The sequence below is a fragment of the Sceloporus occidentalis genome, unplaced genomic scaffold (assembly GCF_023333645.1).
Source record: "Sceloporus occidentalis isolate IW3139 unplaced genomic scaffold, rSceOcc1.0.p SCAF_133, whole genome shotgun sequence".
NCBI lineage: Eukaryota > Metazoa > Chordata > Lepidosauria > Squamata > Phrynosomatidae > Sceloporus > Sceloporus occidentalis.
The window spans coordinates 4,329-76,417 of NW_028317113.1; the positions used below are offsets into that span (position 1 = coordinate 4,329).

The window sequence follows — 72,089 nt, forward strand, 5'->3', positions numbered from 1 at the left end:
CACAGGTTCCAGCATGTACTGGCTGCCTTGGCTTGATAGGAGTGTGATTGCTGTTAGCAGTTATATATATATATATATATATATATATATAACCTCCAGAAATGCATTTTAACCCCCTATATGCCACTCAGCCCCATGATATGCCTTTTAACCCCCTATATGCCAGAGTGGCATATAGGGGTATAAGGCATATCATGGGGCAGAGGGGCATATAGGGGGTTAAAAGGCATATCATGGGGCACAGTGGAATATAGGAGGGTATAAGACATTTCTGGAGGCAGAGTGGCATATAGAGGGTTAAAAGGCACATCATGGGGCAGAGTGGCAAATAGGGGGGTATAAGGCATTTCTGGGGGGAGAGTGGCAAGCCTGCGGGCAGATGTGCATAACTGGGGGGGCAGGTTGGCAAATAAAAGGAAAAAATATATATATTTTTCTCAATCATAGCTTTTATTAAATATGAAAATTACTTTACATGAATTAATATTTACTAGTAAAACTTTTCTTATAGGGTAGTCTTATATTCAGGTTTTGTTTTTTCCTAAATTAATTTTTTGATTTTGGGGGGTCGTCTTATAATCAGGGTCGTCAGGGTCGAACAAATACGGTAATATGAGCTCCAACCTTAAGTAGAGAAGTAAAACACTGAGCAGGCAGTTGGCAAGTGTTTTTTTTTACCTGCTCTACCTGGAGGAGGAGATCTATCTTATGTCAGATGTGCCACAAGGGAAAAGTGTTACATTTGGGATCAGAAAAATCTGAGTAATAGGTTTCCAGGAATTATTCTACAGATTGGATGTTGGTTTCCGGTTCATTCTCCCCATATCCTAAATAAACCTCCAAAGGGACAGAAGTCTCAAACTGTGTAAAAGGGAGGTTCAATACTATGAATCCTCTGGGGAGTAGACTGAAAAAATGTTATGGCGTGACCATAACAGATGATGCAAAGCACTGATACAGGGCGATTTCTTCCTAGAATGAGCTGAAGTGACGGAACCTCCCTCCCACAGGAATCCTGGTGTCAGGAGTAGACCCTGGTAGAATGTGAATATAGAGCTTCTCTGTGAGATTTAAAAGTTTTGGACTAGTCCTGTCCCTTGAAGGTACAAAAGTAACTCAATCTGAATTTTGGAAGTTGCTTCTGCTGGGGCAGTTATTATGGAGTTGCAATAATCCAGAGGGGATAAACATGCCGTTTCTTAATTTTAAAAACCATTAGGAGGCCCAGAAATGCCCGGCTCTGACAGTGCTCTAAGGAAGGTTTTTGTACATTCAGCCAACCTAGGCGTTGAATTTAATACATCATCATTGAAAGGTGGTCTTGCAGGAGCTGAAATGAAGAAGCTACCAGCAGCCAGTCGTCCATGTAAGGAACCACTTTAATCCCCAGTCTCAAACAGCCGCTACCACCACTTTGGTGAAAACACTGGGAGCGGATGCCAGGCAGAATGGCAGAGCCTTGAACTGAAAATTGATCATTCCCTTAACATCTTGGATAGCCGCCACTCTGAGAACCTTCTGATGATCCAGACAATTAGGGAGGAAAGCATCTGAGAGATCCATGGTAGCCATAGATGCACAAGGGAACATTCCCAGAGCAGACCTCACATTCACCATATTCAAACAGACCTGTTGAACATGATTGTAAAACAAACCCAAAAAGGCTTTGATCAGTCAACTTCCCGGAGTCTTTTGGGATAACAAACACTTGGGAACACACTTCCATGCCTTGCTTCTTGTGTGGCACTGGAAGAATCACTTTGTTCATGTGAAAGAGCCTCTCATCTGACAGTGAAGGCTGGAATGGATAACACCACCAGATGAGGAAGGGACATGCCTGGAAATCTTGCGATATCTATCTTCAATAGTATTCAGAACCCACCCATCCAAACAGTCCTAGAAATGTAAATCGCCTCTGGAGTCAAAACTTACAAAACATGGCTGTCACCACCTCTCCCGCTGCTGCGACCCAAGCTACTTCTTGAGGAATAAGGTTCATCCCTTGTGAACCTTGAACAGCTTGGCTCCTCTTGGGTCCTGAAATTATGGCAAACATCGTCTTCTGAGGTAACCAGAATCTCCAGTAGTACGCTCAAGTAATGATTCCAGTTCTTGCAAAAAAAGCTTCTTACCCACAAAAGGCATGGAACCGTTTGCTCTTAGAAGCCCCTTTGGCGACCAGCCTTTAAGCCATAAAAGTCCTATGAGCTAGAGTTAAGAGTGGAGGTTCTTCCTGGTGAAGTCCCTCTCTGATACACATGGTCTTGTAGATGCCGCAGCCATAACTTCACTGACCATATTACAGCCCCTGAGGCAATACAGAGTTTGAAACTTGCCAAAATTGCCTCAAAGGCCTTACATAAAGCGCTTTGTCTTCCTGTCCATCAGGTCAGAGAAACGGGCAGCATACTCAGACGGAAGGAAGGTACGAATCTTGCCTTTGCTACAGCAGTCTCCACCTTTGGAACATGAAGAGATAGTGTTTTCTTTCTGAAAAGGGAAAAAAAGTTCCAGTTCTCCTTGAGGAACTTAACTTTCTTTCAGAATACTTGCCAAAGTTTCATGGACAAGGAATGTTCTCGATTTCCTAGAGCAGCCATGGATTAGGGTCTTCTGATTTAGACTCATATTTAGACACTAGTAAAAGAATAAATAAAAATCACATTCTGAGGCTAAAGAAACGTGACATTTACCTTGTAAGAGGCAAGCTTCTAAGCAGACAGAAGGTTGGTTGAATTTCAAAACTCATCGAGTCTTTTGTCTTTAGTCATCTTCTTAGCCCTTATGCAAGAGGAACTCAGGGACTGCATAAATTATATTTCTTGAGCCTGTTTGGGTTGTTTTTTCCCCTTTTTTTGTTTGATACCCAGAAGGCAGCAATAACCATTTCAGTGGAGTTGCTATACTCCATGGTACACACACTTACTTATACTAACACACAGATCCATGCTTACGTACACACATTCACGTTAACATTTATTCATGCATTATCATTCGACGATATATACGCTCTTCCCTTACGCTTTCAATCACTCACCTCTGTCTCACCTCACTAGCAACTTTCTCTTTGGATGACTTGCATGCTGTGTGAGTAGCCAGGCTTTCACTGTGGGATAACGTAACCTTGCTTTATGTCACCTCACTGCGCTCCTGCCTCCCCATGCCGGTCCAAAATTGTTCAAAGGGCTAGTTCACCAGGTATTTGCCCTTTTTCCCCTGGGGCATCCCAGCCCTGCCAAAAAGTGTCTAGATAGTCCATGTGTATCACCTTTCCTTTTCAAATGTTAAACTTGAAAGGGAAATTTTCTTCTTAATGAACAAGATTCAGTTTAAATCTGATGATGGCAGGAATCCAGATACATTAGACACTATGTTATTAGCCTCTCAAGAACACTATAATCGCAACCACAAATTTAAAAATTTTGATTTTCTTCCACAGCGAGATTTTTGTATTTGGCTCATGGTAAATGATTACTTATTTTTCATATGAAGTAGTTTAGCAACCGCTACTCTCCCACAAAGCCTGCACATTGCCAGTCTTTTGACTGGCCTTTTGCTTACTGGGGTAGGGCATCCCTGGTTCTGCTGGGCATCAGTTGCATTAGCAGATGCTGTTCCATTCCATAATAGTGTTGGGCTGATAAACTGGTCTTCTTATGGTGTAGTCATTTTAGAGCTGCCTGGTCTTGCTTTTCAAGAAAATTTGATTTCAGGAATTCTCCATGTGTTGGAATGCCCCCTTAGAAAAATGACTTAACACCATTTGTTCCTGGAAACTTTTTTTTTTACCACACTTGTCCTCAAATTGCTTCACTACGCTGCTTTCACATTACAAAATGGTATTTCAACTGATGTCCTTAAAAAGGGCTTTAACAGTGGTAACAGCACAACTAAGAATAAAAAGACACCAAGAATATTAATCATTAAAAGAAAAAAACTATGCTATAAAACTATACCGTTTGAAAATATATAGTGTGATAACCGTTTTGAAAATGGGAATGGTGTGATTTCCATTCAAGCAGCAATTTTACACAGAAATAAAGGTCTTTTTAGTAAAATTAAATAAAAGCTAATTTGGTGGATTCACTAACGGTGGATTCTGGCTTTTGGATATAGTATATGTAGAATAGAGACATCACAGTTGAGAAATGGGCACAATTTAAATTAGGCTGTCAACCACACTAGCAACGATGCTTATAATACAAACTATGTTTAATTCAACAGTGTATGTGAAGTAGCCCTTTTAACTGTTTTTATAGGAATGCACTTAGTTCCTTAGTTAGGCATGTGATTATACATTACACTCACTGGACATAAACAAACATTTAATTCCGAACTATGCCAAGTGACAGGTCCTCATTTGCTATGCAAATATGCGATTTAAGTGTTTAAGTAACAGGCTAACAGCTATATTAATTTCATGACAAATTCCACAAGATAATGACTTTGGGTCATTGAGCTACTTGTCAAAGAGCCGAGTAGTTCCAAACCCATTTTTCATTGGTTCTGACTCCGTATAATCTTTTCGGAACACTTCCATGGCCCAGCCCCAGAATGAAAACACAACAAAAAGAATTTATTTGGCATAATGCCTGTATATTTTACATTATACACAAACAAAATCCCTGCAAATTTTCTTAAGAAAAAGGAAAAAAGTACAGCCAGCATCTCAATCTAACAGGGGCTACTGAACAGCCCTTAAATAGCTTTAAAAAAAAAAAAAAAAATACCTCGTATTGCTATAGACATACATCCATTCTGAATTTAATAACACAATTTAAAACATTACAAGTCTAGCAACAACGTAGAAACAAAATTTACATCAAAAAGTTGAACAAATGCAATTTTATACAAGAACCCCCCCCTTTCCTAGACATAGAAACACTATAGAACTCAGGAAACATGTTAACTATTCGCTTGCGGTGGAGGAAAAGGATAGATATTATGCAACTTGTCAAGGTCATACATTTAATTAAACTAAACCACATAAAGGAGGCTGTAGAATAAGTAAAATGTCCATAAAAGAAAGCAGATATTGTCCCTTTTCTGTCAAACCCACTCATCCCTATACACATCTTCTATCCAGCTTCAAGTGCTATGTGGGCATAGGGGCTCCACACTGTGCTAGCATCTGCAAGACCAATATCAAAATTAACCATTCACAATCACCTTACCATGGGCTAGAATCTGCCTTTACTGATCCTTGACCAAACATTTTAGTAGTCCATTTTTTCTGTTTAACATTTGACACTAGCCACTTTCTTCTGGGCAAAGCCACATACTTTTAAGATTGTCATTAAACATAAGCCTACCGGTGGGACTGCAACCCGCTTGATGATCAGCCAATACTGTAAAAGATAAAGGTGTGTGCTTATAGCCGACTCCTGAACACAGAAGTTGTAGGTTCATACCAGCTGAGGCATTGACCACTAGCAACCAATGATTTACACAGATTAAAAAAAAAAACAAAAAAAACACTTACCCGGTACACAGGCTGCAAATATTTATGCACACAAACCATCACTTGCCAGAATGCAACACTCCCGTACACACATGGTTATTAACTATGACAATTTAGAAAATATCAAAAACATATTCCCCAATTATTAAAGTGGCTGTGTTATGTATTCAGATTAATGGACAGCGTTATTTTGGCCGACAGAAAACAGCACAGCTCAACAACATAAGCTTTGACTACAAGTGTCCAAACGATATTCTCTCCGAGAAGATGCACCAATATTGCTACATCTGCCACTTGCTGAAGCTGAACGTCAGTTTGTGAACACATGTGAAAAGGGCATACTAAAAATCACAATCTAACAAGAAAATAAAATGCAGTTAGTGGCAGCTAGAAGATTTAAAAAGTCTGACAAAATTATAGTCAAGGGGTATGATAAAAGAAAATAAATACAATATAATCCCCCCCTGCTTTAAAAAGTACGATATAAATTTTATCAATTCACTGACAAACTCAACAGTTTCTTAAACATCTTTTCAAAACCGATCCATCCACGCAATGCTTCCCACCTTATCGTTTTGTAAGCAACGTTCACAATAGTATTGCTGCACCACAATCAGCAGATTTCATAAAAGACACACACACAAATATGCATACTTGTTACATAAAATTCCCCCTCCCCAATTCATTTCTGCAGAAAGATATCACCCACAAAGAAAGAAAAAAAAAAAAAAAAAAGTGTTATTGCATGCCCACAACTATTAAAACATGTATAATTTTTATCCCCACATTATAGATCTGTATCTCATCTTCAGTATGTACCTCAGCTCAGTATTAACTATATGTACAGAGCATGTACAGGAAGTGTGCAGGTGGGCACTGCAGAGACTGCTTCATCCTAAAAAAGCCCATGGCACAGTTTGGACTCCCCCCCCCCCCCCCCATTAGTGAGATGGATTAAACTTCCTGTCAAAATGAACACTGTGGGCCACCTCATCTACCCATGAGCTGTATAATAACCCTTCAATGTCAAAGGGTGACTGCAAAAGCATAAGCTAAATATGATATGAGTTCACAGCATGGCAGCCAAAGGGGTGAAGCAAAAGCATCAAGATACCAGGCTTCACAGATCACATCAAGAATGAAAATGACATCTGAAGGGGGAGGGGGAGACATTAAACGTATAATGTATGTTCTCCAATTCTCCCCGGTACAAAACTTCTTAAAGGGAAAGTCTCACTAGTAGTAGTTTGATGACATCACAGGAGTTGCCATCTTGGAAATAGTTTAAGGACGTATGGAAACTGAATATACAATAAGCTCTGGCGTGAGAAAGAGGCACAAAAAGCGTGATTCAGAGAGGGAGAATTCTTTAGTTAGCTGTGCCTGGGACAACTTAATTTCACAATGTTATATTTAAAGGACAAAAAAAAAAAGCTATGTGTAATACAATGTTAAATCAATATTTCATGGGATGGAGAAGATCATATGGGCATATATATATATATATATATATATATATATATATATATATATATATATACATATATACACACACAGAGCAACACTATGCAGACAAGCACACAAAGCTAGTTTACAGCTCTGTGGAATGATTACGCCGCAGCAGGCACCTATGGGGGCTTATGGTGAATGTGATGTCATCAATAAGTGCCCTGCCACCTCAAAACAGTTTGTGTTCACCAGTGAAGGTTCCCCTTCAAGTGTTTGTAGCCAAAGGTACAATTGAGCCATATGTGCCAAGTTAGGTTTTCTCTGTTTTTACCGAGTGAAGAGTAATCAGCAGGCTGCCCCCCCTTACAGCTGCAACTCTCAACACGCCACACGTTAAAGGGGAAACTCTAATATAAACATGGCCAATGGCTGGTTTGGCACCATCTTGCACTGCAGGGGTTAAGCAGCAGCCGAAAGCAGCATTTGTAATCGTCCCACAAAAGGTTAAGACATTTCTACAATCCCAGTGAGGTATATATTCTGTGTTATTACAACAATTATAAACAAACAACGGTCAAACCTTTAGTCGTGCTGCATGGGGCAGAGTTAAGCAGAGCAGGTTTAGCAGTGAATGCTTTCTTGAGGTATCGATAGAAAAACAAAATGGAGAGTTTTTTGAAAGGTTGATTTTACATCACAGTCTTTCAAGAGGCTCAACCAGACACCTTCCGGCATGGAGTACTGTACAGCAATTTTCACACAGGGAAGGGCTTGTTAACTACATTTTGGGAGGGTCATCTTGAAAATAAGCGCATGCATTTTTGTGTTACTTTTAGTAGTTTGAGAATATTTGGGGGGGGGGGGGAAATGCTGGTGAATAAATCATGTAATCTCTACCAAATGAAAAGCTGCATCAAGTCACTACCTACTTGAAAAAACGAGAGATGTCGGTTAGTTAAAAGCAGGGCCTGCCCCGCTGGCAGTGGAAGGTACAAAATGCCCTTTGAAATGAGGAGGAAATATATATATATTTATAGCCCCACAGCTGCACACATTTGTTTGTAGAATGATACACTACAAGTAAAGCATCTGGCTGAAGTGTTAACGATGCTACAAAAAAAACCAAAACATTTTATTGCCAAAAAAAGGCATCCCAACACTACCATCACTATAAGAGTTAAAAACGATCAAATCTCAGCAGCATTTTATGGGCTCTTCTATGTGCAGGCAAAAATACTTACGCAAGGTCGCAATGTGAGATAAATCAATGTCTCTGGGGGGGATGGCAAGGGTGAACTGCCCTTACAGTAAATCCTATTTTAAACATTCATTTAATACAGAAAAAAACACCTCAATTCATCTGCTATATAGTGCAATAGTTTTGTCGCTTGCACCCATTTTAAAAGTACAAACTTGCAACGTTTAAGAACCTGACAGACGGCGATACCTGTGAAAGGTCATTATAAGGAATTTGTACAGTAAAGACTCTCGTTATATCTATGGCCCCAAACAATTATACTTTACCATATATGTATACTCACAAAGCAGCGCGTTAAGAAAGCATGTCAAGGATTGCGATAACCAAGTATAGGGTAATGCTGGCTTATAAATTAAAAAGAATAAAAATAAAGCAAAATGTTCAGATATATTGTGAGCTTGAGGTAAAGAATCAGTCCAACGCATCAGAAGAAAGTCCATAGGTCAGAATAATTTAAATTAAAACCATAATAAAATTTTAATAAAATAATCCGACATTTCTCAATTACTCAATTCTGACTCAAGCTGTGAAGAGATTCAGTGCAAAGTCCATAATGTGCTGGTGGGAAGTCAAGAGTTGGCCCTGACAAAAGCGTAAAGACTGTATTCAATGTTTTTCCCAGAATCTGAGAAGACAGATGAGGAGAGTTGGTACAGTGTCTCATGGCTGTCAGGCGAAATACATTGTGTGTTGGGTGTCATGGTGAATCTGAACAGCTTTGGCCAGAGCTTGGGGGTCCCGACCATTGCTCTGACCAGAAACATGGCTTCCCTCGGCACTGCAAAGATAAAAAGGATTTGCAATCACATCAGCAGGGAATGCTTCATAACACGCAATTAAAGGAGGATCATCTCTGCTAGTGTCGTATAAATACCTAGAGCTTAGTCTACAGAAATGTCAACCACTTACTCAATGTTCTACTGTCACTAGCAAACAATCATAACCCATATGAGAAGATATGGATGTACTATTAACTTTAAGCACTTAAGAGACAAGTTTTAAATTCAAATAAAAAAAAAAAATGGGGGCAAATACTAAAATTAGGTACACAGACGGCAAATCGAAAGCACCGCTTGAGAGAATACACATTTTAATGGACTGACACAAAGTAGTATTAAATAATCAAACATTGCACCCAAAGAGATGCATGGGATTTAAAAAATAAATAAAAAAAAAAAAAAAATCGTTTTCGTTTTAGCCCCTTTGATTGCAGTTTACTAGCAAAGTTACTCAATTACATACATTAACATTCAAAAAAGGAGGCCCTACTTGCATTGACAGACTAAGTACTAACCTGTCATGATCCTTGTCCACTAGATGGTATCTGGCTCTGAAAGCGACCAGACGAGCGTAATAGGCAGGTGCCGGGATGGAGACTGAGCGTGTGCAGCGCACATACGTGTGGCACAGCTGGTAGGTCAGTAGCTGAAGCTCATCAGCAGTAAAGCAGTTGTCATCCCAAAGAACCTGGTAGTGAGAGGGCCGACTGGTTCCCTAACGGAGAGCAACAGGACAAGTTTTATTTTTGTTCCCCTGCTTTTTTATATCTCAAGGCTCAGCTATAAGTGGATACTGGGGAAAATATTGCTATAACAGGAAATGCCACCAAATTGTTTAGGGTTCTTGAACTGCTTGAATATTTCTTATTGTACTTTTAATCTTGAATAGGCTTGAAAAACAGTTTAGATTCAATAACTACACACACAAAACATGCTACATGTCAACTTAATGGATGAAAAAGTCTTGATCAATAGCTACTCAAGTCCACGACATATGCAAACTGTAGCTTCAAGCCACTTTTATGTCATATAGCATGGTGGTTCTGTAACTTCAATATTAGTCACCTTATAAAAAGGTACATTTTTATCACCAATCTCCAAATGTTGCGATAACTTTGGTTTTATTTCAGACAAACATTGCATGTTTGCTTTTAATTTCTAGCACAGAATATAAGACTGAAAAGAAAAAAACCCCCACCAAAAACAAAACGCTTTTGTGATCAGCAGTGTCAAAAAAAGTTAGTTTAACTGCTCCCCAATTCAAATTACCTTATCTTTTTTTCTAAAATGTAGTCAAAGTTGATTTCTTCTGTATGTATATATATTAGGGCTGCAACTAACGATTATTTTCATAATCGATTAGTTGGCCGATTATTTTTTCGATTAATCGATTAATCGGATAAAAAAAATTAATGTAAATTTTTCATTTATTTAAAATAATTTAATAAACAAATGATGGTAAATACAAACGCAGAATAAAAAAAAACTTTGATAAAATAAATTTCTTGTCTTTATTTCCCAACCAGCCCCCCCAATTTATGCACATTTGAGCCCAGGCTTGCCACGCTGCCCCCCACATATGCCACTCCACGCTGCCTCCCACATATGCCACTCCACGCTGCCCCCCACATATGCCACTCCACGCTGCCTCCCACATATGCCATTCCATGCTGCCTCCCACATATGCCACTCCACGCTGCCTCCCACATATGCCACTCCACGCTGCCTCCCACATATGCCACTCCACGCTGCCTCCCACATATACCACGCTGCCTCCCACATATACCACTCCACGCTGCCTCCCACATATACCACTCCACGCTGCCTCCCACATATGCCACTCCACGCTGCCTCCCACATATGCCACTCCACGCTGCCTCCCACATATGCCACTCCACGCTGCCTCCCACATATGCCACTCCACGCTGCCTCCCACATATGCCACTCCATGCTGCCTCCCACATATACCACTCCACCCCCACATATGCCACTGTGCCTGATACGCCTTATACCCCGATACACCACTCCATCCTCCCCAGACATGCCACACTACCTCCCCACATATGCCACTCCAGTCTACCCCCAGATATGCCACTGTGGCCCCAGATATGCCTTATACACCACTCCGTCCTCCCCAGACATGCCACACTGCCCTCCCCACATATGCCTTATACCCCCCAGATATCTCATAGTCCCCTCATAGAGTCACAGACCCGTTCACAGCACACTGACACCATACTTTTTTAAATAAGTACTGGGTTAATCTTCACTGCCCCCAAGATTTAGATTCCCCTTAGTTTGGCCCCCCTTTATCTCTAACTGCACCTTAAGTTAACTTTATTAAATTAATCAAATTAACCCTCAGTCCTCATCATTAAATTAACCCTAAACACCCCATTAACCATAACTACCCCTAAATTAACTCTAAATACCCCATCAAAACAACTACCCTAAATTAACCCTAAACACCCCATTAACCATAACTGCCCCTAAATTAACCCTAAACACCCCATTAACCACAGCATCCCCTAAATTAACCCTAAAGACCCTGTCAACCACAACAGCCCCTAAATTAACCCTAAACATACCATTAACCACAACTGCCTCAAATTAACCCCAAACACCCTATTAACCACAGCTGCCCCTAAACACCCCATTAACCATAACTGCCCCTAAATTAACCCCCACCTCCCCTAACTTTCAGTAGCCCAAATATTAATTTTATACTCACAGTTAGATGAGTGTCACAGCCATGTGGTTCTGGCCTTCTGGGTAGTGATGTCCGGATCATTCATTTGATCCGGTTCTTTTTAGTGATCCGGATGAGTCGGTTCACTAGACTGAACGATTCGTTTGTAGCGGTTCAGTCTGTGAATCATCATGCAGCTGTAACCTGATCCTAGAGCTGTGAGTCATCTGCAGAGCACTCTGGGGTCAGGTTACAGCTCATTAATTCTCACAGGAACGATGACTCATAGAGTCAGAGATTCGTTCGAAGAGTCGAACGAACCGAAGAGTCGAACGAACCGAAGAGTCGAACGAACCGAAGAGTCGAACGAACCGAAGAGTCGAACGAACCGAAGAGTCGAACGAACCGAAGAGTCGAACGAACCGAAGAGTCGAACGAACCGAAGAGTCGAACGAACCGAAGAGTCGAATGATTCGAATCTTACAGGGATCCGGATCTTACAAGGATCCGAATCTTACAGAGATTCGAATCATTCAGAGAAAATCACTGATACCATACTTTTATAAATAAATACATTAATAATGTTCACACTGCCCCCAGGATTTAGATTCCCCTGAGTTTGCCCCCCTTTACCTATAACTGCACCTACAGTTAACTTTATTAAATTAATTAAATTAACCCTCAATCATCAGCATAAAATTAACCCTTATACCCCATCAACCATAACTGCCCCTGAAATTAACCGTAAAGATCCCATTAACCATAACGGCCCCTGAAATTAACCCTAAAGACCCCATTAACCACAACGGCCCCTGAAATTAACCCTAAATACTCCATTAACCATAACTGCCCCTAAATTAATTGCATGTACTCCAGATAAATTACCTAATAAATTGGTATGGTTGATGGGGTCTTTAGTGTTAATTTGGGGGCAGTTATGCTTAATGGGGTGTTTAAGGATAATTTAGGGGCAGTTATGCTTAATGGGGTCTTTAGTGTTAATTTAGGGGCAGTTATGCTTAATGGGGTCTTTAGTGTTAATTTAGGGGCAGTTATGCTTAATGGGGTCTTTAGTGTTAATTTAGGGGCATTTATGCTTAATGAGGTGTTTAGGGTTAATTTGGGGGCAGTTATGCTTAATGGGGTGTTTAGGGTTAATTTGGGGGCAGTTATGCTTAATGGGGTGTTAAGGGTTAATTTTAGGGGCAGTCATGGTTGATGGGGTGTTAAGGGTTAATTTTAGGGCAGTCATGGTTGATGGGGTGTTTAGGGTTAATTTAATGGTGAGGGTTAATTTAATTAATTTAATAAAGTTAGCTTAAGGTGCAGTTGCAGGTAAAGGGGAATGTAAATCCTGGGGGCAGTGATTATGAATGTATTATTTATAACAGTATGGTGACATTCTCTGAATGATTACAATGCCAATGAAGGCAGAGAGTCGTTCAAAGATCCGGATCTTACAATGATCCGGATCACTGTAAGATTCGGATCCCTGTAAGATCCGAATCTTTGAACGACTCTCTGCCTTCATTGACATCACTGGAGGCAGGGGGGAGGATTCATAATGAAAGGGGCGGGGCCAATCGTTAGTGTGCCTGCACGGAGTTACTGGAAAACAGTAACTCCGTGCAGACACACTGAGTGATCCGAAGATCCGGATCATGAATCGGATCATTTCAGTGAACGAATCGAAATGATCCGATTCACTTTAATGATCCGAACTTCCCATCACTACTTCTGGGAGAAGGAAGGGGGCGGGGCCAGTTGTCACAGTGATTACAGGGAGGGGCTGGTAAGTAGGAGCTGCTGCTGTGAGTCACTGAAACGGATTATATAATGAGGGGTATTTTTCAGAGCGTTTGCTCTGAAAAAACCCTCATTTTATAATCGATAATAATCGATTCAACTAATCGATAATGAAATTCGTTGGCAACGAATTTCATTATCGATTATTATCGATTTTATCGATTAGTTGTTGCAGCCCTAATATATATATATATATATATATATATATATATATATATATATTATATATTTTTTTTTAATTTTTTTTCTGTATTATTGCTTCAGTGTTAATTTATTCTGTGTAACTGGGGAGAGATTTTTGAGCTTTCTTATAGGGCTAGATATGATGAACTCCTGTTCAGGCATTTCATTCCCTATAGGATGTTTAAGGCGCTCAGAGCGCTGTCACATTTGATCCAAGAGCTCAGGCCGCAAATTTTGGCCCCAGCTGCTGTCAAGGGGAGGGGTTGGGGACTATGCTTTGACAGAGGTAGGCAGTTAGGCATGTTAGATTAACAATGGTGCAGTTAATAGCCTGGCTTCCATTCCTTACCTGAATCCCAGCATGGCTGCATAAATAGAAATCAAATTCAGATGGATGTGTTATTGTGCTGTCCACGGTTGTTCCTGCTGGCACATTTCCACTTTTTCCAACCTACAATGAAGGTTTGTCAGTAAGTAGGGTAATTACATCAGAGGGTTTTACATATATTTCATTAGTTCATTTATGAACTATAAGGAGGGGGTACTTCAACATTATGACAAAAAGCAAACTTCTGTCGCTATTGGAAACAGAGATTTAAGTTTACAGAGAAACGACCGTAGGTATCTGAAAAGAGGGGGGATGCATACTCTTTCGGTTTTGTCAGCACAGAAAAGCCTCGTGTGATGCCGCTTCTGAACAACGATGTAGGTAATCCCAGGCCTGTAGTCTTCTTCTAGACTAATGCAGGCCTTCCGAATAGCCATGAGCTCAGGCCAGGCAACCTATGTACAGAAACGCAGAATTATTAAAAAGTGTTTTCAGATTGAGAAATGTCAACAGCAGAAAGATTTTCAGCTGGATAGACCCTCTGGGAGCCTCTTTACATTTAATGTTGTTTCCGTAACATGTTAAGGCATTCTGATCTAATCGGAGATCTCATGGAGTGTCATGACATCGGATGATCTCCTGCTAATAAATGAGACCTCAGAGTGTGCACTGTAGTCTGAAGAGTCCCCTGCATGCATTTGCCTGGCTACAGGAGAGTATATAATATGCAGGATGCAAATGCATTTGTGGAAATTCTGCAGAATCCCACCATGAATTTGCAACAATGACCATATGAAATTGAAGAAGGACCACACACACACACACTACAGTGCATACGATGGCCGGAGCGTCGCAAGCATTTTTTTCTTTAGACATAAAAAGCCATACCGCATTACTGAGAATCTCAACTAAATACGCCAAATAGGAAGGGATCAGCTGCTCCACTTAACAGAAGAGTCAATGCTAGCTTCAATTTATGCAGGACAAAAAGCTAAAACAAAAAAACATACTACCCTACACCTCATGTGATCTCAGTTGCTGCACAGGAAGCAAGGCTGTGTAATTACAGCTTGAAATCTTTCCAACCAGCAACAACCAGTAATGCCGGCAAGGGGCTTCAGTAGATTCAAATGAATAAAATAAAAAAAATTGTCAGGGGTACCATCTGGTTATAGCATAAAAGTTTTAAACATTTCTGTGGGGGGGGGGGGGAACATTAAAAGTAAACATTTAAACCCTACTAAGTGAAAAGTTAATAAAATCTCTTAGCTGCACAAATAGAAAACACTGAGGCAAGGAAAGAAAAAGAAAAAACACCTATGTGTATAACTGCACTTAATGGATTCTGCAAAGATAGCCCTTTCAGTCCTTGAAAGAATATATAATTTGTATGGGTACCATGTAAATTTTGGATTGGTTGCAAGCAGCTTGTACACATGGATTCATAAACCGCACCTGTTTCATTTGGCCTTCAGAGACTCCTCCCCTGTAGTATATGATACGGGTGGGCTTGAAGCGGGTCGATTTGTAGAACTGGATGAGGAGTTCACGCACCATGTTGCTCAGGTCTTGAATGACTTCCTGACTGTAGAGAAGCTCTTGGGTAGTCTCCTGGCGAGAGGTCTGAACACGAACTGTGGCACAATAACGGCTGGGATGCCCATCCATGCTGCCCACAACAGCTGCAATCGAAGGCTTCTTGCCATCTCCGGCTGGTGGGTGGGTAACATCTGCGCCCAGGAATATGACAGGCTGCTGAAACACAGAGGGCCTGAAGAAAAAAAAAACCACAACATACAATTTTACATAGGTTTAGGAAGATTATACATATAATGTAGAACATTGCAGAAGATACTGTAAAAGGTAAAAGCAACATATATGGACAACTACAGAAGTCCACATCCCTAATACAGAAGGGTGATTGTGTGGATTCAAGGAGTATATATTTCCTTTGTCAATTATTTCATTTAGACAACTATAACTCAAACTATAGACTATGAAAGACATAATACAATATTTTAAGGTTGTACCTTGTCAGACACCTGTGGTTAAAATCTCACCTTTGATGTGGGACTAAGACATTGTTTATGCCCCCTAGCTTGGCATTGATCTTCAAACAAAGATTGGAAAGTGTTTGGGGTGAGGTCTTCACTACATTTTTCACTTGAACGCACTGGGTGGCCATGCCTAGAAGGGTATCTCCTACTCTTTTCACCTCCGCTAGAAAGCAAGAAACAAAAAACTTAGAACCCAATGCCAAGGTCTTCCTAGCTGCAAAATAAAATAAAATTAAAAAGTGCCCAAGCGCAGCCTCAAATTACCTGGATGATATGAACACATGCACTAGAAGCATCTGCATTTATGTGCTTATCGACTACATGCCTGGAAAAGTGACATTTCATAATACTGCTTACCATAGACTGGGGTTTTTCCAGGTAGGATCACGACAATGAGTTGCAGACCCACATATGTCAGCTTAAGGTGTTTAAACATTGGTTCGACGCTGTCTGCACCCTGTGCATATTTACAAAAGCATGGCTGACCCTGAATGGGCATTCCTGCATCCTTCGAGATCTTGCGCAGCTGATCAGTGAAACTCCTTGTTTAACATACGGAGAGTAAAAAAAAACACCATGAAAAATACGTCAAGCCAAAGCAAGGTTTTCATTTTCTAAATTTTCTAGGATTTTTTAAACATTTTAAAAGCTCTTTTTTAATGAACTACAACTAGATACAAACATGTATTCTAACTGCACATTAGAGAGAATGGGCTCTCAAGCATGGTTAACACGTGTATGGAATGCTTAATGTGGGTCTGCACCAGAAGGGAGTGGGAGATAGGGAACGAAAACAGTAAGAGAGTAAAGTCACTGAGTATTAGCAGCTGCCAAAAAAGGGTGTTCATAATGCTAGGAAAAGAATAAAAGACAACCGTACTAAAAAAAAACAAACGTTTGTACACTTAAACCAGTAAGAAAGAAAACAGATTAATTTTATATTTTTTGTTTACAATACCCTTAGTGCATAAATATCACCACATGTCTATCACAGTTGGACAATAAGTGCCTTATTAACTAGCAAAATTATTTGTATAGTATTTAATAATTTTACAATTTTCTTAAAAACTCATTACTAATGTTTAAGATTTGTATTAGTAAACAGTTACGACATTCAACTCACTTCAGTAGGTCTTCTCTGCATTGCTTCTGTGGAGCAAAGCAAGCAACAGCCCAAACTTTGATCTCAATGCCTGCATAGAACTGCTTCCCTCGCATGTCCCAGACACCTTGGTTTGGAGTGGCCACAGTTTTATTCTGGGGTGAGATGATCATTAAATCATTAAGACATTCTACCACATATGGTTGACCTATACATTTGAGAAGTGATTAAACCGTCAAAAATAACTCCTTATGACAGAAAAACAAAGCTGTAAGAAAGGCTTTCCGAAAACCATGCCTACAATGGACCTTTTTTACAATGTAAAAATTAAGCAGGAAAACAAGTAGCTGGCTGAAGGAGATGAATTCGGTGGTTATTTACCCTGCCTCCATACTGAAGCATTGGCGCAGGTAACACTCTGCCAGTAAGCTCTGTCATTTCATTATGTACAACAATGCCAAACTCCTTTAGGTATGGGTCCGGCCCTCCAACCATGCTATTGCTCTTCACCTGGAAAAAATGGAGACAACTTAGTTACAATCCAAAAACCAAAAAAGAAATTTTTGATGCAGACCACACATCAAAGGTTTTCAATTAGTATTCATGTACACATTTCAAACATGCTGTAATATTCATGTTTAAGGCAGTTGTTAACCCTTGTGAAAGGCGGTGCAAGGTGGTCCATTTTTATTATATATATATATATATATAGATCAGCCATAACATTATGACCACTTGCCTAAATATTGTGTAAGTCCCCCTTTCGCTGCCAATACAGCCCTGACAAGTCAAGGCATGGACTCCACCAGACCTCTGAAGGTGTGCTGCGGTATGTTGGCACCAACCTGTAAATTGCGAGGTGGGGCGTTCATGGATTGGACTTGTTTGTCCAGCACTTAACACAAAGGCTCTATTGGATTAAGATCTGGGGAATTTGGAGGCCAAGTCAACACACTGAACTTGTTTTGTTCCTGAAAACTATTCCTGAACCATTTTTGCTTTGTGGCAGGGCGCATTATCCTGCTGTTAAGGGTGTATATGGTCTGTAACAACGGTTAGGTAGGCGTATGTGTCAAAGTAACATCCACGTGAACGGCAGGACCCAACGTTTCCCAGCAGACCATTGCCCAAAGCATCACAACACGGCCTCCGCCGGCTTGCCTTCTTCCCATAGTGCATCCTGGTGCCATGTGTTCTCCAGGTAAGCGACGCACACGCACCCGGCCATCCACTTGATGTAAAAGAAAACGCGATTCATCAGACCAGGCCATCTTCTTCCATTGCTCTGTAGTCCAGTTCTTATGCTCACGTGCCCATTGTAGGCGCTTTCATCAGTGTACAGAGGTCAGCATGGGCACCCTGGCTGGTCTGCAGCTACGTAGCCCCATAAGCAACAAACTGCGATGCACTGTGTTCTGACATCTGTCTACCAGAACCACCATGAACTTTTTCAGCAATTTAAGCTACAGTAGCTCATCTGTTGGATTTGAACACACAGGACAGCCATCGCCCCTCACGTGCATCAATGAGCCCTGTCGTCAGTTCACTGCTTTTCCTTCCTTGGACCACTTTTAAATAGGTAATGGTCACTGTAAACTTGGAACACTCCACTAGAGCTGCAGATGCTCTGACCCAGTCATCTAGCCATCACAATTTGGCCCTGGCCAAAGTTGTTCAGATCCTTACGCTTGCCCATGTTTCCGGTTTCTAACACATCAGCATTGAGAACAAAATGTTCACTTGCTGCCTAAAATATCTCACCCACTGAAAGGTGCCATGACAACAATATTATCGATGTAATTCACTTCGCCTATCAGTGGTCATAATGTGATTTCTAACGTGTGTGTGTGTATTATATATAATATATATATATATATATATATATATATATATATATATATATATATATATATATATATATACACATATATATATACATACATACACACACACATACATACACACCTACACCGGCAACAAGAAGTTAACCCTTTGAAATTACCTGATTTTCTGCATCGATTGTTCAGAAAATGCAATCTGACTTACATCTAAGATACAATTCTAAACAAAAACAATGTTCTTATGTTAACAAAGATAATCTTTCATGTCTTTATTGAACACACCCATTAAACAGTCACAGAGCTGGTGGAAAAAGGGAATATGCAAGAAGATGCAAATTAAAACCTTTAGGAGGAATTTTAGACCATTCTTCATTACCAAATCACTCAAAACCCATTTTGTAGTAGATCAACTTCAATGTTTAGGGTCATTGTCCTGCTGTATCACCCAACTTCAGCTGCCAGAAAGCAAGGAGTCATCTTGGCTGGGTGCCCGCTTCTAGGGCCGCAGCTCTTAACCCCTTAATGACAAAGCCCGTACATGTACGGGCACAAAATGCATAGTTTTCAATGGGTTTAGGGACCGCCCATTGTCCTTAAGGGGTTAATGTCTCCATTCATAAACAATTTGTCTAGCTGTGGACTTAATATGGAAACTCTTTGTACTTCGTAACCCTTCCCAGCTTTATGCAAATCAACAATTCTTGATTGTAGGTTACCTGAGATTTATTTTTTCTAAAGCATGGGTCACATCAGTAGGTGCTTCTTGAGCACAGCAACCTCAAAACACCCCCCCAATCCTATTTCATTGATTGGACTCCAGGTTTGGTAACTCCTGACTCCAATTAGCTTTCGTTGAAGTAATTAGCCTAGGGGCTCACATACTTTTTCCAACCCACACTGTGAATGTTTGAATGATATATTCAATATGGACATGACCAATAAAATAGTGTGTTTGTTAAAACCGATTGAGTTCATTATTATAACAGATGAAAACCATATCATATTTTGCAATTATGTATTATGCAATACAGATAGAGCATGCGGTAACAGGAAAACTCAGCATTCCTGCTTAAATCTGCATTTTTTATATTTTGCATATAGATTTTCATATTAAAGAAGGCCTTTACGTTAGTTCCATTTTGTTTTTTTCTATTAAAAAAAAAAAAAAATATTACCGTATTTGCTCGATTATAAGACAAGTTTTTTCCCCAGAGCAAATGCTCTGAAAAATACCCCTCGTCTTATAATCGGGGCCGTCTTATAATCAGACCTTAAATAGGTCTGACTATGAGACTAAGATCCGGATCTGGATCCTCCTGTGTTATGCCGCCCCCCCCCAACTTACCGCGATTTGCGTAGAGCTCTACACGCTGCCCGGACTAAGCACCGGGGACTCAGATGCAGGGGACCTGGATCCTACTGTGCTATGCCCCCACCCTCAACTTACCGGTGCTTCCGAGTCCCCGGTGCTTAGTCCGGGCAGCGTGTATAGCTCTACGCGATTCGGGTAGAGCGGAAGTTGTGTATGCGAATCGCGTAGAGTTCTACAAGCTGCCCGGACTAAGCACCAAGGACTCAGAAGCTCCGGTAAGTTTGGAGGAGGGAGTGTTAAATGGGGGGCAAAAGGCATTTCTGGAGGCAGAGTGCTCTGTGAAATGCCTTTTAACCCCCATTTAATGCCACTCTGCCACCAGAAATGCCTTTTAACCCTCTATATGCCACATACCTCCCTATATGCCACTCTACCCCATAATATGCCTTTTAACCCCCTAAATGCCAGAGTGGCATTTAGGGGTATAAGGCATTTCTGGAGGGAGAGTGGCACATAGGGGTCAAAAGGCATTTCATGGGGCACAGTGGCATATAGAGGGTTAAAAAAGGCATATCATGGGGCACAGTGGCATTTCTAGGGCAGAGTGGCAAGCCTGGGGGCAGATGTGCATAACTGGGGGGGCAGGTTGAAAAAAAAGGAAATAAAAACAATATTTTTCCTCAATCGTAGCTTTTATTAACAAACAATTGTTCACATAGTTTACATGAATTAACATTTACTGGTAAAACTTTTCCTATAGGGTCGTCTTACATTCAGGCTTTTTCTTTTTCATAAATTAATATTCAGATTTTGGGGGGGTCGTCTTATAATCGAGCAAATACGGTAATTACAATATTCTGTATACTTACCAGTCGGCTGATCTCTTCCTGCCTGTCAGGTGCAGACCTGGCGGTGGCTTTGATCATTGTGGAGGTCTGATTGTCAGTCAGTTTCTTGATACACCGCTGGCCCGCCACTATGTTACACACCTGAGAAGGCAGGCATTAAAGATCCATTGCTGTGCATTGCACTTTAGTCAACCAACATGGAATACTAGTAAGAACTGCTGAGAACATTTTAGAATTAATAGATTAACAGCCTCATCCAATTTAACATTATGTTTTTCTTTTTTAACACATAGTGAGCTCACTTCATGAACTATAAGCTTACGGCTTTAATGCCAATTAGAGAAACTTTACCATTTATAAAGCAACACTAGATGCATGAGACAGGACTGTAAACACTAGATGGTTGAAATTAGAATGGCAATGGAGAGTGAATGCTCCATGAGTAGCTTTGCAAGAGAAATAAAAGCATTTTGTATTGTGTAAAACGCATGAGCTTTCCAATCAATTACTTAACCGCTTCATGATCACAGGACATACTATATTACATAATATAAAACATGGCCTAGATCACCCAGAACGTAGTAGTAATTCCTATAGTTTATTGTACACAGAATCAGGCTGTAATTAGACACAGAGATCTCTCCAGCAGTAGCCTTATATTGCTGGCTCCAAGCTGACAAAGTGTAATAGCGCTCAGTATGAGCTCAGGTTACACTTAACAAAACAGAAGACAAGGCATTTTTGGACAGTGATGGCAAAAAAACCCCCCAAAAACCCAGATCTATAAAATATAATGACTTAATATTTGACTGACTGCCCAATGTTACCTATCTGTTAACAAACCTACTTTATAATTTTGGATGTGCTTAACCCGCAAGAAGGCTGCTTTATTGCCAAGCTCTGGATTGTTTAGGTTGTCACCATTTTATGGATTACATTGTTTGATTTCTGGTAAATTGTAAACAATTTTGGAAACTTCCAAGTGGGCAACCAAATGGACTGTCTCAACAGTGCGTAACAGGAAATAAGTAGCGCCGGGGCTGCAAGACGCTCCCCCCACTAACAGCTGAAGCATCCCTCCAATGTCCACTACAGCAGCTGAAGTATGCCGGTAATGGAATGATAGCACTTTTCAGCTGATAGGCTACAGTAGTGTAGTCTGTAACATAATACCTTGCATCCACCTGCTTCACAGCCATACAGTAACAGCTGAAAGTGCAGCAATTTAAAAATAGGATATATGAGGCAGCTTAAAGTCAGAACATGCACCACATGGACTACATCCAGAGAAATGCTTTGCAAACAAGCGTTTCTCAGGATCTGCTCTGACATAAGCAGCAATGAAACTGTACGTAGAAACATGCAAGTTAACGCTAACCAAATTCTCTACACAACAAAATAGAAGATTGTGTGCAATCTCTAAGAGGAACCTTACAGACATTTTGAGGTTCCCAAACCATAACACTCGCCATATAACAGGCTGGCTGCATATATAGACCAGGGGTTGACAGATTTGATTTGGATCTTGGAGCCAGCCAAAAATGCTATTTTCATATATTACCTAACCTGGCACCCTGGGTTTGCCAAGCCTTGCCACACACTTACATTTAAACACTAACACCATACAGTGATAGACACACTAACATCTTATTCTCACCAACACCCTACAGTAACACATGCCAACGTTCTATGCTAATATACACATATGCTGACACCATACACTAATATAATCACTCATGTAAGTGCTATACTGCAACATTACCGCCATACACACTAGCACCATGCCTTTATATACGTGCACACTAATTGGCATTTGACATTTACACACACACACACACACACACACACACACTGGCTAGAACTACACAGACGCCAGCACTATACACACACACACTGGCTGACACTATAGTATACACACACACACTCACTACTCACCCTCTCACAATGCTTTTCTGCGGGTGACGCGAGGCACCCAGGACCCAGGGCACCAAGTTTGTCAACAGGTTTGTCTAGTTATCCCAGATTATCAAGTTTGATTACGTGTGATTTCACTACCCAACACCTAACAATGTCTTAGGAAAGTGTCAGTTTTGTGTCACCTCCAACCTTACTTGACAGTTTTAAAGGATCTTCTCAGATGAAGAAAGGCTAATCAGTACCGGTCTCTCAAAAATCCAACATGATGAGGGACTTGTGCTCAGACAAAGAAATAAAACACCTCCACAACTAGGCATGCTAATGAACCATGGTAGATGGTCTGGAATATGGAAACTGATATTTATAGCTTGTCTCGTTTTAACCAAACACTGCGTGATCAAAATATCCTATGACTCAAGCGCAATATAAGAAAGTTAAAACAGATAAACAGAAAAGAAAAAAAAAGCTGGACAAAGGATAAGAGTCGGGCACTAACCCAAAAATGCATCAGACATGGGACCAATTAGACAATGAAACATAACATATCTGCTTCCAGCTCCTACAAGGTTTCAAGACAACTTCCTATAAAAAGAGGCCCAAAAAACAGGATGACATCAAGCATTGTTATCTGGATGGCTCAAGGAGGCCCTTAGTCTTCACTCATTTACTTTATGGGACTGTCATTTCTCAAATGTGACAGGGTTTGACTGGCTATGTCAACTTATTGAAACAAAATTGGAGCCCTTCTGTTGGTAAGAATTTTTGGTAGAAAAGGCCAGGCTCGATTTACATTTTGTAATAAACTTGCCCAAAACCTCCCTTAAGGCTTGTTATAATGCAAACACATGGTAAGCAATTGCACACCAAAAAAAAGGGGGGGGGGGTTATGTTGTGGGACCCTACATTGAGCCCATTCCTATATATATACTTATGCAAAAATAGATTACAACAAAAGCTTTCATCTAGTAAATTCTGAACTGGTGAGACTGGAAAGGCCGCTTAGATACAGAAACTACACTTGCAGACATATTTGATGGTCAACTTCACTGCTAACATGCTCATGGCTATGCAGTTTCCGTAGAAGTAACCCTAAAACCTAGCAGGATGAGTTTTTTGTTTTACATTCCCCTATTCTTTACAGCCTTAGACTAGTAGATTATATCAAAGATTACCGTTTGCACATCCATTTTATGCAACCAGTCACAATTGTAACAATAAGTTTTTGGGCATAGCCTTTCCATACATGGTAGAAGGCCAATGAAACTAAGAGGTGTCACAGCAAAAAGAAATACAAAGACATTCCCACTTGTAGTGTATAGCACAGGCAACACCGAAAAACATGCTCAACCACTTATATACACTAAGGATATTACAATGCACATAAAGTTACAAGATAATTGGTCATTTTAAATACAGTCCATCTCACATGTTGAAAACCCTCCATAACAGGACCTAAATGTTTTATATCTCACCCTCACAGCAAAGATGTACTATAGCATGTCCTGAGCAGAAGGAGACATCATGAGATAAAACAACCTTGATAAAGTTATATTTTGTACAAACAGATACAGGTCTACTTACTTCAAGGGGCAGATAAGTGTGCTTTTGCTCCTGCCCCACTTGCAGACAGGGAAGGTGGGGGTATTTCAGCTGTAAGCTGTACTTCTGCTTGAAGTACTGAGCAACTGTGCACTCCATGGCCTGGCCATTCTCCAGCTGCAAGGGAAACCTATAGAAAGGGGATGAGTAAGCAAAGAACATTAAAAGTGAGTTTGCAGCTGCCCTACTACCACCAATAGAATAAGCCAATTTCTACAAGGTTAGGTGGCAGGTAGCAGCCAGGCTGTTTAACCCCCTTACCAAACATTCAAAGAAAACCAATGTAATTGTGGTCAAGACTGTATACTACCACACAAGCTTATGAATAAAGGTACAGTTTGCAAGGATTCGAGTATCTTTCATATGCATCATGTACCAGTGCACAAGCTGAATAGAGTATGAAGCAGAACACTGGAAGATACGGAGACCCAGTAACAGAACTTTCCAAATTAAAGGTGAAGTCAAACTGCTTTGTCATGTTGAATATAAAACAATAAAAAGGCCAAGAGCCTGTGCTATAGGATCTGAAGGCCAAAGTTATAACTGCAAGAGGTATGTTGTGTTTACATATTAAAGATCACAAGAACAGGTGTATGAACGTACCTGGGGGGGTGTGGTAAAAAAAAAACCCAAAAACATATATAACAATATATCAAAGCTTTCATCTAGGAATAATGGAGTAGGCAAAGCAAGCTAAAAAGCATCTTACGTCTGATGACTTGCTGGCCTCCTTGTAACATTACACACTCTATATTTCCTCTTCATCTGCCCGCAATGAGTGACCTCAACTTTCAGACCTAGAAGGGGAGATTTTCAACCATGTATCAGGCTGATCGAGGAGTGCACAGTTTTAACAAAAAATAAATAAAAAATCAAATACGTCACCTCTTATTTCTTTAGTGAACTTCACCCGCTGAGAATCGGTCAGAGGCTTTGTCTGCTCATTTATGTTCTGAACATCAAGAACCTCACACATGAATTCAATGACAGGCTGGGCTCGGTAAAATGCTGTTGCAGAAACTGGAAAAAAACAAAAAACAACCTCAACAAACTGACTTCCACGTCATCAAATATGGCACGTTTTTCTACAAAGATTTTGTGCACATGCTTTTTAACTTCCTTGACCTGCAACTGCCTTCTCTCTGATAACGACAGCTTTGTCTTACGACATTAGAGGTCGGGAGGTGATTCAAATACATATTTGCACAAAATTCACCTTCTTAAAGCATGCATCTTTTTCTTTTGTTGTTCCTACAATGCATGTCTACTTAAGTGTATATTTGATATTTATATGAGATTACCATCAATATTTAGCATCATGTTCCACATGGCTGGACGCACAGACTGATGAAACCCAAACCAGACCTCACGTCCACCACCCAATGGGTGATAGTAACCTTCGGGTGGGGAGAAGAATGAGCGGCCTACTGGTGTATACCTATAGAAATAAAGCAGAATGCAGAAGTTAACTGCCGACTACAGATAAAAACAGAACTAGCACTGAAGGAAGATGCTAGCTTTACTTTAAGATGCTCTGAGATGATTTTCCAGTGCTCTAAAATGTTTATGAAAAGGTGGTGGTAATAAATACCTCATTGATGGTAAGTGACGAGTGATGACATCAAGGGCCTGAACAGAATCCTCTGGAACTTCACTCAGGTGTCCAGATAAAGCCTCCAAGAGAAGTTGGAGACTGACCACAGACACCCACTGAATGGTCACTTTAAAAGTCTGGTCCTTGCCCTCTCCTGGAAGAGTCACTTCTAAGTCAACCTGTAAGGGGCATTTTAAATAAACACAACTATATAGAATCTGTATATGCATATTATAACATCAGAAACTTAATCAAACCATGTACTGTATAAATCCACTTATAATAACCAGGAGGACTACAATACATTTCTCATACAGTATAATTAAATGTTATGTTGCAAATCAAAATAGCCATTACAGTAGTGCAACTTTCCTTACCTAACTTCAAAGGAACAGGCGTGTATAAAATATAGCACTACTGAAATTTCCCATATGCATAACTGTTTGCCCTCAAGTACCTTACCTCAAAAAACAAAAACAAAACCAAACAAAACAAAACGTTAATTTCTCTGCCCGTGTCACTCAGAGCAGATGTAGTCAGGTGTAGGGCTGCAACTAACGATTATTTTCATAATCTATTAGTTGGCCGATTTTTTTTCCCAATTAATCGGATAAAAAAATTTCAAATTTTCATTTATTTAAAATAATTTACTAAAGTAACGTAAGATGTAAGAAACAAACAGCAGAATAAAAAAACTGTTAATGCATTTCTTGTTGTTTTTTTCCCACACTGCCCTCCCCACATATGCCTTATATAGCCTATATGCCTTATACCCCCAGATATGTCACTCCGTCCTCCCAAGGTACGCCGTATACCCCCCTATGCCATAGTGCACTCATAGATTTGCAGAATGGTTCACAGACAATACTTTTATAAATAAGTACTGGGTTAATCTTCACTGCCCCCAGGATTTAGATTCCCCTCAGTTTGCCCCCCTTTAGCTCTAACTGCACCTTAAGTTAACTTTATGTAATAACAACTGCCCCTAAATTAACCCTAAACACCCCATCAACCACAACTGCCCCTAAATTAACCCTAAACACCCCATCAACCACAATTAACCCTAAACACCCCACTAACTATAACTGCCCCAAAATTATCCCTAAACCCCCTCACTAACTATAACTGCCCCTAAATTAACCCTAAACACCCCACTAACTATAACTGCCCCTAACTTTTAACCCCCTAAATGCCAGAGTGGCATATAGGGGTATAAGGCATTTCTGGAGGCAGAGTGGCACATAGGGGGTCAAAAGGCATATCATGGGGCACAGTGGCATTTAGAGGGTTAGAAGGCATATCATGGGGCACAGTGGCATATAGGGGGTATAAGGCATTTCTGGGGCAGAGTGGCAAGCCTGGGGGCAGATGTGCATAACTGGGGAGCAGGTTGGAAAATAAAAACAAAAAAAATTTCTCAATCATAGCTTTTATTAAAAAACCCCCCAAAAAACAGTTTACATGAATTAACATTTACTAGTAAAAACTTTTTTCCTATAGGGTCGTCTTATATTCAGGCTTTTTCTTTTCCTAAATTAATATTCAGATTTTGGGGGATCGTCTTTTAATCAGGGTCATCTTATAATCGAGCAAATACGGTATATGACATTTTATCACCTATTTAAAAGGAATGAGAAAAAAAGAAACAGTTAAATTTGTACTCACTCGGTCCCTCCCAATTGGCAGTGGGTGGGCAGTATACATATTTCTTTTTCCATCATAACCAGGCTGGCGGTCTCCAAATATCTGCATCTTAAAATGACGGACCATTGTGTCAACCACCTCCCTAAATAATACAAAAAAAATAAAGCTTTCTGAAAACGACCTTACCACTGCTAGCACAAGTGTTAAGCAAGTTAAATATAAGTTAAAAAGTCAGAATGTCCTCTAGACTGTAAGCTCGTTTGAGCAGGGCCCTCCTGGGCCCAGGGTTGTCTCTGTTAGTCAGTTTGTTATGTTAAGTACTACTTGTTATGTCCAGTCTACCCATTGTACAGCGCTATGGAATTTGATGGCGCTATATAAAATAAATAAAAAGTTACATAAATTAAGAGGTTTAAGTAGAAAGCACATACAGAATAGCTTAGATGTAGATGTAAATAGGGGAGTTACAAAAATAGAAATGTTAAGAGTCAAGATAACTTGCCAAGGGTAGTTGGCCAAAAAAAAACCCCTGCCTCCAAGCGCTCATACCTGTTGACTCTCCTAGGCCGCTTTTCTGGCTTGATGTCCACATCATAATGATAAACATCAATCTTCGGTATCTGAACCTGGAAGTGGTTTGCCAAGAGCCGAATTGGCTTTCCAAGTGTTCCCAGTCCAGGACGTCGCGGAGGCTGGAAGAGATTGGTCGGTGGAGGGCCTAAATAACGAAAGACATAAAATTGATTTAGGTCAACAATAGTGAAGACCTAGTAAAGTACAGACAGCTATAACTTTAAGCGACCACTCCAGCCCTAGTTTCATGTTAAATGCATATTCAAGTCTTTTTTGCATGGACTCCATTGCATTTTTTTCTGCAAGACAAACAGGCAATGCATTCTTTAGTTACAAAGCAGTGTCTCATATAACACCTCCCCATTTGTTAGTACACTTTCGGCACGTACTCCCGCACATTGCACTCATTCTATTAAGTGGGCATCTTATTTAAGCGTAACTGCTGCTTGCACCAGGTGTTACACTTGGTCAGCATGGAGCCAACAAATGCCATCACATCCGATAGCGTCTCATGTTGAGGGGAAACTCCAGGCTCTTACGACATTTCTTTGCCATTGCGAATGTATTGAATGTAGCATTACGTCCTAAGGGTCTTTTAAGTCATTTGCTTTGCTTTTAATAGTATGTGTATAATGTGTCACACACACACGTATGGTGCAACATACATAACATCCATGATAAAAAATAAAAGTTAATAAAGAGAGAACCAATTATTTACAACTGAAAGCAGGCAGGGCCGTATTACGGTAAAATAAACAATGTACCATAAGGGACAGGGCAATACACACTATTATTATACTTTTGAAGAAGACAATAATCACATATTTTTACTGGGAATGGTAATTCTTATTTTTTGCTCTATTTAGAGAAATGCTCTTGATCTCCATCCGCCAGATGCAACTGATGTCCAAATATCCCTGTGACCAGTAACAAGAAGAGGTATGGAGCAGATGACATGGGCTGTGTGTGTGCGAGCAGAACAAATTTCATAATTTGCATGCTGATGTTTGTGATAAAACAGAAGTCACCTGCAACCAGAACACATATGCAGGTTCTGTAGATTTGTTTTTATCTCTAATAGATTTATGATAAGCGCACTTAATATCTTTTTTGCACTGTTTGTGATAAAATACCTTGAATGCCAATACAATACAAGGCACGCTTCAAATCAACACACAAGTTTTCTAACCTGCCCCAAACGATTTTACATACACATTCAAACTATCTATGAAGGTGAGAAACACTCTCACATCGCATCTCTCTATCTTACATCGGGGCTCAAATCCCAGATGTCAGGTTGCCATGGCGACTCAATCACTTTCCTGGCGCCCAGGAGGTACAGCCGGGTCAGGCCCTGCTTTTTGGCTACAGGGGGCAGCGAGGGGGTGCCACAAGTGACCCCAAAAGGTAGTGGTGGGCAGTTCACACACAGACAGATCTGAGGAATTAAGTTGTGGGGTAGTATATGTATGTGTACTGCACTGTAGTGTCAATGTGTGTGCGTATGTACATATTGTTATAGTTCTAGAGTCAGTGTGAATCTGTGCGCCTGTACAATGGAACGCAGTGTGTGTGTGTGTGTGTGTGTGTGTGTGTGTGTGTGTGTGTGTGTGTGTGTGTGTGTCTCTAGCGCTAGAGTAACTGTGCATGTTTTATATACTGCATGTATAGTGCCTTCATTTCTTATAAACAGCAGTATGTATTGCTTTGGGTCTACCACAAGACAAATACAGCTACCTAGCTGGACTACATGGACAAAAGTATTGGGACACCTGATCATTACACCATCAGGGAATTTTTGACATTGCATTCTAAAAACACAGACATTAATATGATGCCGGTATCCCCTCTGCAGCTACAACAGCTTCCACTCTACTGGGAAGGCTTTCCACAAGACGGTGGAGTGTTTCTCCCTTCATCTAGTAGAGCATTTGTGAGGTCAGTCACTGATGTTGTACAAGAAGGCCCAGCTTGCAATCACACAGTTGGCAGCATTACATTGTCCAAAATGTCTTGGTACGCTGAAGGGGGCATACTAAGCCATTTTGGACAATGCTATGCTTCCAGCTTTGTGGTAACAGTGTGGGGAAGCCCCTTTTCTTTTCCAGCATGACTGTGCCCTACCCCACAAAGCAAGGTCCATAAAAACATGGTTGGGTGAGTTTGGTGTGGAATAACTAAACTGGCCAGCACAGAGCCCTGACCTCAACCCCATCAAACTCCCTTGGGATTATTATTATCTTATTTATATAGCGCCAACAATCTACGCAGCGCTTAATACAATACATATATTCAAGGGGTATGACAAGATGAGAATTGACAGACTAAGACAAACCGATACATTAGGTGGAGAGAGCCCTGCTCGCTAGTTTACAATCTTGAGGGAATGGGGTGACAAACATTAGGCACAGAGAAAGGGTGAGAATTAGTGTGGTGGTTGGAAGATAAGCCTAGCAGCAGCATTTAGGACAGACTGTAGAGGAGAGAGTCGAGACAGTGGAATTTCAACCAGAAGAGTGTTGCAGTAGTCAAGATGGGAAATGATAAGTGAATGAACCAGAGTTTTTGTGGATTCTTGGGTGAGGAATGGGTGGATGCGAGAAATGCTTTTTTAGGTGCAAGCGGCAGGATCTGGTGAGGGACTGAATGTGAGGGATAAAGGAAAGGTTAAAGTCAAGGATGACCCCAAGACATCAGGCCCGGTTAGTAGGAGAGATAGTCGTGTTGTTAATGGTGATAGAGAATTCAGGTAGTGAAGTGGAGATGGAAGGAGGGAAGATAATTAGTTCAGTTTTAGAAAAAATAAGTTTCAGGTAGCGCTGTGACATCCATGAAGAAATAGCAGACAAGCAATCATCAAACAATCTTGGAGATTATTATTTACCCTTTAAATCTTCATAAGAGTTGTAGCGACAAACAGATAAAAACACCAGAAAAACTGGGTGATAATGAAAGGTAGAAAGAAAAAAAATAAAAATCCATTAACGTAGGTGGGCTAAACAAACACTACATTCACAGAATATGGAAATTTGTGTATGTCACAGCTTGCCAAAGAAAGGAAACAGGGAAAAATCCACAAAAGCCTTGTCTGGAAAACTCAAAGCCAAAAATAAAATCTACAATGTTACAGAAGAATGCATGCTGTGGCATACAACTTATGTTGACATCTTGACCTAAATCGGGGTAATGATCTTTCCAGAAATATATACTGGAGCCCCTTTCAACAATTACAAATTTCGAGTGTAATTTTGTACCAACCTGCTAAAAAGGGGTTAACCTGAAAATCACGTACAAGAAGTATTTATAGATTGAAAACCATATAAGGGTCACAAGGAAACAACAACATTAAGGTAATGGCTATAAATCTGCAATCCTTCCCAAGGTATATAGCATTCTCTTTCCTATCTGGAAATCTACACAACTGTAATGCAAATATAGAAGACTGCAGTGTAACGGCGACCAAGGACTAACATCACACAAACAGACAAAAAGTGGCATGGATTGGCATATATTTGCTCAAAAATGCAAACAAACCACAAGATAAAAACAAATAATATAAAAATCATTTAAGAAAACAGGTGGCAATGCACAACAATGCAGTATTTGAAGTCCTTATGGTTCCACGTTACCTTGGATGCCCCTGGTCAAATTCTACACTAAAATGTCAAACCACAACACAAACAAAATACCATCTCAATTCGCAATACCCATAAAAATAAAAACATGGAAACTTCCAGCACGAGGCCAAACTGAAGAGCAACATACTGTAACACTACTGACATTTAAGGAAGTGAACGCGTTTAAAATAGAGTAGCTTCGATGTATCGGGGATTAAACTGTTAACAGGGGCTACTGCGAGTTTGTTTAGAGGAATAAAAACAAAGAATAGCAAAAAATATTAAAAAAACCGTAGATAATAACGAATTCTGCTACGAGGAGCCCATCCTGCACCAGATACACGGGGGGCAAAATTAAAGGAACAGACCTCCCCAACAACACATCCGGTCCAGCTGGATTCCCAAGCACAACAGACACAATCCCTCAGCAGACAGCCCCAGCTACACAGAGCACCGCGACAACAATGTCCGCCTCTCCCAATTAAATACCACATAGCTCCCCATTACTCCGGTCATGCACAGCGCTCCCACCTACACCAGGTGAGGCCTCACCTATCTGGCCTGCGGGCAGTACGCCCCCCCTACCTATCTCCCTTCAGGTGAGGCCTATATTCCCCCAGGCCTCAGTCCCGTCCGACTGCTACTCACCGGGCCCCACCGCCTCCATCTCCGCTACGGTCCTCTCCGGGAGTCTCTTTTTCTCCGGAATATTTGCTCCTGGTTGGGGTCTCTCTACGGACGGAATCGGTGCACGGGGAAGGGAGGAAGCCTCACCGAGCTTCAGGGGGCCCTCTCCCAGCCACGAAATGACGGCGACGGCCCTACACGGAGCAGGGGAAGCCAGTGGGGAAGGGCGGAGGGAATCTAACCCCCACAAACACCAACGGATGGCACGGAGCTGGGGGGGGGGGGTCGTCTGCTATCTGCCCCGGGGAAGCTGCGGCGTCAACGAGAGGCAAGAGTGCGAGGAACGTGAAGGAGCGCGTGCAGGGCTGCTGGAGGAGTTGTGGGGGCGCGCCGCGTGCACTGGAAGAAGAGCGCGCGCATTCTGGTGGGAAGGGGGCGGGGTGCAGTGTGTGGGATTACAGATACCATGATAATAGACTACTATTACAGTACAGGACATGAACATATAGCTGTAACGTTTTAATGTAGACGAACCTTGCAACATATACCGACAGAATGCATAGCAATTTGTACTTTACTGGATAAAAAGGTATTTTTCTATGAGACTGCAGGGTTTGATAGATCATGGCTTTATATCACTCAAAACATTGTATGCATGGGTTTTGTACCCCAGATGGGTGCAATAATCATTTATCTTCAGTCATTTGAAAAAGATTCTAAATAGCGCTGAGAGAACCAGCAGAATCCTTGGCGCTACTACAATAAGAGGCAGTAAAAATACTTTAACCCCTTAATGACAAAGCCCGTACATGTACGGGCTCAAAATGCATTGTTTTCAATGGGTTTAGGGACCGCCCATGACATGGTTGACGGGGAAGTGAAACAGTAGGATACAACTGCTTGGATAGGGATGAGTGGATCACAAATCATCAGAGGTTGTTGAATGAATCAAGGTGATGTTTAGGTAGTATTGGAAACCAAAGGAGGATGCAAGTTGTCCAAGGGAAGAGTTTTAGATGGAGGAGAGTAGAGATTTAAGAACTGAGCCCTGAAGAACACCAACAGATAGAGAGGAATAAAGTTCCAGAAAAGGAGACACCAAAGAAACTATCAGAGGTATGATTCAAGGCAGGTATGACAAGGTTAACGTTTCACAGGCTGTGGTCAGGCAGAAAGAAGGGACTGTTTGAGAAAGATAGTGAACATGGTTGGAGAACACCTGGTCAATTTGGTGGCTATCATGTTGCATGGGTGCAGAGGAGAGTGATAGTTTGGAAGCAGCAACTAATAATGGGTTGCCAATAACTATACTGAAGTCCCCAAAGATTAGTGTGGTGGGGGAAAAGTGAGAGGGCCATGCAATAAAGTGATCAAAGAATTGGGAAGTAGATCACAGCAACCAGCACAGCAAGTGAAGAGGGGTTGGTGGCAAACATTGAAAGGTGCAGTCCACGTAGTCTCTCTCTAGGTCTAGGTGTGTGGCTGAAGTGTAGACCACCGTAAGAGAGCAGCAGGAGAGCGAGTGTTGGAGGACGTTATTCAGGTTTCATTGAGTGCAAGGAGGCTGAAGGTGGTTAGGGATTTTATGCGCATGAACGACAGCGAGTTTGTTGCACACAAAGGGGACAGGAGAAAAGATGTTGGGATTACAGCAGACTGGTTAGAAAGTTGAAGGATTGTGGTTGTTTGTATGAAAGGTGCAGGGCTGGAAGCAGGTTGGCATGGCCTGGGTTAGATTCAATGTCCCCTGAGTACAAGAGGAGGAGAATACAGACAGATAAATGGGATTGTGATTTATGGAGATGGGCTGCCTTCACCTGAGATTGATTAGTGGAAGGTTTGAAGAAAGGAGAGAAGTGCATGTGAGTTAAGGTGGCCCAATCCATGAAGCTCCCAACGTACGTCCCAAGAGTCATATTAGATTCTTTATGAGGTGGCTGTAAAATCTAAGAGCCTGGAAGTGCACCTAGAGTCTTACAGTTTAACGTCACTAGCAGGGGCCTTACGCTGAAGAGGATCCCACCACACACTGGCCTTTATTATTTATTGTTTTATATAGCGCCATCTAATTCCGTAGCGCTGTACAATAGGCCTTGTACAGAAGTATACACAACTTTTAACAATGAACTTTCCCTCTGCAAACAGTAATTGCATACACATCTTACAAAGCAAAATGTTTTTGTTTTTTTTTAAATGCACTCGCTCATCGCTATAAGTTTATAATGCAGTAATTTTGTATTTATTATAAATAATCCTTAACTAAAGAAACAAAACCTTTCCCTTTAACCTACAAGTTGTTAAGAAAACAAAACACAATCACTAATGGCGACAATATATAAAAAATAAAAATCAGGTCTAGGAACCACGTAAGAATGAGAGTTAATGTTTTGAAGTACTGTCCCCGAAAAAGATTCTGATTAATTGTATAAAAAAACAAAATCGCAGCCCTACCAGACATTTGCAGACAGCCAGCGCTTCCATTTCTAACCACCTCTTGATAAGCAATGTCAGTTGAGCTCACAGACTTTCTACCCATCTGCACCGGCTTCTAAAATCACTTTAAAAACAGCAAAAGTTAGGCATTCCCTACACACCTGCTTATATTAGATTCTCAATCACCTCACACACCCCACCCATGGATGTGAATTCTTCTAGCTCTAGTAGTAACATTGGTCAGACTCAACATCTGAAGAAAAGACCCTTCTTGACAGTTGTTAAAGGAGTAAAGACACAAAAGTAGGTTCTGTTGTTTGCAAGGGAAACCCATGTAGTCCCTTAAAAAATGTTGAAAATCAGCTTTTTTTTTATTCTAGGACTTTAAAGTAATAGTATTGTCTGAAAATATCTCTTAATGAAGAATGGAAAACACATCATCCCGCTAGAATGCTATTAAAATCATTGGAATCCAATAATGCATTGTGTATATGTCATATATTATGTATGACGTTTTGTGATGATTTATATTTCGGCCATGTATCAGTACATAAACTGAGATAAGCATGAACACCTTGCACAAATCAAGATTTACATCTTATCCCTGTGATTTAAATCAATGACGTCACGGGGAAACTCCCACCTCGTCCATACAGAGCAGTAAATAAAAAAAATAGCGGAAATACAGTCTCGCACGCAAGTAACATAGTAAAGATTTCTGAAATCGAGGCGTGGAACGCTTGACGACCATCAAAGCGTTAACTAGCTCACGATTGGTCGGCCCGTGCTAGACTCCGCCCATTTGTCACGGCGGGAATTCTGAGAGGGCAGCTGGGAAGATTGGCGGGAGCTGTCATTTGGAGAAGGGGCAATGGCTGCTGAGTGCGAGGACCAGGTGAGGGTGAGTGCCATTTAGGATGTTAGCCTTTTTGCCCCCTTTTGGTACAACGTAACACGGGTTTGTATCATTTTAGTGTGCATTATAGCGTATGTTTTTACATGGCGTTCAGGTATTCGCACACAGCCACCCATTCCTTTCATTAGAGCCAAATGTTGGTGTACTCGGCCTGCTGTTTCCGTGTGCACGCTTGTTGATCTCAAAATTCGCGTTACTTTACTGCCGTTTCCCCCCACCGTATGATTGTAGGGATCTGCGATCATGTAGGAGATTTTTACCTTAGTGATTGCAGAAAAACAGCCTGGGAGCTCATTACAACGAAGCAATTTGTGTCAGAAATAGGAGTTTCACTCATCATTTTGCATGCACGCTGGCTTTTGTGAGTTTGCAGTGTAGCTCCACAGTGTTTAGCTGTGAGATATAAGCAAGTATTTTGGGAGAAGTAAACCTACTGTGTTCATTTGTTTTATAATGCTGCCTGCTCCAAGGATCGCCATTGTTTTGTGGAGGCATGGGATGTAACTGTATATAAGACTCTTTCCCCCCTTGTCCTCCAGCATGCTTTCTCATTGTCTTTTGTAACCCAGCCTACCGCTTCATCTCTTGTTTCTTTTATTTGAAATCTTTGAATAGGATTATGCTTTGCAGACACTTATCTTTTAAATTTTAGGATGGATTTTAGGACATATTTAATGTTAGTTACAACTGCAATAACAATGCTCTTTGTGTGTGTGACAGGCTTATTTGGGCTCGGAAGAGAGAATTCCTGAACTTAAGAATTTGGAGAGTGATTCTGACAGCGGTCAAGGCAGTTGTGAGATGGCATCTCCCGGGGAGCTGAGTCGCAGCCTGGCTGAAGAAGGTAAACTTCTTCCTGTTCGTCAAGCATTTGTTCTATCTTACTGCATACCCTAAACAATTGGTGAATGCTGCAACATTTTGAGAAGTGATGCCGTACCATATGAAGTTCAAAAAGATTCCAAAGGTGCCACCTATAGAAACATTCACAAGACTTCAGGTTAAAGAGCACTTCTTAAAACTAGTCCTTTGCTTACTAGGATGCCTCTTGGTACAGAGGGGGGAAATATGTTAACATAAATGTACCAGTGGTTTAATTTCTTATGACTTGGAGTGTTTCATTTGCAGTTATAATAACACAAAGGAAGTGTATTTTAAGATAACTTGGTAGAGAGTATTTTGGAGTTTATATTGTTTTCTAAACTCCCTTGATGCTTAAACAGACCTCTGACTATTAGTTCAATCAAATAACTGACGCACTAGTAATCTGGAGCAAGCGTTGCTTTGGTATATCGTCTCTTTACAAATACATAAGTGTTTTTTGTTGCAAGCAGATTCAGATGAAGAAGTACTCGTAAAAAGGAAACCAAAGAACAAGAAAATACTTGAAGAAAGTGACAGTGATGAAGGCGAGAAAAGCACATTTGCTATCTCTGATGAAGTGAATGGAGAACATGAAGATGAAATCAAGGAGACCGTAAAGGATCTTAAAGGGAAACACAGCAGAATCCTCTCTGTACCGCTGGACAGCGAGGACAGTGACAAAGAAGGTTTGACTGAAAATGTCAACAAGCCTTCTTCTGATGCTACGAGTCCGGGGAGGGACAGACCACAGGTCAAGCAGAAGAAAAATCACAAGTCATCTAGGACGCGGGATGGGAAAAATTCTGGAGAACTTGTAAAGGAAAAAACAAAAAGACAAACGGGAAAGATAGAGAAGAAAATTGCACCTACAGGAAAGGTGAAAAAGGAAAAGAAACGTAAATCACAGGTACAAGTTTCTGCTGACCCAATACTACTGCAATATTTATCACATTGCAAAGTTACAGATATAGTGAAATAAAATATTTCTATCACAGTGTGGATAACTTGTATAATCTATGTTTGATGGCAACTCTCTTAGGTGCAGACAGAAAATGACAGCGGTTGTCTTCTAGCAGATAAGGATTTGTTTGAAAATGAAATGGGGGTTGAGAGTGACCTGGAAGAGGAGTCCTTGGATGCTATTCGCACTAGTGTTAAAGACAAGCTGAAGGGTGATTCTGTAAGTATCCTCATGGTTTATGAAAATTGCCTACAATTCCAAGAACCTCCTTTTTAAATGACTTAGTCTTTGTACACAATTATATGGACAAACTTACTTTTCTTAATGTTTACTAGGGCTGCAACAACTAATCGATAATGAAAAATTTTACATGTTTTTTTATCCGATTAATCGAAAAAATAATCGGCCAACTAATCGATTATGAAAATAATTGTTAGTTGCAGCCCTAATGTTTACACGATTTGTCGTTGCTGGACCAAAAACTGTCCTGTGAGTGTAATGGTCTTCTGCCCCCTCGCACCCTTGCGAATAGTATAAAACATGCCAGATTAAGTCTGACAGAAATTAAGGTATGAAGAGGTAATTGAAACTTGTCCGTAAAATGTGTTATACTGATGGCAGAAAAAATATTCTAAGAGAAGGCTTAGAAAGTCAACCTTTTTTGTTGTCGAAAAACATTGAGTATATAAATGCTTGCTTCTACAGCATCATTCTGGTGATTATGAAGGCTCTGAGTCTGACCATGAGCTTGAAGCGAGCTTTGAAAAAAGAAAGGTATGTGTACATTCTGCATGCGTGCTTTTAATCTAAATTATAATCTGCCATGGGTTGCTGATGGGTACATGATCACATTATATATATATATATATATATATATATATATATATATATATATATATATATATATATGCATGTTAATGCAGTGCCACCCTTTTTTTTATTTTTTATTTGCCCCCCCCCCCCCTTAAAGGAAAGGAAAGCAGCACGGATAAGTAAAGAAGCTATGAAGCAGCTACACAGTGAGACACAGAGACTTGTAAGAGGTATGTTTACATTTTTTTTTTTTTTTTTTTGTTAAGTCTTGAAGCCACCTTTTGGAAACGTACTTGCAATGTTTTACTTGGCGCCATCCGTAGTCAGGTTCCCCTATCCCCTTGCTCACGGCATCATGTAACTGGTGTTATGCGGGAACTAGGGGAGTTAGGTTCCAAAAGCCCAATAATAGCTGCACTTTGTGCAGAGTGGCAAGAATTTTACTTACCCTTTCTGCGATTCCGTTCTGTATATATGCATGTAATTGTACATATTTCTTACATGTAAATATGAATACTTTAAGCCAGCTAAAATTAAGAGATTTCATATGCCCTATTTGCATGCTTGCGCTTTCCCTCCTGGTATCAAAGCTATGCAACTTGTGACATGGGCATTCTGCAGGAGTACCCAGGTGTCCCTGGCTCTACAGTGTCTTGTGGAGGGGGGCAGTGAAATATGTCGCTTTTAGTTGCTCTAACATACAAAATATATACACACATTCTTCCTCTTTCCTTTGCACCATACTTACTTGTATCCCCCATCTTAATTTGCACAGAGCCTTACCATGCTTCTGCTTTGGCCACCTTGTTGTGCCTCATCTAAAGTGCATCATTGGTTGTGCTTGTGGTATGATCTTAAAGTGAACTGTTTACGATTTGTTTCTCCCACACAGCGTCTTCTCTTTCTCTGCCATATCATGTACCTGAACCCAAAACTATCCATGACTTTTTCAAACGCCGTCCAAGGCCAGTTTGTCAAGGAAATGCAATGCAGCTAATAAAGTAAGTAATGAGTGTTACAGAATTTTGCTGTCCTTTGCATGGAGTAAGTCTTTATTTTTTTGTGTTGGACAGGCCTTTTATATGGTAAAATGTATATTGGGGCTGCAAGTTTAAAATATATTAATATATATATATATATATATATATATATATATATATATATATATTCATGTAGCGAGAAGATCCAAACACAAATAATTACCTGGCACTATGTAATCTTCTTTTGTTGATGTCAATTGTCTATCCAGCTCGCGCAATGTGAAAAAACAGATTGAACATTTGCATGTATTTATAGAAGGCTTGCTAGGAGAACATCATTAACAAGTTTTGATGTCTTCCAGATCTTCAAAGTATCTTGCATGTAAATCAGATGAAGGCATGGACTGTGAATCTATCAGAGTACAGGAAACAAAAGTAAATACCGAATGTCAACTCCAAGATCCACAGGGTTTGGACACAAATGAACATTGCAAAAACATAAGGGAAGGAGATGATGGTGGAGATTGTGAATCTGGAAATGCCAGTAATGCTCCCGTAATGTCTTCAAACTTGCAACTATGTGAAGATCTCATTGATCAGACAAACACCGTTAAAGAGACTTTAGGAAATGATGAAAATGTTTGTAGTGTACCCAGTTTACAATCCAAAAATGCAGCATGTGAGCAGGGTCTGACAGCTGAGAAAAGCTCAACAGTCTCTACACCACGTATACCAAAACTATCCAAGTTGGAAAAACTGCGTGCGCTTGGCATAGACCTAGCTCTGAAACCTCGTCTCTGTGCCGATGAGGGTTCTTTTGTCAACCTTGATGAGCCAAATTCCAATAAAGGTACATATTCTAGTTCCGCCTACAGTAGCATTATACAATGCTATAACAATCTGATCCTGTGCCAGAATGATGCTAGCAGGGAAGAACACCTAAAATCAGCAGTGTAAATATGTGAATTCTTGCATCGCTGATCATGTGAAGACAAAAACTAGGCATTTGATCTATTTGGATAGATATGTTGCTGTCTATAGCAAATTAAATTGTCATATCATGCTCTATTTAGATGTATATTTTTTGAGAAACCAAGCATGTTCTTTTATAGTTGCTGAAGATCTTGTGGAAATAAGGTTAAGTGACGAATAGCAGAAATCTGACCTGGCTGTTCAGTCTTTGATTTGTTTTTTTCCAGAGCTTGAAGCTTTGAAAGAGCGTTTCCTGAAGCATACACTTCATAAGGCTAAGCCTGTGGCAGAGAGGAAACTCAACCTATCTATTGTTCGTAAGGAGACAAATGCTGAGGGTAAAGAGGAGCTAAAAACGGATATTGTACCTGTCGTTATGGCTGCAGAAAACTTGGAGGAGAAAATTCATGGCAAGCCAGGTATGTTCTATCATTGTTTCATTAATCATCAGTGCCAATACCAAATCTGATAGCTTTCTTAGCGCGCCGTGTTTGTGTGTTCAGGAGAAAAGCTCCAAGTGCTAAAAGCTAAGCTGCAGGAAGCTATGAAGTTACGTCGCAATGAAGAACGCCAGAAGCGCCAGGCTCTGTTTAACCTAGACAATGAAGATGGCTTTCATGATGAAGAGGAAGCAGAAATGACAGAGTCTGAAGATGATGATGAGGAAGGAAATGAAGAGGTAACAGAGTAATATATCACTTTTGGTTTGAAAAGAGAGAATGTTATGCTGCTGGAGTGTTGACGATATTTTAACACCATGTCATGAAGACACAAAATACAAGCTCTGGCATGCTGAAACCGCAACTGTGGATGAGGTTAGGGACAGCTACTATTTTCTATATCCAAAGTGTTTCTATAAATGGTTTCACTTGTAATATAATAAACTCTCAGGTTATACCGTATTGGCTCGGATATAGGCCGCCTCCGTATATAGGCCGCACCCTAAAAGTTTGGTGATTTTTTTTTTTTTTTTTTAAAGTTTTTTTCTTTAAAAAAGCACCAAAAAAACATGCTGCCACTGTCCGGCCCCGCAAGACACCCGGAAGTCTGCTCTGGTAAGTCTTGGGGGCAGAGGTAAAACGCATCGGGAGAACATTCAGGAAAAAGATATGTTGTACCGAAGTGCATTAAAAACTAAATAGTTTAAACCCTAGTATGTGGGAAGAAAACATACTAGTCCTTTCTCTTGCTATGACTAAAAGAAATAGCGAATAGTAATTGCTTACCATGGCACTCTCATATCTATTTTCAATGGCCAAAGTGATCACCGCATGAAAACACAAGTCTTTTTGTCTGACTCCCACCCAGAGCCAGAACATGCCGTAGAGGTTTAAAGGAAAGTTTCTTCGTGTTCTGGTTGGTATCATGTTTGGTCATTTTTTTACAGGATGTAGAGTATCTTCTCGGAGATGGAGTGGAAGATGATGATGATGCAAACCGGGAAGAGTTGGAGAAAGATGTGCCTGAAAACGTTATACCACCGCGAAGACCAGTGATTACAGAGTCAACTTTGATGATGTTCGAAAACCAGTCCACCAAGCTAGGGTATGTATGCAGTCATTTTTGTCTGTGCATAACAGAACCCTGGATTTTAAATGTAGTAATTTATAGTTACTACCAGGGTTTTCCGTACCTCAAATATCAAAGATATTTTACCATATGTTGGTTTAACCGTTTTTTGGTTTTTTTTTTTTTTTCCTTTTCCTGTGCATGGTGTAGCCAAGTGAATTTTGTGGGGTTTTTTTTTTTCTTCCTAGGAAAGATCGAGCTTTTACATAGTTACATGATTAGGAGAAAACTGTGTGCTTCAGCTAATAACACGCGATGATTAGCTTTCATGTCTTTACTGGACGCACCCATTAAACATTCACGGTGCTGGTGGGAAAGTAAAAGAACCCTTGGATTTAGTAACTGGCCGAACCTCCTTTGGCAGCAATAAAAGAGGTAGTTGTGGATCAGACCTGCACACCAACCAGGAGCAATTTTGGACAGAACTGCTTAAGACGAGCTATGTTCTTATGATGTCTGGTGTGAACAGCTTTCAAGTTCAATCTACAGCATCTCTTATAAGTTAAGGTCTAGACCACTCCAAAAGGCATATTTTAAACAAATAAAACGGCATCTGTAGTAGGCTTACTTCAATGTATAGGGTCATTGTCCTGCTGCATCGCCCAACATCTACTGAGCTTTCTTTAGCAGGGATTGGTGACCAACTGGTTGCATAAGTGTCCAAATAATCCTAGCAAAATACCCTGGGTTATCTTCATGCAACTTTCTTGAATTTGAAAGAATATATATATATATATATATATATATATATATATATATATATATATATATATATTGTGGGTACGCACAAGTTAAAAAGGAGAATCATACTGTAAAAGTGCTGAAGTCTCAGGCTTTTGGGCACAAAACAACCTGAGTAAAGCAGGTATTACGTGACTGTGTGAAGCAGTTTTGTTTTCTGTTTTGCAGAGATTCCCTTCCTGATAAAATGGATTCTGAGGAAGCTGCCTGCAAAGACCTTGGCAAACTTGGTAAATATTCATTATTTCAGTGAACATTAAATACTGATTTTTACTTTGTAGGGAGCTATTTTTCCTTGCAGTGCGAAAAAGTGGTCAATCATAGCTTGCATATAATATGTGTGTAAATTATCTGTTCTTGGCTCTATGCATATTTCAACTCTAGTATGTCTTATTACAGAGGAAGAGGATTATCTTCAGGCAAAGGAGAACAGTCACAATAGCAGTTTTGAGCTGATTGGCTCCATGATTCCGTCGTACCAGCCGTTCAGTAAAGCTGCACGTGGATCCCTCCATTCCACAGTAACCGGCTTCCGCTCACCATCTCCAATGCACTTCAAAACAAGCTTTCTCAGTTCTGCATCCAAGGTGCATATCAAACTCACTCACTACCTTTGTCTTACAACAGTTAAAAATATAAACTTAGAATTTAACTGCTGATAACCATTTGACCCATCTAGTTGCCCCCCATTTTTCCATTTTTTATTTTTTTTTGGGGGAGGGCACTTGGTCCTGTATTTGGGTATAGCCTTACATCTATCCTATGCATGTTGAATTTGTCTATTGAGGCGTATATCTAGACATCTATTGTTTTATATAGACAGGCTTCCTTTTGTAAACCTGATCTTCATCATAAACTGTAAGCTATGTGTTGTCAATAACATTAATTTGTTCAGCTTACGTTCAACACATGGGATAATGCATTTAAGGTTTAAATACACAAATGTTTATGGAACTTTTAAAGCTTTACTGTTTTGTTCTCGCCTGTAAATCTTGTGGCCATTGACCAATACTTGAAATCATATGGCTCAGATACCAGAAATTCAATCGGTTTTAATTTTTATTATATTTCAGATGCGTTATGTAGGTTTTGTCTTATAAATTCAATATGCGCCTATAAATGCCTATACTTTAATAGGCAATTTTGAGACATAAATACTTGATTTTCCTACAACCCTCTAAGTAAGCTTGCGAGCAGGGCTCTCTTCACCTACTGTATCGGTTTGTCTTAGTCTGTTAATTCTCGTCTTGTCATATTCCTTGAATATATGTATTGTATTAAGTGCTGCGTAAATTGCTGGCACTATATAAATATAATAATAAGTAGGCAGTCTATCTGCTTTCTATTCCTTGAGGGGTAAGAAGAAAACAAGTAAAATTTTATAATGGAGAGAGGCGAACAAAAACAATGCCAGATGTGTGTTTTGCCGGCATAGGAGTAGGCTTTGTCCAGCAATGGTTCAGAGGAAGAATAGATATAGAAGGATATTTAATTAATATATATATGTGTATATTATAATCGCCTTATGGATACATTCAAATTTAAGTCCTACATTTTTGTTTCTTGCTCTACTTTGTTTAATCTTAAAGGATACTTTTTGAGACACTATTTCCTTAATCTCCTTCCAACTCATTTGCAACCCACAAACGTATTTCTGTAAGATTGGCGTTTTATTCAGTTGTACCAGCCCAGACAACACATGTAAACACTTTTGTTTTATCAACTAAAATGATTGCCTTACATTTTTGTGGTTTTTTTTTTTTTTTATTATTATTATATCTTTCAGAGTTCTGGCAAGATGTCAGAACCCTCTCTTCCTGTGGAAGATTCTCAAGATCTGTACAATGCCTCACCAGAGCCCAAGGCTTCTTACCTCTGTGCTGGCGGGGGCTCACAATTTCAATTCTCTTTGGAAGATACACAGAGCCAGCTTCTTGATGCCGACGGGTAAGGCACTGGTGGTATAATAATGCTTTAGGATTCCAGGTGTCTTCCTAAATTACAAGTGTATATTGCCTAACTGGATGCACACTAGTACCTTGAAGGAATATTTATCTCCATTAAAAGCTTAACGTGCAACTACTTTGCTGTTCCACTTATACACAGCATTGATTGTGCCGATACTGTAGTATGACAAGCAGAGAAACCTTGACAGCTCGGTCCATTTTTTTTTTTTTTAATTTATTTTTTTTAAATCCCAAGGCTTAATCACATAGACAACTCAAACATTTGAATCTTACTGAACAACACGTCAGCATCTGCTTCTGTGTCCCATGACAAGTGTTGTGTGAGAAATTAGGCATTTTTTGTTTTTTCCGAAGTACTTGGAAAGGTGTTTGCTTATGTTGGGCAGTAAATTTGGCAAATGCTTGATAACCATTGTTGCTGTTGTAATTGATCTGTATTTAATGTTACTTGTCAAAACTGCATTCACAGAAGATTTAAGTAAAAAAAACTAATTTTGTTCCCAAAGGTTTCTTAATGTTGGCCATCATAGGAGCAAGTACAGCTCGGCCAAACACAGGCTAGTACTGGACACCATGGATGAAAATGCTATGGATGCAAACATGGGGGAATTGCTGGACCTCTGCTCAGGGCAGTTCCCAGATCTTAGCCAAGGCAATGTACCAGACCCCAAGGAAGAGGCCATGGAGGAGCTGCTAGGACTGTGCTCCGGGAAGTTTGTCTCACAAGGTAAGAGGATAGGGGTTTCATCCACTTTTCAAAACTTGATAAAGTACTTGAGGGTAGGAGTAAGTGGAGGTGTGGATGTTGGCTATTAATGTCCCATTACTTTAATTGTTTAGATTGTCTTTGTGTGTGGTCAATAATCTTTATAAAGGAGTGCCATTTCTTCCCTGGTAGCTACACACAATGTATATAGCAGTTATATGGGATTTCATAAAATGATCTGCGCAAGGGCAAAGTTGTCTTGATTAGTGCTCTAAAGGCATAGTGCACTTACGTACACCTTAGGTGAGATCCCCCTAATAAACAATGTACACAGTTCTATGCAAAAGTATTATGCTGGTGTGAGGAAAAAAATGTAAAGTAAGAATGCTTTCAAATTTGTTTTCATTAAACAAAATGCAAAATGAGGGAACAAAAGAAAAACATAAATCAACACTATTTGATGTGACCATCCCTCAATCAGTCAAGAGCACCTGGCTTTGGTATGGATTTTGGGCTGCAAGTCTTCCAGGAAGATCACTTCTAACCAGACTTCTGTGGGCAGGAGAGTGGTGTACCAGGATGTACTGCTGTTTTCTGCCAGTGCCGAGTTGATGGTACTACTTCTGGACAACTTCCAACTTGAAGGGAAGTATGATGTGTCCCATCGGGTGCATTAAGTTTCCTTGGCCAACCACTGCATCTACAGTCCTCAACATTGCCTGTTTTGTTCTTCTTCAGAAGAACTTGGACAGAATATCTGGAGACCTCTGTCTGCCTGGGAGAGGTAGAACTACCTTGTTGCTGTGCTCAGCCTTGCCATGGTGTATGACTTGAAATCATACAGTCGTACATTGTTGGCGAGTTTGTTCCTCATCCAGTTTTATGCCTCCCACATAGCTGTCTGTTTCGGTTAATGGCTGTGTTTCAACCTACATGTGAAATTGATGATCCGCAGTTGTTTAATCATACGCCTAACTGTATGCCTACAAAATCACTGACTGTCCAAGTATACCTAGAAGAATTGATGCGGTTTTGAAGGCAAAGGGTGGTCGTCACACCTAATATTGATTTAGGTTTTTCTTCTGTTCGCTCACTTTGCGTTTTAATCGATGGAATAACTATCCATGTCTATTTTCGAAAGCATTCTTACTTTACAGCATTTTTTTTTCTGTGTTTGTATATGTAATTTCATAACTTTTGTGTTTTGCGGCTACCTTTAAAAGCTGCAGATAGGGCTGTAATAAACGGATTTAATTAAAATAAAATTTAATACAAATTGTGTGGCAGATACTTCGACTCAGAATTCTTCATCCGCTGCAAAAATTCACAAAGAGACTGAAAAGAATCCCATGTCAGAAGCTGCACCACCATGTTCTGGATCTTTCCCAGTCAGGTAGCACCCTACTTCTCATTTTTATTATTGTATTTATTGTATTCATTACTCGCTCCTTTTATTCTTGTGTCATACAGGAAGTAGCTGGGATAATGATTTGCTGTGAGATTTTTGAGTAGGATTAGCATTGCAACAGCTATACAGGCCTCTAGAGCTGATTTCAAGTCACAGTATTACTTTGGGTAGCTTTCTGTCAAACTTCTCGCGAAACATCATAGGAAAGAAACATTTACCATTTTAAACTTTAAGTTAAGAAATTGTAACTCCTTATAATGACCCAGTTAGAACTCACCATCATGAAGGTGGCTAATACTTCAATATTAGTTTATTTTAGGAAATGATCTGTCCTTAACTACTTTACGATTCAGCCCTGTTCTGTTTTTTTTAATGTGCATGCATATCTATGAATCTCCACAGAGAAGACAATGAAGATGAAGAGGAGGAGTTTGGTGATTTTCAACTCTTGCCATGTGATGAATCTGATAGCGAAAGTGTGAGTAGGGAGTTACCTTATAGTAGATACGTCCCCTAGGCACCAAAGACCCTGATATGTGCATTACCACAACTAGCTGATTTAAACTGCCCCTGCCTTTTTTCCCCCAGTCTCTTTTTAGGCTCTCCCAATCAGTGCAGGCCTCGCTTGTGTGTCATTGTGTAAATTGTTTATCCAGGAATTGTACTTTTTTTTTTTTTTTTTTTTCTTTTTAATAGCACCAGATATGCTTCAAACGTTTCAGGATAAATAGGTAGCCTTCTCACCTGAAAAGTATGCAGTGTTTGGATTTCTGGGCTTTTCTACCTTTTTAGTTGCCTTACATTTAAGTTACTTTGGTAAAAGTATGTTATAGGTACAGTGACAACCTCATTTGTAACACAGGAGAAAGAAGATGACAAAGACAGCAACAGTGATGGTGAAAATGAGGAAGACCGTGAAAATGACGAAAAGGAAGCTTCTGAAGAAGATGAAGAGGATTTGCTAAGACTGCAGCAGAAAAAGAAAAAGCTGTAAGTATGCCAAACATTGAGACACTGTATGCTTAGTTTAGTTTTTCTTTCCTCATGTTATCTCTCCTGAATAAATACATTGTCCACACATGATTCAAAGATTAACAGGTCCCTTTTTTTAAAATTTTCCTTCCTTGTATGCACCTAGTTGTGTGCAAGTTGTCCCGGCAAGGGAGATTGTTAAAGCACATCGTGCAGACGTGCCGGCAGCGGAGGTTGTTTATGCTCGCGTCGCCACAGCCGGTGAACGTCTGGGCGATGTACGTTAATCTTCCTTGCCGGTACTTCCCATGGCGGAAGTGCCGGCACCGGAAGTTGAATACGCGTTATGCGTAGAGGTCCCCCGCCGGCCCCGCAAGACCCTGTGGAGTCTGCACCAGTAAGTCTGGCGGGGGGGGGGACATCTTAGGGACAGAGTGACAGCATATCTCGGGGGGGGGGGCCACATCTTGGGGGCAGAGTGGCAGCATATCTTTTGATACATCTTCTTTTGTATATTTGTGCAACACTGCAAACATTCCATATTCCACAGTGCTCTAACTTAGTTTTGAAATCTAATATGTAGGAAGTTAAAAGACTTCATGGAAGATGAAGCTGAGCTTTCTGGGAGTGATGCTGACAGTGGCGATGAGGAAGAAGGGGAAGAGGATGAATATGAGGAAGAGGTCATTGATGAAGATCTTCCTTCAGACGAAGAATTGCAGGACCAAGTCAACAAGATCCACATGTTAGTATCTCTTATGCGTATAGACTCTATAGTTAATTTCAGCATTGTTTGCCCATGTTCCACCACAATGGTTATCATTTGTAGTTGTGTTCTTTGTAAACCTTATTATGAAATAATATAGAAAGAACATCTATCTTGATCATCATGACAGTATTAACCGCTCTGTTGTTGTGCTACACACATGGCAGTACCATGCACCTTTATCTTCTTAACCTCCCCATTTATTTATTTTTTTGGACATATTACTTTATTACTCAATGTGGTAAACTGCATTAGGAGTCCATGCAATATATAAAATATCAAATGTATCTATATATATATATATATATGTGTGTGTGTGGTATTAGGGTCACTTTTTTATCTTACATCTTTTACTACTACATTTCAGGAAAGTAACCATGGATGAGGACAAGCGGCGGCTGCGCCTGTATCAGGAACGTTACTTAGCTGATGGGGATCTTCACAGTGATGGACCGGGGAGAACAAGAAAATACAGATGGAAGATGTTTGGTAATTTAGTAGTGTAAAGGCTAATTTTTAAATTGGTTGTAATAGATTATCCACCTGTTCTGCATAAAGTCAGTAAGATTTTACACAAGCTTTTTTCTAGACAAGTTGATAGAATGGTGCACACGTGTTCTATCTTAAGGTAGTACTTTACATGCATACCATGTCTAAGTGCTTGAATTTGACCTTTGGTTTTCTACTGTAAATCTAAAACCTGTCGTTTGATTGGAAACGCCTGACCGGTCTAGCTCTGTCCAGTACATAAAACATACTTTTATACTTGGCCCCTTTCCCTAGTCTAACAAATGTGTGGGACATGACTTAAAAAGACAAAGAAGGTTGAAATGACTTGGATTTTAAGATACTTGTAGCAAACAAAGTTTATAATGTTTATATTGTGGTTTAACCCAGATGAAGCCTCTCAGCTGGACATGTTCCGGAGAGACTCTGAAGCAGATGAGCAAGAGGCAGAGAATGAGGAGCTGGACGAGACGGAAGCCAGATGGAGGAAAGAAAGATATGAGCGAGAACAGTGGCTCCGGGAGCAGGTAGGGCACAACAACAATCATGGAGAGAATAACCTTCAGATTATACTTTCAACAGGAAAGAGTTATATGCCTTCTAATGGACACTGCTACTGCTTGGCTTTTTTATTTGGAGTGTGTATGTTATCGACTGTTTATAGACACAAAAATAATGCATGCCGTGTCCCATGTGATGGTAAGATAAAAAGCAAAGGTCAATAGTAAATTGCTGTAGTAACAGGTGTTTAGTCTCATGTTAATAAAAATATACTGAGGGCAAGATCTGCATCAGAAGGGGCTTAAAAGGACCATTGAGACGCTGTCAACGTGAAAGAAGGGGGTGATAATGGGTGATGAAATTAAGTCCAAATTCTGCAAGCCAGGAGTGGGTGAGGTGATCTAGAAACTAGTGTAATAAAAAAATAAAGTGCTCCTCAGTGCACTAAAAGATTGAAAACTTCAAAATGGCAGCAGGTCTTACAAGCCCTGTTGATTATTCTTTCTTACCACCAGGTGTTGAACATTGGTGTGCAGTATAAGTGTGTGAACCTGCCATTAGTTTAATGTGCCTGTTTTGTTATAAGAATGCTTTTGTATTATTAATGTTGTCTTTTAGTCTGAAAGAGGGCATGCTGATCAGGAGGAAGATATTGGTGAAGGCAGCCAGTTCATGAAACTTGCTAAAAAGGTTACTGCTAAAGTCTTCCAGCGAAGAGGTGAGTTACTATTTTTAACAAGCAGATAATGAGATGTATTCACCATAGAGTGAGTACACTTTCATACAATTTACATTATGAAGAATAACTTATATGCCCATTTTTAAGGCATACCTAAGTCTGTAAGTTTTTGGAGGTGATCTCGCTGATTGAGAGATGCATTAAGCAGGAGCAGCTCTGCTGGTCCTTTTATACTACAGAGGGAAATCAGGCAATGCTCCTGCCAGCTCCCATTTTAATAAACAAAATATTGTGCCTCTGCTGGTTTAACATAAACCATCTTTCTCTGATTTCCTGTGCCAGTGAACCCTTTGTAGGCGTAAGCTTTGTTTGTAGGGTACTTTGGGGTCTGAAATGCAGAATTTAGAATTTTTTTTATTTTAACTTTTTTTTAACTTTTCTAGCTACTGTTGAAATGAAGGAAGTGAAGAAACCTGTATCCAGAAATCCATTTGACGTGATAAAACCATTTAGCCACCATAAGGTGAGTCTGCCTACAGTTTTATCGTAAATTTTTTTTTTTTTTTGTTTGTTTGTTTTGTTTTTTTATTATTATAGACTCTAGCGGTTTCTCTGGCTCTGGGATTCGGTTAGTAGCATTGTAATGTATTGGCTGTAGGATAAAGTAGAATGAGTTTTTATTGGATATCACTATAAGTAACCCTCATAGCCCCAGGACCTTCTCCTCCCCCTCTTTTAACCAGTGTTTTTGTGGGTACTCTTGTAGAATGTGTATTAACTCCTCACGACAATTGACATGCCAGACGTTGATGTGCCTGACAGGTTAGCTGCAGTGATTGTGTGATGAATGATGGATGGCTGAGAGGTGTGATGGGCATGTGGAGATGTTGCTGAACATATATTGGGGTGGTGTCTCTTAGTAACCCTTTAAATTCTCAGTAAATGTATTCATGAATTGTAATCTATGTGTGTGGGCATCTCTGCAATCTTTGGTGGTAAAATGGCTGCATGAGGAGTTTCAAAATACCCCAAGTAGAATAACCTGGGTTCTGTACTTTTGAAAGATATGTACATGTAGGGGTGTCTCAGGCATTCACGACAGATATCAGTGTTGCAATATCTCTATTGCTAATTTAAGAAATGGCAAAATAGCCGTTGTCACGAAGGGGTGCAACCTTTCCAAAACACTCCGGTCACCAAGGGTTTATGAAGCTTGTGTGAAACTGTATTCTCCCCTGATTTCAGATGCAGACTGGGTCCCTGTTAAACAAGCCTAAAGAAGTTTTGCAGAAACTTGCGGCAATGTCTGACCTTAATCCCAATGCACCGCGGAACTCAAGGAATTTTGTCTTTCAAACCGTGTCACCGGGAAAGAAAGAAAGTGAGGAAAAGCCAAAGTCTAAGGTAATTTAATCTTTATGTGTAGCGGTCTATACTGACCAATACTAGAGCAGAGGCACTTGTGGCTGGAGCTGGTGGTCACTGGCACCCAATGTACTATTTGGATGTGGTAGGAAGCTCTCCCTTGTAAAAGTCCCATTTACACTATTATATGTGCCTGAGTTTCGGTAGTTACTCTCTTTAGAGGTCCATTTACACGTGACTCACAAAACTATTTTAGCCTTGCAAAATAAACTTGAGCTGGGATTGCTGCAGGGTACTCATTGATTGATCCCTAGTGATTACATTGCTGCAGGTATGCATCAAATGGCTGTTAGTCTTAAGAAAATGGTTAGAAGTAACAGGGGTGGCTTTCCCATTCCAGTATACACTCCAGTATTTGTATCTTTACATGGTAGGCATTTTATGATACGTGGCAGCAGCTATGTTTTGTTGTTGGACCCCCAAACCCCTGCTAATTGTTGGTCTCTCTCATTCCAGATCCGCAAGAACATTTCTCTCCCTACTCCTTCTCCGAAACGATTTAAATCGGACAACATCAGCTCTGCCAAAAGTAAAAGCCGCAGCATTTTCCCTTTCTTAGAGAGTTAACCAACAGCTATTTTGATCCACTTTTGTAGCATTATCTATCTGTCAGATGATCCGGACAGGTACTCCTCATGTTGCTCTTGCACAGTAATTGTTTATATACCATTGGTATTTTGTGTATATATAAAAAAAAAAAAACTATTCTGGCACAAAGTGCCATTTCACTGGCTGCTATGTTTGCACCAGAATTCCTCTTTATATATAATCCCTGTTGTCTACCTGTAAACATACTTCATGGGGTGCAGAGATACAATCTGAATGCATATCAATGTTCTCTTAATGCTTAATGTTATGTTTGTATGTTGTAGTATTTCCCTTTATAAGGTTTTAATATTGCTGTAACATTTTATGTATTTTTGTAATTGTGTGTATAAACTACCTTTTATTATGTATGTGCATCGCCTATGGATGTCATTGACATCACTCCTAGTTTCTGGCATTACTCGTATTTGTAGGTGTCTTAAAAGGCAAATGCCTCATTTGTATATATAAGTTAAATAAGACACAAAATAATTGTGTGCTAGCCGCAAAATTCCTTTATATTTATTCCAATAAGGCCACTTTTTGATTTTGAACCTGGAACACTTTTTTATGCATTGATTGTGTTATATGTTGGTGAAAACCTAAAACTCAGAAATGTTTCTGGCCCTTGAGTACATAGTCTTGAGACCTTCCTTAATTATATCTGCCTAATTTTACTATCTAGATACTTAAAATGATTGCTACTTACTGACGCAGATAAAGGAGATTGTTTTTGGAACACTGTAAAAGGCATGTTTTATATTCCTGTTTTGTAAAATATTTTATTGTATAATACTATTTTTTTATTGTTTTGAAGGAAGATTTTATAAATAAAACGTTCATTGCTCATATAGTTGTTGTTAAATCAGTTTAGCAATTTTGTGTTTGTACACTAGAGGGCACCAAGGCAAACTGCTTCAACAGCGGTTTGCTGAAACTAGGAGATGGAGCAGTATGTGTTATACAAATAAGCAGAGGCAGAATTCACTCAACTGAGTTTGCTACATGTGAGCCCCCTTATCACTATGAATTGCTAACAGGGATGGATCAAGGTCGCATGGGGCAACACTGTTGGTATGTATATAGTCATTAGCAAGGTGTTGTCAGACAGTATCATGACCTGGACTCATTCATTGGGACAGGAAGTGAGATGTGGACAAAGCCAAGGTTTTGTTTCCGCAAAACAGCATGAAAGTTAGTCGGATTACTGAATGTCCACACATAATCTAATATGTAAAAAAAATAAAAAAATCCTTACATTTGTCAGGGTAGCTACTTTTGTCCTTGTACTGTTACACTGATGCGCATATACACAGGTGCGCTTGGTGAGTACTATAGCAAGTCCCAGCTACTGTCTGAAAAGCATCATCCTGACACAGTAATGCTGCTGTCCTTACAAGCAGAGAACTCTGCAGCTTCCATTTACTGACTGCATCATGTGACTACAAAAAGAAGCTTACTGGCTTATATCACATGACAGGAAATAGGGAGCTCACTGATGCCGCTAATGGAGTCTGAGTCTCTGCGAATGCCCTGCTATAAGAGGGCTGTGCATCAAGTGAGGCTTTCATCTGGACTCCCATCACCTAGCACAAGACTATGCAACAAGTACACTGCATCAGGGCTCCTGGGGCAATTGTTTTTGTTTTTAACCCCTTAACGTCCATTGCCGGGTCAGGCACTTAATGCAAAACGGTCACTTAACGATCTATGACGTGCCTGACACGTCATGAGACTTAAACAAGCTTAGAAAGGGATCAACCAGGTATTCAGGTTGGAGGAAAAAGATGTTCAGGAACTCAATAATCTGGCTGCAGATGTTCCTTCTCTCTAGGCAGTTATGATTCTAACTTTTTGGTGGGCAATTAGTTCAATTGTTGCAATTGTAAGCATTGTCGCAGCCAGTGTTTCTATTGGTGATTTGTATTGGTGGAATTTTGTTCTTCTCTCTTTACCATTCTGACTGGAAGCATGTCAATGGTGATACTGCTGAGTTCCAGGTGGATAAGGTTTGTTCTGACAAGTTTTAGGCAGATTTTGGCAAGTCCCAATTATCCGTAATTAAATGTATTGGAATAGAAGCTTGGGTAAATGGACGGGAGTGGAACATGTGTGACTGCTCCGGAGAGCGGTCACACGTGCCACTGCAAGAGATTTTGTCACTAGTAAGATGTCGGCATACTTAAAAAATAAATAAAAATATAAGTTTCCAAGGCTGTCTCTTCAGAACCAACCATCCTGAGAACTCTGGCTCCCCTTACAGGTGGAATACAGGACCAACAATGCAAATCAATGGAGCCCAGTTGCTGCAAAATATTAAAAAAATAAATAAAAAAGTCAAAAAAATAAATAAATCAAGTTTATTATGAACAAGTGCTAAAATTAGCACTGTGTCTTCCCAAAAATCCTGACATGGAAAGAGTTAAAATACTATCATTTCAAATACTCAAGGAGTGTCTACTTTAAAAGGGAAAAAAAATGCATGGTTTGATTGGGTGAATTGGAGTGGCAAGGTTCAAAGATAGGGCCAAAATGAGAGAGGAAAAAAAACTGACCAAAATGGGAAAAAGCGCACTTCCCAAATGTGGCATTTTAGCCCCCAAACAACCAGACGGCTCTGGAGATATTGCTGAACACATATTGGGTTGATGTGTGACAGTGACATATATCAGGAGCTGTACATCCATACCTGAAGTACAAGTTGTGTGATGAAAAATACAAAATAAATTACTACCCCAATGTTTGACAAAGGGAGATAATAGAATTGGTGCATGGAAAGCGCTGAAATAATTTTGAAAAATATATGGTATGAAACAAAAGCCTGGTCCTTAAGGGTTTAAATAAGCAACAGAAGAAGACTCGGAAGGTAAGCATTTGTTGTTGCTTCAAGCAAGAAGCCTCTTCTGCAGTAGTTCCTTCACCTTTCCATATTTGCAAATAGAAACGTTTAGCATAGCTATTGGCAGTTTATTGTGCGGTTTGACAGTGGTTTTTATGGTCACTGAATATGGTTGTTTTCCAGTCTAGGTGGATTGGAAGTAAACTGGATCGTCCAGTAATTCTGGATATTTTTTCTTGCCATTTCTGGCAGCAATGATACATGGATGATGACTCCTGATCAGATAGGGTAGGAACAAACCTAAAATCCCTCACCTATACCTACCCTGTGTGTTTTTCCAGCCGAGTAGGAAGGAGTCTTCCTCCCTTTTTGTTTTCTATGGTCCTAGGTGAGGACTGGAAGTACTCTTAGATGGGGGGGTAGAGGCTCCTGAGAGAAGTCACTTGGATTTCATCCAAAAGAGCTAAGAATCCTTTTCTGTTTAACCCCTTAAGGACAATGGGCGGTCCCTAAACCCATTGAAAACAATGGTCACTAACAATTGTCATTAACGGGTTAAGGAAGAGGACATATACTCTCACGAGAACTCATAAGAGGCTATCAGGCTGTGGCAAAAGCAACAAAGAGGCACCGTTCCTCCGGTGAAAGGCGCTGGTAATTTCCCCCACCCTATGTACAGGATGGTGTTAGGCATCAGAGGCCTCAGAATGACTATTTCGGGTCACCAAGTGATGGCCGCTGGTAGCCTCCTCAGTTAGTATGGTACAGAACAATATTTCCCTATGACTGCCTTGGAACATCTGGGTTGACTGATGAACACAGAAAAGTCCTGCCTGGAGGCTGGTCAGAGGCAAGAGTTTGTGTCATTTCTACCTTTCCCTAGACACGCTTTTCTACCTCCAGACAAACAGCAGATAGTGAAGGTTAGTGCGTTTTTTCTTTTTAAAAAGATTTCCCTAATACAGATAATGGGATCTCTGTGGTAGATGATTTTCATCAGGTCTACAGTACCTCCTCAATTGTTTCTCTTGAAAACATGGAGTAGCGATTCATAGCCACACGTGTTGTGCTACCAGAAGTCATAACAATTCCCTAAGAAGGTAAATAACGGACAGGAACTTGTCAGTAGGCTTCTCATGGAGTCCTCTACTTAACTACACCGTTACTACCAGTCTGAAAACCTTGGAACGCATATGGGAGAAAAGGCTCCAAGTAGTCTTGAGAGCACTGCAGTTTTGGTGCAAGGAGGTCAAGGTAAAATAATAACAGACCATAGTGGCCTTTACACTAACTGGCCAATTTATTAGGTACACCTCTTCAATTGCTTGTTAACACAAGTAGCTCATCAGCTAATCACGTGGCAGCAATTCAATGCATTTAGGTATGTAGACGTGGTCAAGACAACGTGCTGAAGTTTAAACCGAACATCAGAAGGGGGAAGAAAGGAGATTTAATTGACTTTGAACGTGGCATGGTTGTTGGCTCCAGATGGGCTGGTCTGAGTATTTCAGAAACTGCTGATCTACTGGGACATGCACAACCATATCTAGGGTTTACAGAGAATTGTCCGAAAAAAAGAAAAAATATCTATATGAGCGGCGGTTGTGTGGATGAAAGTGCCTTGCTGAGGTCAGAGGAGAATGGGCAGACTGGTCGAGATGACAGAAAGGCAACAGTAACTCAAATAACCACTCGTTACAACCAAGGTATGCAGAATACCATCTCTAAACGCGCAACACATCGAACCTTAAAGCAGATGGGCTACAGTAGCAGAAGACCACACCGGGTGCCACTCCTGTCAGCTAAGAACAGGAAACTGAGGCTACAATTCTTCCAAATTTGAACACGGTAAGAACGTTGCCTGGTCTGATGAGTTTTGAGTCCAGCTGCGACATTCAGATGGCATGGTCAGACGTCACAAAGCTCACATCATCTCAAATTGATTTCTTGAACATGACAATGAGTTCACTGTACTCCAATGGGCTCCACAGTCACCCGATCTGAATCCAATAGAGCACCTTTGGGAGTTTCGCATCATGGATGTGCAGCCAACAAATCTGCAACAACTGTGTGATGCCAGCATGTCCATGTGGACCAAAATCTCTGAGGAATGTTTCCAGCACCTTGTTAAAAGTATGCCACAAAGAATGAGGGCAGTTCTGAAGGCAAAATGGCTCAAACCCGGTACTAGCAAGGTGTACCTAATAAAGTGGCCAGTGAGTGTCCTGGAAGCATATTCCCTGGTATGGAACTACAATCTATGATACATATTCCCTTCACTTCCTGATTTCAATGGTAATATGGAAGATCAAGTGGTAAAAGCATCAGTTATCCTGATTGCACCAGACTTGCCAAGAAGTCTCTGGTATTCAGAAGGTTCCACCAATTCCTCCCTTTAAACCCCTGAAAGTTATCAAGAAGGTCTTTATGGTAAAAATTCTCATAGGTGCAGCTATTACTTCAGGCTAAAGAGCCCGTCATCTTTAGGCTCTATCAATTAGATATCCATTCCTAAAGATTTCGGGAAAAAATCTTTTGGCTTTTTTTTTCCTACAGTGACCCTTTTTGTGAAGTATCAAGACCAATTATTCCATGGATTTTCTGGGTTATTATGGAAGCTTCCAAAGCAGGAAGAAGGAACACCTTCAGAGGCTTAGATCCTATTCTACTAGGTCAGTGGCAACTTCTTGGGCAAGGGTCCTTTGTCCTGAAACCATACCACAACAAGCGCTGGCTGTGAGGGGAAGACGGCGAGTCCTCCTCCCCTCTTCTCTGCTGCTCGCATTATTTGTAAATGTGCATAAGAGGTCTCATCGGATTTTGGCAGGAGTACGCAGGGGTACTCCCTAGAGTTTCTGTGACATGATTTAAAGCCTTGACACCTTCAGTTGTCATAGTTACCTACTGCGACAAGTTCTGTTGTCCCAGTCCCTGTTCCTGCACTAGTCTCTGAAGTCCTGTGCCACCTCTTAAGGCACTCTATTTGGGCCTGTAACTTGGTTTATATTAAACTCTCTACCTGCAAGTGAGGATTGGGCCCTGGGGCATGGGGTGCAGACTGGGGCCTACTAGTGGAGATTGTGGGTCTTAGCAGACACTGTGAGGGATCACATCAACCTATTTTACTTATAATCCATACTGAAGCACTCCCATCACCCAAATCAGCTTCAGCCACCCTGACATCTCAAACAACATTGACACAAACTCATAGATATTGATATGTTTGACATTCAGCAACAGTGATGCACACTCAAAACATACATACAACCAGAACTGTCAACTCTCAGCCAGGCAAGAATTGGCAATTAAACACGTTTCAAACACTCACTGTTCAGTGCTCCTTTCACATTACCTCCAGAGCCTGGAAGAGTCTTGACCTTACATCCAGACGCCAGAGTTTTGTTGTGAGAGAGAGGGATTATGACTGTGAATTTATTCTATCTGGGGCAAGTGGGAAGGATAAACTCAGTGGTAAGTGACAGATTTCTTTACTTGGCTCATACAGGTTATCTTGATTTTATTTACGCTTTGCATATTTTCTTTTGTTTAACACATAAATCATGTTATGCTTATACCTAAATATATGTATGTATATATGCGGTATACCGGTATATAGATATCTATATACATATGATAAAAATGGAAGGGAGTATGGCAGGAGGCAGGATATGTATTTCAGTGTATGCATACGTGTTGGTATATCTGATTATTCCTTATTATAAGAGCAGCATGCAGGTTAAGTCTTTGACCTTGCTAAATTGGTTTAAAGGAATTTTAGAGGGATCCAAGAAAAGAAAGCTTGAGGTGTGGGTGGTATGTCCACCTCAGAAAACATTATATGGTTTTGTAATGGTGATGTTAGGGAGATCAGAAGAATGTACCACTTTTTATCTAACTGCTTGCTGTAACAAGTAGCAAACCGAAGAACAGTAAACCACAATGAAAAGAGGCCATAATACTCGGTAGCTTTGGAGATGGAACGTAACCTCACTTGCTCCTGCTGAGGGCAATCACTGAGTCCTACAGCCCTAATGATCACACACAAATGGGAATTATTAATGGGCTAATCTATGAGAGTTCAGTGCTACCCCATGGCTTGTGAGTAGAAACACACATTATATTAAGCTTTCAACGAGTTCCTAATTCTCTTAACATCTCATTAATTTAGCACAGTTTAGTACAGACTGTTAACCTCACTGTGTGTTGCTCAGTCCCTACAGTAGTCTTAACATGAAATAAAGAAAAGTTTAATTCATATTCAAATTCTATTTTTAAGATTTGTCCCCATCATAATCTTAAACTCCTTCAAAAGCTTGCACCCAACACACAATACGCACGTCACAAATTGAGGCTTTATTTTCAGCAACACATGGCTTCACACACCCATGGGGTTTCTGACTTTAGTGCTGCTCAGTATTTTGCATGAAATCCTAAATCCATGCTGGCAACAGCAATGTTTGGCCGTAGAGAAGGCCATATATACTGCTGGCTACTCACACAGAGAGAAACCGGACCTACAGTATCTCACAAAAGTGAGTACACCCCTCACATGTTTGTAAATATTTTATTTTATCTTTTTATGTGACAACACCGAAGAAATGACACTCTACAATGTAAAGTAGTGAGTGTACAGCCTATATAACTTTGCTGTTCCCTTAACCCCTTCGCGACCTTTGCCGGTTCAGGACCGTCATAACAAGAAGGTCACTAAATGACCTTTGACGGTCCTGAACCGTCAAAAAATTAAATAAGCTTAGAAAGTGATCAAGGATCACTTTCTTCGCTTAAACGGCCTTGCTGCAATGCCTCGATGTCGAGGCATTCAGCAAGGCCGAGATCGGCATCGGGGGCCATGTCTGGCCCCTCCCCGGGGCGTCAACAGCCGCCATACATTGTATGGCGGCGGACGCCCGTTTTAAAAGCGTTTAGGAGGCGATCAACGATCGCCTCCTAAACTTAAATGGTGTCGCTGGAATGCCTCGATCAGGAGGCATCCAGCGACACCAAACACTTACCTCTGGGTGGGCTGTGACCGCTCCGGAGAGCGGTCACACCCGCCGCTGCCGGTGATCTTCGCCATCAAGCAAGATGGCGGCGGCCCGGGAAATAAAACAATAAAGACGAAAAAGTTCGCTAGAGGGTCTCCAGACCCTCTAGAGAACTGGCTCCACTTGCTGGTTGAATACAGGTACTGCATTCAACCATGCAAGTCAATGGAGCCCAGCTTTCTAATCACTATGTGATTAGTAAAATATTCAAAAAAAATAAAATAAATAAAAAATGGAAAAAAAAATTTAAAAAAAATGTGCTAACATTTAAAAATAATTATGCAGTGATGTCACTAGATGAACCATCCAGTACCAGCAAAATGTGTAAAAAAAAATATAAAAAAAGTATTAAAAAAATAAAATTAAAAAATAAAGTTTATTATTTTGAGCAAGTGCTAAAATTTCTCAAAAATCTCAACAAAGAGTTAAAATAAAAGCACTTCAAATACCCAAGGGGTGTCTAATATATAAAAAAAATGGCTGATGGGGTAAATTGGAGTGGCCTAGCTCAAAGATAGGGCATAGGTACAGACTGACCAAAATGGAGAGAAAAAGCGCACTTCCCAAATGTGGCATTTTAAATCTGAAACAACCCGACAAACCCATGCATGTCGGGTATCACTGCACTCAGGAGATGTTCCTGAACACACATTGGCATGTTGTTTGACAGTGGCATATACCAGGACCTGTATATCTATAACTAAAGTACAATTTGTGTGAAAAAAATAAAAAAAATTACTATTACAAAGTTTGACAAAGTGTAGTTCTATAATTGGTGCATGGAAAGGGTTAAAATAACAGCATTTGGAATACCCTGGGGTGTCTAGTTTTCAAAAATATATGGTTTGAATGGGTTAAATTGAGTTAACCGGCTTCAAAGATATTCCAAAGAGGAGAGGGAGGCACAATGACCAAATGACCACCTGAATTACGCATGCCCCAAAAGTAGCCTTTTACCAGCCAAACAATCTGACAAACCCATGCATGTGGGGTATCGCTGTACTCAGGAGATGTTGCTGAACACATATTGGGGTGTTGTTTGACAGTGACATATACCAGAACCTGTATATCTATAACTAAAGTACAATTTGTGTGGAAAAAAAAAGAAAAAAAATTACTATTACAAAGTTTGACAAAGTGTAGTTGTATAATTGGTGCATGGAAAGGGTTAAAATAACAGCATTTGGAATACCCTGGGGTGTCTAGTTTTCAAAAATATATGGTTTGAATGGGTTAAATTGAGTTAACCGGCTTCAAAGATGTTCCAAAGAGGAGATGGAGGCAGACTGACCAGATTTGTTAAAAAAGATTTGGAAATCATAAAACGCTGCTTGTACTTATTGCCCTATAACTTACAAAAAACAGCAAAAAAACATAAAAACATTGGGTATTTCTAAACTCAGGACAAGTAGTAGAATCTATTTAGCTAGTTTTTTTACTTGCTTTTTTAGGTGAGTAAAAGATTTTTCAAATAAAAGTCATAAAATGTGTTTTTTTTTCAATTTTGCACCATGTTTTTTTTATTTTTTTTATAGTAAATAAGATGATATGATCAAAATGGTATCTGAAGAAAGCCCATCTTGTCCTGAAAAAAACAATATATAACTTATGTGGGTACACTAAATGGGTGAGGAGAAAATTACAGCTGAACACAAGCACCACAAAAGTGTCAAAACAGCCTCGGTCCCACAGGGTACAAAACGAAAAATGAGCCCGGTCCTTAAGGGGTTAAAAATACCTCAACACACAGCCATTAATGTCTAATCCTTGGCAACAAAAGTGAGTACACCCTAAGTGGAAATGTCTAAATTGGGCCCAATTAGCCATTTCCCCTCCCCGGTGTCATGTGACTCAGTATTACAAGGTCTCAGGTGTGAATGGGGAGCAGCTGTGTTAAATTTGGTATTTTCGCTCTCACACTGTTTCATACTGGTCACTGGAAGTTCAACATGGCACCTCATGGCAAAGAACTCTCTGAGGTTCTGAAAAAAAGAATGGCCTAGGCTATAAAAAGGTTGCCTGAAACTGAGCTGCAACACGGTGGGCAAGACCATACAGCGGTTTCAGAGGACAGGTTCCACTCAGAACAGGCCTCACCATGGTCAAGCACGCGTCATATCCAGAGGTTGTCTTTGGGAAATAGATGTATGAGTGCTGCCAGCATTGCTGCAGAGGTTTAAGGGGTGGGGGTCAGCCTGTCAGTGCTTAGATCATACGCCGCATGCTGCATCAAATTGGTCTGCATGGCTGTCATCCCAGAAGGAAGCCTCTTCTAAAGATGATGCACAAGAAAGCCCGCAAAAAGCTTGCTGAAGACAAGCAGACTAAGGACATGGATTACTGGAACCATGTCCTGTGGTCCGATGAGACCAAAACTTATTTGGTTTAGATGGTATCAAGTATGTCTGGCCACAACCAGGTGAGGAGTACACAGACAGGTGTGTCTTCCTACAGTCAAGCATGGTGGTGGGAATGTCATGGTCTGGGCCTGCATGAGTGCTGCTGGCACTGGGGAGCTACAGTTCATTGAGGGAACCATGAATGACAACATGTACTGTGACATACTGAAGCAAAGCATGATCCCCCTCCCTTCGGAGACTGGGCCACAGAGCAGTATTCTAACATGATAACGACCCCAAACACACCACCAAGGCGACCACTGCCTTACTAGAAGCTGAGGGTAAAGGTGATGGACTGGCCAAGCATGTCTCCAGACCTAAACCCTATTGAGCAGCTTTGGGGCATCCTCAAACGGAAGTTGGGGTAGCGCAAGGTCTCTACCTGCTCCGTGATGTCGCCATGGAGGAGTGGAAGAGGACTCCAGTGGCAACCTGTTAAGTTCTGGTGAACTCCATGCCCAAGAGAGTTAAGGCAGTGCTGGGAAATAATGGTGGCCACACAAAATATTTAAACTTTGGGCCCAATTTGGACATTTCCACTTAGGGGTGTACTCACTTTTGTTGCCAAGGTTTAGTCATTAATGGCTGTGTGTTGAGTTATTTTTAAGGGAACAACAAATTTGCACTGTTATACAGGCTGTACACTCACTACTTGTACACTCACATTTTAGCAGAGTGTAATTTTTTCAGTGTTGTCACATGAAAAGATATAATAAAACATTTACAAAAATGTGAGGGGTGTACTCACTTTTGTGAGATACTGTAAGTACCCCCATGCAAAACATTTGAAAAGTTGTCCTGCTCTTCTGCTTCCGATTTTGGTAACTTGTATGAATCTCAGAAAACTAAGCTAGACCTCTCACAGTTTGCAGTTTTACTCTCTCATACTCTTTGAATGTCATGACTAGGGGTTTTACTCTACCGAGTGACTGGAGCTTTTTTTGTCATTTTTACCATGTTTTGTCATTCATAATTCTTCTTTTCCACATTAAGCATACCCACATAAATGATAAATTGTTTTTCCAAGGACAGATAGGGGACTCTGTTTACCATGTATACCACTGTATACCACTTTTTAGCATAGTCTTTCAAAAAATTAGAGGAACATTTTATGTAGGATTTCTTCCACAAATTAGGTGTTCAGCTGAGTAGAATTATACTCTATATGCATAGGTTTTTATTTTTATAAGGGAGAAAATTCGCTCTTACATACTATTTTTTTAATTTTGAATTTTGTATTGAGGCAAGGAAAGGGTCATTTTCAATCTATATTACTAGTAGGAGGGACAAGGGGTGTTTGGGCACCTATTGTTACCGTTTTTAATGTTTCATTTTTTACATTATTATTTTTTTTATATATATATATTTCTTTAGTATTTTTTGAATTGGGAGAAACATTCTTTCACCCTGTTTTTAGGTCCCCATTGCTGCTGCATTGCTGATCGTAGTACCTGGGATCAGGCAGAAGAGGAAGTCATTAGAGGTCTCAGGAGGGTCTAGATACATTCTGGGAACCTGGGAACAAACTATTCCCAGGTTGGCTGGTGTGGCTGAAATGCCTCGATATCGTTGATCTCTTCCCAAACACTCTTTCCAGCAGCAGGGCACCGACATATTTGAACAACGTACTGTCTTTCAATATGGTAACATAGTAACATAGTTCATAAGGTTGAAAAAAGACCAAAGTCCATCAAGTTCAACCTATATACATATTGTGTTCCTACTGTGTTGATCCAGAGGAAGGCAAAAAAACCCTTATGAAGCAGATGCCAATTGCCCCATACCAGGGGGAAAATTCCTTCCCGACTCCAAATATGGCAATCAGAATAAATCCCTGGATCAACGTTCTGTCCCTATTAATCTAATATCCATAACTTGTAATATTATTGCTTTCAAGAAACACGTCCAGGCTCCTTTTGAACTCTTTTATTGAGTTTACCATTACCACTTCCTCTGGCAGAGAGTTCCATAATCTCACCGCTCTTACTGTAAAGAACCCCCGTCTATGCTGGTGTAGAAACCTTCTTTCCTCCAACCGTAGAGGATGTCCCCTTGTTATAGATACAGTCCTGGGTATAAATAGGTCCTGGGAGTGATCTCTGTACTGTCCCCTTATATATTTATACATAGTTATTAAATCCCCCCTAAGCCGTCTTTTTTCCAAACTAAATAACCCTAATTCTGATAATCTTTCTGGGTACTGTAGTCCTCCCGTTGCTGCCCTTCTCTTGGCAAAAGCTCCAGAAGAGATCAATGATTGCTTCCGTCGTTTAGGGGGTATTGCTGCAATGGCAACAGCCAATGATGTTCCTTGGCATATTCATTCAGAGGGAAGGGTTTTAACCATAGGCAGTGATCTTGGTATTTTTTTTAGGGGTTTATTTGTTTTAATATGATTTATTTTTTATTAATTGGTTAAATTATTAAATGATTACATTTTTAATTAAATTAATTAAATATATTATTGTCACACACAGCGTAAAATCAAGATGCTGATACAAGGTAGGTAGGTACAACAAGAGTATAGGCTGTAGAGAAGCAAAGTGACTAGCCAAGATCCGAGTTTAAGATCAGTGAAGTACAAGGCAGTGTCAGGGATCAAAGTTCATCCTGTGATGTCACTCTGCTCCCATCAGTACATTGTGGCTTATCTAGTGTGGTGCAGTTACCGTTCCCTAGTGGTGCCAGATTCCCACAGATGTAATTGGCCACTGTAGACAGAGGTAGCCGAGCATGACTCCACTAAGGGGGGGGGGGTGCCGGATGGAGGTCTACCTCTCCTTTGTGGTGGCGGGTGCTGGAAGCTGGATGGGAGTCTCCCTCTCTTCCATGTTCCATGGCAGCTGCTGGGAGCTAGATGGGGGTCTACCTCTCCTCTCTGGCGGCTGCTGGGAGCTGGATGTGGGTCTCCCTCTCCTCGGTGGAATTTTGACATCTGGTTATCCTGTGCCTATGTCCTATTCGGCTATCTTTGAAGCCTGACAATTCAATTTACCCCCATATATTTTTGAAATTAGCAACACCCCAGGGTATTTCAAATTGTATTTTAACACATTCCATGTACTAATTCTGCCACCAGCCTTTGCCAAATTTTGTTGTAGTAATTTTTTGAAGTTGCAATACACTTACTTGTACTTACTTGCCGTATACCTTGAAAAAAAAATGAAAACATAAAAAAACCTGGGTCTTTCTCAGGACAGATATTAGATGGTATCTAAAGAAAGGCCCCTTTGTCCTGAAAAAAATATAATTTGTGTGGGTGGGTACAGTAAATGGGAAAGAAGAAAATGATAGCTAAACACAACACCCATTGTCTGGAAAGGTACAAAAAACAGTCCTGTCACGAAGTTGTTAAAAGCTTCATTTTGTGTTTCCTCATGTTTGTCTTTGTCCTAATTAAACTTTTAAAACCTTCATGATGTTCCATATGCTCATGAAAAAAGTAAAAAAAAAAAATGAAAAAAGTTTGGAAAGCGGGACGGGCATATTCCACAGACATTAATATATTTTGTGGTATTTTGCGGAACTTGAACTGGTTTGGGGACTTTTTTCATAGAACAATATTTTTCTTTATTTTAATGTATTATTCATGTTGGACTATACATCTAAAAATGGTATCAAATTGTATAATTCAGCTAACTAAACATTGTGTAGTTTTCCATGGATAAAAAAGGAAGGATGCACACATTATTGAAAATGTCCCAGCCTGTGTCATTAAAAAGGGTTAAAGCCGACCAAAGCCCCTGGACCTCACGATTTTACTTATTTTACTACAAATGTTTTTCCAACATTAATATTTCATCTAGCAGAATTTAATAGTGTGAGGGTTCCCTCTTCCATCAAGATATGCTAGAAGCTAATATTGCTATAACAAGGACATTAAAATACATTTTGGATAAAGCTGTGCTTCCAAGTTGTGGGAACAGTTTGCAGGAGGCCTTTTTCTAGTCCAGCATGACTGCTCCCCAGTTTACAAAGCAAGGTCTATAAAGATGAGTTTGGTGTGGAAGAACTTGCCTGGCCAGCACAGAGCCTTGACCCCAACCCCATGATACACCTTAGGGATGAGCTGGAATGGAGATTGCAAGCTAGGGCTTCTTGCCCAATATCAGTGACTGCCTCACAAATACTCCACTGGATCAATGGGCAAAAATTCCCACAGAAACACTCCAAAATCTTGCGGAAAGCCTTCCTAGAACAGTGGAAACTGTTATATTACTGTTTATGTATTTAGGATGCAATGTCATAAAAGTCCATGCTGGTGTAATAGTCAGCCCTCCGGATACTGTTGTCCATATAGTTTACATCTAAATAGGAGGAATAATCATGATGATCTAGAGAACAGGAAGTTACGATACCTTTTCCCATGGTATACACACTAGGTGGATTTTTAATGCATATATTGAATTCTTATGGGAACACAATTAAATTATACCCAAACAACTCAATATGTGTATTAGCTACAAAAAGTTACTGATTTTGGCAACAAACTGGTTAATGAAATGCTTCATTACTTCCCATCATCTTCCTACAGATCTGTCCCATAATTATGGATGTTATTTCACCCCATAAGCTTCGTTTACACGAATTTGAGTCTAATGATTTCCCCCGGCAGTGTTACAATCTATGAAAAGGACTGAAGTGAAAAAAGGCATCATTAAAATCCCCCCTCTATTAATGAGTCAAAATCTATTCGCATTTAACCTCTCACTGAGTCTGTAGGATAAGAGAAGGCTGAGATGGGTCCTGTCTGTTTAAGGTCGATTACATCAACACTGAGAGTGGTTAATAACATTTTATCTAAACTATGTGTTTTCAGCCTTTTTAATCAAACACAAGTCCCCTCTCTTTGTACCATCCCCCTCCTGCCCTTCCTGCATTCACATCTCATTTTCAGCTATTGATCCACCTCCTCCCATTACCCCGAAGGCCTGGGACTCTCCGTTCTGCTGTCGCCAAGGAAATATATGTATTTTCCTCTTACCTCGCAGGGGTAAAATTAGACATTTTAGTGTAGAATATAACAAAATATGATGGTGTTCCATATGGTAAGCAAAACTGATAAAAAAAACTTTCAGCACTAGTATTAATTGAAAAAGAATTATTACAGTAACACTAATTTGTGCATAATTAGCTATATAATTTCACCTTTTCATTGGAAATTCGTGCACTTAAGATACATATGACTTTCTAGTAGAACAACCATCTCTGAGTGTGATTTTCCCACAAACTTAGAAACATGTGCCATCTCAAGTACATTACCACTAAGTAGCCACATAGTATCTTAGTTGAGCAGCTGCTGCTGAGATGGTCATCCACACCCCTTAATCTTACCTGCTTGAGTTCCTTCCCTTACTTAAAAGCATTCTCCATTTTCTCGCTTTTACCTTCATTTCCTAAAATTCTCATATAGCCATTTCATTTGCCAAAATTCCTAGCTGTTTTTGACTGCTTTCCCAACATTTGAACTGGTTCCTATGGGTCACTGCTGAATTAGCCATAATTCCACAGAAGAAATGGGCAAAATGCATCCTCCCTTCCTTTACCCTGGGGTTTCCATGTCTGCTGATTCCACAAGGTCCCAGCAATGTTCTATTGCCCACAGGCCTCGGAATCACTGTAGGATATTTGAACATGGGAGAGGGAGGTGCACATGACAAGGTGAATTGGTGCTGATTTTTGCACAGGAGCTAGAGATACTAGCAGCCCAAGAGATGTTATAAAGTATGGTGGTGGCATTCAGTGATTTCCTTGTGAGAGTATGACCTGAGTGGCAACAAAGGACTGAAAGGAGCACATACTACTGGTTACCTTTTATTGTTAAATGCCCATTGCAACTCTGTAAAGTTCCATTGAAACATTTCTTGAGCATCACTGAATGCACAGCTTTGTGTTGGTTAAGCAAGGGAACTAGACCAGAAAAAGAGATGAGAAAAGACAACAGTGCTGTAGTTGCAAAGGCTGCCTGTAAATATCTGTTTGCAATCCCTGAGTACGTTGCAGCGGACCTTGTGTTTGTTTCCAAGTCTGACTTTCCCATTAATTAAACCCTTGCAATTCCACATGCAGCCACATGGGTCTACAATAAAATCATAAGACTAGGTCAGGGGTGTCCAAGTTTTTTCTGCAGTGGGCCACTTCATCAGAAATGTAAGCGTGCGTGGGCCGCACTCATTTTTTACTGAGAAAATATGGCCTTTTAGCTTTCTAATGCATATTAATACAGGGTTAATTCAGCAAAATGCCGAAACAAAAAACCCCCACTGAAAATAATCATCCGCAGGGGCCCTGCTGCTTCCCTGTGTTGCTCAGCAGCGTCTCTTGCTCCGTCGAGGGGACGCAGGAACCCAGCGGAGTCACATGAATGCGTGTCACCACACGTGACTCTGCTCTGTTCCTGTTCCCCTTCGAGCGGAAGATCTGCAGTTCTGGTAAGGGTGTATGAATGAGTATACGTGAATGAGGGAATGAATGTTTGTGATGAATGAATATGCATGTGATAGCATGGATGTGTAAGTAGGGGGGGCAGGGCACAGGGAGGCTGTAGGTTATGTGCATGTATTGGCTGCTTGTGCATGATAGGAGTCTCATTGCTATGTTAAATATACCGTATTGGCTCGGATATAGGCCGCACTTTTTTCCCCCACTTTAAGTCTTTAAAGTGGGGGTGCGGCCTACATTCGGGGTCTAGCGCCCGACGCCCGGGACATGCAGTCCCGGGCGCCGGGCGCCGGGCAGGCAGCGGGGTTAGGATACAGATCCCCCGCAGCGGTGCAGGGGACCTGCATCCTACTCCCCGATACGCTCAGACAGCCTCCCCTGCCAGCACTTCCCACGGGGGGGGTGCCGGCAAGGGAGGTTGTCTAAGCGCATCGTGCGGTTGTCTAACCGCACGATGCGTTTTACCTCTGGCCCCCCGCCTGACTTACCGGAGCAGACTCCCGGGTGTCTTGCGGGGCCGGCGGGGGACATCTACGCAATACGCGTATACAACTTCCGGTGCCGGCACATCCGGCACCGGAAGTTGTATACGCGTATTGCGTAGATGTCCCCCGCCGGCCTCGCAAGACACCCGGGAGTCAGCTCCGGTAAGTCGGGGGGCAGAGGAGGACATCTACGCAATACGCGTATACAACTTCCGGTGCCGGATGTGCCGCATATCTCGGGGAGGGAGGACAGTGGCAGCATATCTCGGGGGGAGGACAGTGGCAGCATATCTCGGGGGGGACAAGACAGTGGTAGCATATCTCGGGGAGGGAGGACAGTGGCAGCATATCTCGGGGGGGCAGCATGTTTTTTTGGTGCTTTTTTAAAGAAAAAAACTTTTTCTTTAAAAAAGCACCAAACTTTTAGGGTGCGGCCTATATACGGGGGCGGCCTATATCCGAGCCAATACGGTATATATGATTATATGGGAGCAATCACACTCCTATCATGCCCAGGCATACCCAGATTCCAGCATGTACTGGCTGCCTCTGCATGATAGGAGTGTGATTGCTGTTAGTAATCATATATATTTAATATAGCAATGACACTCCTATCATGCACAAGTAGCCACAGAAGCAAAAGCTAGCAGAAATTACACTTTTATCATGTCCATTGGTAATACTTAACATTTTATTTTTTTTATTTTTTCCTGCTCTCCTCCGGTGTGATGACCCTCTCCTTTCCACGAGGAACACCTTCTGTGACCCCGCCCCACGTCACGTGTTCAAAGCCGCACAACGGCTGCTTTGAACTTCGCAGCCGGGCGAATAAGCAGGACCGGTCCTCACGAGGGCCGCCCCTCGAAGTCCCTCGGGCCGCCCCTCTAAGTCCCTCGGGCCGCCCCTGGACTAGGTGATTTGGGCAAAGCTTCAATCTTGAATCCTTTCCTTTCTTGGTTCTTTCAATGGGCTTTTTACTTGTGCTGTGTATTTTAACCAATGTTCACGTGAGATGGATTGATCTTGCCAATGTACACTGATCTTTGTACAATGTGTATTTTTGGCTGGCCTTGCCCCCTTGGTTCAAAGTTGCCAGATTACCAAACTCCATGGCTTTCCAGTAAGTCCACTAAATGAAAAAAACACAGTTAAGAATTTAGAGTCTGAAATTTAATCTTTCCCTTTGTTAGGTAAAGCAGATTTAGTCAATATTTAATTAACCCCATCATCGCCTGGAAGGCGTGTTCCTTCAAAATGATTTTTAATTGCTTGTCTTTCTTATGAATTTTTCTTTCTATCTGTGCCAGCAATTCCTGTACTTCAGCGAATGTAAGGACAGGAGGGGCATTAAGAGAACCATTCCTCTACCTTGTCTGCTTTAATTTCCGTTATTTGTCAAAGAGACATGTTATTTAGGAAACCAGATGCTGCCAGGGTCTTCCGAGTGTGAAATATTGTATGTCGAGCACTTCCAGTATTGTGTGCTAAGGCTCTGCGTACTATACCGTCTGGGAAACGTGTATAAATCAACTGTTGTTTGAAAGTCCTGAGTAGCATAGATTATTCAAAGAAATGTATCATTCGCAAACTAATTGGCATGACCAGGGCCTGAATGTACCTGGCTTGTTTGGTGTTAAAGGGAACCTAACCAAAAGCAGCCAGTTCAAAAGTTTTTTTAAAAAAATCATTAAATTGCTTCTGTTAAATTAATTTGACAATGTTGTATATAATCTTCTGTAAGAGTACATTTAGTTTATAGTAGTTTAGGTTGAGATACGAATTGCGTTCATCAAGCTTAACCCTTTGCAAGCACAATGAAAGGGGTAGGTGTCGGGGGGAAAAAACATCTGCCCAGTACAATTTTGGGTACATATTTAACCTATCAAACGTGAATAGCAGTAAAATACAAACTGAAATGACAAAATATTTGATTGGCGGCTTTACACAGTCTAAGAGGAACAAAAATGTACTAAATATCTATATGAGTGCAGTACATTCTTCTCTGTAGGGGTAAACGTGCTTATTATAGGTTGTAATCAAAAGAATTAGCACAAATTTGAAAGGAATGCACTTATTTATAAATTTATCCAAGCCCCTTTTAGATTACATTAGATTACATGGGACATTACCCATTGTCCCAGACCAGATATTCAGTGTGTCCTGGTTATTAGGGACACGAAGCGGATAAGGTATGCTCACAAATGATTACTGGCAAAAGACATACACGTGGGAGGTTTGCTTTAACCTGCATATAACTATAGAAAAACCAAGCCACTTGTGTGGAATATAATTTCTTTATGATATATATTTATAAACTTTAAGACAGACACTGCATCATGAAAACCACTAATTATAACATTATTCTTCTACCAAATGACTTACTTAGTTGGATAATTAGGTGTCAATTGGCTGATATAAAAGTTTGCTA

General features: G+C 40.5%; 2 protein-coding genes across 4 annotated transcripts; one reads left to right on the forward strand and one right to left on the reverse strand.

Annotated features, from left to right (window-relative positions):
• Positions 1-8,837: 8,837 nt before the first annotated feature.
• LOC149281371 (protein argonaute-4-like) lies at positions 8,838-35,220 on the reverse strand. 3 transcript variants are annotated; one of them, XM_089499315.1, is made up of 18 exons: positions 35,136-35,220; positions 28,417-28,585; positions 27,889-28,009; positions 26,221-26,402; positions 25,931-26,067; positions 25,515-25,649; positions 25,339-25,426; positions 24,612-24,759; positions 21,135-21,254; positions 17,494-17,622; positions 17,134-17,267; positions 16,368-16,552; positions 16,014-16,173; positions 15,409-15,724; positions 14,274-14,408; positions 13,975-14,076; positions 9,463-9,662; positions 8,838-8,946 (listed from the first exon to the last, which is right to left on the reverse strand). In XM_089499315.1, exons 1-18 carry the CDS (start codon positions 35,218-35,220, stop codon positions 8,838-8,840), a joined length of 2,655 nt encoding a protein of 884 aa, XP_089355441.1. The 3 variants fall into 3 exon arrangements, with proteins under 3 accessions (XP_089355441.1, XP_089355443.1, XP_089355442.1); XM_089499317.1 differs by lacking the exon at positions 35,136-35,220 and adding an exon at positions 32,706-32,724; XM_089499316.1 differs by lacking the exon at positions 35,136-35,220 and adding an exon at positions 32,706-32,724 and having other exon boundaries at positions 25,339-25,435; positions 25,506-25,649.
• Positions 35,221-35,988: 768 nt separating this feature from the next.
• LOC149281372 (claspin-like) lies at positions 35,989-52,431 on the forward strand. The gene is made up of 26 exons (XM_089499335.1): positions 35,989-36,018; positions 36,754-36,877; positions 37,368-37,804; positions 37,937-38,077; positions 38,564-38,632; positions 38,829-38,901; positions 39,564-39,672; positions 40,014-40,501; positions 40,851-41,042; positions 41,127-41,302; positions 42,011-42,168; positions 43,102-43,163; positions 43,333-43,520; positions 44,720-44,880; positions 45,407-45,627; positions 46,894-46,999; positions 47,417-47,490; positions 47,887-48,004; positions 48,570-48,731; positions 49,120-49,241; positions 49,650-49,786; positions 50,142-50,147; positions 50,379-50,478; positions 50,883-50,962; positions 51,685-51,843; positions 52,321-52,431. The coding sequence occupies exons 1-26, from the start codon at positions 35,989-35,991 to the stop codon at positions 52,429-52,431; spliced, it is 3,804 nt and encodes a 1,267-aa protein (XP_089355461.1).
• The last annotated feature ends 19,658 nt before the right edge of the window (positions 52,432-72,089 follow it).

What these genes read in the sequence shown, in the direction of transcription:
- LOC149281372 (XM_089499335.1), top strand. Translation starts at nt 35,989, where the DNA reads ATGGCTGCTGAGTGCGAGGACCAGGTGAGG. An exon ending in ACAAGCTGAAGGGTGATTCT is followed by an intron (nt 38,078 to 38,563) that starts GTAAGTATCCTC and finishes TTGCTTCTACAG; the next exon opens with CATCATTCTGGTGATTATGA. An exon ending in CAGCTTCTTGATGCCGACGG is followed by an intron (nt 44,881 to 45,406) that starts GTAAGGCACTGG and finishes TTGTTCCCAAAG; the next exon opens with GTTTCTTAATGTTGGCCATC.
- LOC149281371 (XM_089499315.1), bottom strand. Translation starts at nt 35,220, where the DNA reads ATGGGTAGAAAGTCTGTGAGCTCAACTGACATTGCTTATCAAGAGGTG. An exon ending in CATGATGCTAAATATTGATG is followed by an intron (nt 25,650 to 25,930) that starts GTAATCTCATAT and finishes GTTTTTTTCCAG; the next exon opens with TTTCTGCAACAGCATTTTAC. An exon ending in GCAGCCATGCTGGGATTCAG is followed by an intron (nt 9,663 to 13,974) that starts GTAAGGAATGGA and finishes GCTCTCCGTTAG; the next exon opens with GGAACCAGTCGGCCCTCTCA.